The 72089-nt window shown below is 31.3% G+C and overlaps 2 protein-coding genes and 2 pseudogenes across 2 annotated transcripts; all 4 read right to left on the reverse strand.

Moving 5' to 3' along the window:
- Positions 1–2654: 2654 nt before the first annotated feature.
- LOC124933962 (protein MOTHER of FT and TFL1) lies at positions 2655–4971 on the reverse strand. The gene is made up of 4 exons (XM_047474418.1): positions 4734–4971; positions 4196–4257; positions 3051–3091; positions 2655–2890 (listed from the first exon to the last, which is right to left on the reverse strand). The coding sequence occupies exons 1-4, from the start codon at positions 4929–4931 to the stop codon at positions 2655–2657; spliced, it is 537 nt and encodes a 178-aa protein (XP_047330374.1). The 5' UTR covers positions 4932–4971.
- An 11700-nt stretch (positions 4972–16671) lies between these two features.
- Positions 16672–17540, reverse strand: LOC124933972. The gene is made up of 3 exons (XM_047474429.1): positions 17374–17540; positions 17022–17154; positions 16672–16902 (listed from the first exon to the last, which is right to left on the reverse strand). The coding sequence occupies exons 1-3, from the start codon at positions 17538–17540 to the stop codon at positions 16672–16674; spliced, it is 531 nt and encodes a 176-aa protein (XP_047330385.1).
- Positions 17541–39451: 21911 nt separating this feature from the next.
- On the reverse strand, positions 39452–43847 carry LOC124933982 (annotated as a pseudogene).
- A 23980-nt stretch (positions 43848–67827) lies between these two features.
- The window catches only part of LOC124933992, a 4538-nt pseudogene continuing 276 nt past the window's right edge, over positions 67828–72089 (reverse strand).

The raw sequence follows: 72089 nt of genomic DNA on the forward strand, positions 1-72089 counted from the left end.
CTTTTCGGTTGTGTAGGTTCGTCAATGGGAGAAGAAGAGGTTAGGAGAGAAAATGGTTTTTCAATGGGATATTGGAGTACTCTCCCTCTTTAACCCTCATAGATTTTAAGAAGACTTTTATGTTTATGTTTATTTGATTTAAGTTTAAATTTTAGGTTTTGGCAAAAGGGATAAGATGGTCGTGGTTATTAATAAATAGATATTGTATTATTCATTATTATTTTTGACCAAGAATGACGGTAACAATGTCTTGTCGTTAATTTCGTCGCTATTGATTACTCTTTTATTAGTGTAATTTGTTGGTTTTATTTATTACTTTTTATTTTATTTTAATAGACCTAAATTTAAATATAAACTTGAGGTGTAAAATGTGGTGTCTACATAAAAAATCAAATAAAAATAAAAATGTTGTCAAAGAACCGTTGACATACGTCGTAGACAAATGTTGATAATCACTAGAGAAGTCAACGACGACAAAAAAATTATCAATCGCGGACGGAACGGCCAACAATAACCATCGTACACGAATCACCACCGATCAACATTCAAGAAGATCGCAAGTGACCCAAAACGACGTTGTTTTGGCCCCTTTTAACATGCAGATCGCATGCCCCAAAACTATGTCGTTTTGAAGAAGGATTAAAAATGCTTCTTTATCCTTTAGTTGGGCAATTTTAGTTTTTTTTTAATTCTTCAAAAATTAAAATTTTGATTTATATATCCAAATTCAATTACACAAAAAGGAGATTGTTAATTGAACAATAATGATCAATTTTCCTAAGATTTGAGAACAATTCATTAGCTAGAAATGACATATTTTATCATTAATTGTTTCTAGAACGGTGGGTTTCGTTTCACTTTTAGAGTGTGACTAATTCCCGTGGAGTTAACTAAATAGCCTATTGTATGCATTTTTTACGGTTTCCTCACTTTAAAGATCCTTTTATATTTTTTCCATTCAAATACCCCGTCTTTAAGGGTGATGTTGGATAATCTAGTTAAGCCCAATAAATTAGGCCCTAAATAATATCAACACAAAGATTTTATCTTAAAAAATATATTAAAGCATATTTTGGGAATATGCTAAAAACATTCCCTTATTTTACTTTATTTTATTATATTAAATTTTATATTATTTATTATGTCTAGTGCTTAATAAAATACAATAAAAAGTTTTTATCTTTTGACTATAATTTTCTTTTTATACAACAACAAGTGATATCAGAGCTGTACGGTATTCGACCTGTTTCAGCGATGACAGGAAAATGAAAAGAGATGATGAATAAAGGATGGAAGAATGAAGGGATGATGCACTTCATGCCTCTTACGCGTACTAACTACGTGGATTGGGCGATCCTAATGAAAGTTCATATACAAGCGCAAGCCTTTTGGGATGTCATTGAAAATGGTTCGGGAGGTCTTTGTGAAGATCGAAGGTCTATGTTGTTACTTCTCCAGAAAGTGCCAATGGAGTTGATCCAAACCATTGGAAGAAAAAAGACGACCAAGGAAGCATGTGACACACTAAAAATCATGCGGGTCGGAGTTGAACATGTGCGAGAAGCTAACGAATGAACATAGTTTGAAAACCTGGCATTTAAAGATGGCGAGAGGGTGGAGGCTTTTGACATTGGACTTGCGAAGATCGTCAACGAGCTCGAGGTGTTGGGTTATCTAGTGTCCGAGTACAAGGTATTGCTCAAAAGTGTGTCGTGTGCATACAAGTAGATGGCGACGACGATTGAGTCACTCGTCGATCTGAAAAATGTTATCCATCGAAAATCTCAAAACTCGGCTCCTAGTTGTAGAGGAGCGCGTCGAACTCAATGATGTTAGATCTTTTAGTGAGTGACTACTACTTATAGAGAGTAATGGAAATTTAGATTACAACAAAACGTGTTCATCATGGCCACTTGTTCTGCTCAATTCAGTGGAGACAATTAACTTTTGTGTTGTAATCTGAATTAAGCGCAAACACAACGAATATAGTTTGAAAACCTGGCATTTAAAGATGGCGAGGGGATGGAGGCTTTCGACATTCGACTTGCGGCGATCATCAATGAGCTCGAGGTGTTGGGCGATCCAGTGTCCGAGTACAAGGTATTGCTCAAATTCCTTCAAAGTGTGTTGTGTGCATACAAGTAGATGGCGACGACGATTGAGTCACTTGTCGATCTAAAAATGTTATCCATCGAAAAACTCAAAAGTGGGCTCCTAGTTGTAGAGGAGCGCGTCGAACTCAATGAAGTTAGATCTTTTGATAGGAACAGGTAAGTTATTGTGTAAACACAACACAAAATGAAAAAAATAAATAAATTCAAATTCGTGTTTGATCAAGCCTTCCTTTTGTTTCTAATTTTTATAATGTTTACTTTTTATACTTTTTCTTGAATATTATTTACTGTGTAATTAATATTGATTAATCAAATAGTTTATATTCTTAAAAAAAAGCTAAATATGGTATGTAATATATATGGAATGTTAAAAAAGAAAAGTGAATAAGAGAAGGAGAGTACTACATTCTAACAAATAAGTAAGCGCATCATTTCAATTATTCTTATTTTTATAGATAGATTGACCGATCATAGATAGATAGATGTCTTAATATAGTAATTAGGTTCATGCATATTTATTCAAGGAGAAGATGAAATAACTTAGACATTCTTTCGTCGGTTGATGGGTTCCTTTCGTGCATTGAAGTAAACAGCTGCAACTGGAACCCCCAAGCTTAGGTGATGAGCGAAATCTCTAGTGTTGAAGTTGGCTCTGGTTATGATATTTGGCTTCTCAATAGTTTGGTCCACATATATGGACTGTCTAAATAGTATTAGAATATAACGGTGAATTCCAACAGCTGGGCATGGAGCCATGTATGACACTATCTCTTTTCCTGCATTTTTAGTTTACTCATAGTTCAGTGGGTGAGTGAATTCATAATTTTAAGGAGTGAATTCATAATTTTAAGGATATGAGTTTGAATCTTCACACGAGACTTCAATGTTTAGTTAGCTAATTACATTTTAAGGTTACACAACACAAAATTAACGCACCTTGACCAGAATTGGTACCTCCGGGAATGTTGGCCACAATCCTAAAAGGATAAAACGAAACATTAGTATACATAGAATTGTTGAACTCTTTTTACTACATTGATTCAAACTTTGGCGAATCAATGAGTTTGGATCCTCGGTTACGGACTCCTATTATCCTCCCATGGAGGGACAAAATAGTCATTTGAAAAGATTTTTTTTCTGATTTGCCCTCACTCCTGTGAGAGGAACAGGAATCTCCAACAGGCAACCCCAAGTTGTTTGATATACCCAAAGGAGTCTATCACATTTTTATATGGGTTTGTAAGGCTTAATATATTATTACCTATTGGTATTGTTGCTCCTTTAACTTTTGGTAGTTGGCATGTTTTTATTAAAACAAATCTTAATGAAATAATTGTTAAATAAAATGTTTAAATAAGATGTTCAAGACTTAGAGCTTGTTTGTTCTTTGATTATTTGAGATTTTTTTTTTAAAATTTTGTCTAACAAATCTTGTTTGATAAAAAATGTAAATTATTTGAGTTTTTAATTAGTTTAATTACTAAATTATTTTTTTATAATTAAAATTAATAAAAAATAAAAAATGAATATATTAATATTTTTAGTTAATCAAATAAGTGATTTAATATTTAGAATGATAATCTAATGATATGATATGTAGAGAATTTCTAAAAAAGATTTGCGGTTAAGTAACAACTTTTTTTTTTTTTTTTGTGAAAGACGACTTAGCGTCAATAAAATAAATGGCACAAAAGGACAAAGAGTTACATGAGTTCAAAGGAAATCAGAATAAAAATAAACTGGATAAGTAGAAAAAGAGATAAAAGATGACAAATAAGAATTGAGAATTAAAGTCTAATCAAATCAGGGTGACTTTCTCGTAAACAATGGATAACCAATTCTTCTCGTCTTAACAAGTAATATTTGTGTTAATAAAAAACTTTTAAACATTTAAAATATATATTTCTAATTTATGATAAGTTATCATGGATTAAATTTTATCTTATTATCAAAATAGTAGACTTAATGCATGATTAATTAGGTTTGTAAATTTAACTAAAAATATAGGTTTAAAATGTTTTGAGTCCTTATTTAGATTTAGTTTCTTGAAAAAAATAGATGAAAGAGAAAGAGAGGATAACCAGTGCACCCATTCTCTCATGGAGGGCTCGCTAGGGCTGGGCGCATCTGGATCTGTCATGACCTGATATGCATGCCAAAAAGAAGAATTAAAATAATATAAAAAAACACATTTATATTTATGAAATAAATGACATGTGGGTTTGCTTTGTTCATTAGTTTTCACTTATTGACAAATAATTGATTAATGAATGCAGGTCTAAGTGGTCCATTTCAGTGCATGCCATAACATTATATTCAAGTAGAATAATATATAATAAATGATATATTGAGCATTGTTAGTTAACTTTTAAGAGAAAGTTGGATTGATTTATTTTACAAATTCAATAGTTACATCATTTCATTCATTTTTTTATTTCTATTTTTGTTTTTATCCTGTGCTTAATCTGTATAAAATTCTTAATCATTTTTCTAACAAAAGAAAATGTGACTTTCTAGTAACTATAATTTTCATGTTTGATATAAAAAGAATTCCACATGCACTAACTCAAATATCTCCAAAAGATTAATCAAATAAAAGATAGATAGTGAAATCATTACCAGGGTGTAAAGCTCATCAGGCAAACCGGAAATGGTGACAGTTGGGGGATTGAAAGCCATGGAAGGCTTGATGCTGCAGCCATTAGTAACATGCTTGGTTGCATAGTAGACATTCATGGCTGTTGTGGGCACAAATAGATCCACCACATCTCCAATTATTCTACACATGATCAGAGGATCTATCGAAGTAGCAGCCATCTGAGAGGAGAGAAATTAAAACAGAGAAAGAAATGATGAGCTGATGAAGATAAGAGGAGGCTGATAGAACTAAGTGAAGGATATTGGTATATAAATATATAAATAAATAGATGGACAGTTGGAGTAGATGAGTGGGTTAAAATATGGGAAAGAACAATGTAAGAGAGAGTGCCAATTGTACATATCATGCATGAAAGACAACTCAGTGAATAGATGACAACCGTGTGTACTCAATTGTTTACCTTTCTAATATTTTTTATTATATATTTCTTAATTTAACAGTTAAATTTCTTACTTTAACCGTTAAATATTGATATAATACTTTAGTTTTCTTCGTCCATAGATTCAGTTGGACAATACTTTAGTTTTCTTCGTCCATAGATTCAGTTGGACAGCTTTCCTTGAGTAGATAGTACACATCACCATCAACTCAACAGACATAAATTATTCAAAAAAAATAGACTAGACAGAAAAATTTGAAATGACAGATTTAAATAAAGGTAAGTATTCTAATTTTCTCCGCCCATAAATAACATAATTTTTCTAACAAGATAAATTTTAAAAAGGAAAATATTAAAAGTAACAAATATCATATAAAAATAAGTACTTTAGTTTTCTCTGTCCAGATAACATAATGTGTTATAAATTACTCAAAAAAACAGCTCACAGAAAAATATTAAATAGAAAATATCAGGTAAAGAAAAAAATCGTTCAAATAAAAAATATTAAAATAATAGATATCAGATAGAAAGTGTTATAATTTTCTCTGCCTACAAATAAATTAACCAGAAAAATAGATCAGGCATAAAATGTTACAGTAACAAATATCGAATAAAAAAAAGTACTCTAGTTTTCTCAATCATAGATAACATAATTTGTCATAAATTAACTAGAAAACAGTTCAGACGGAAAATGTTACATCAACAAACATCGGATAAAAAAAATACTCGAGTTTTCTCAATCATAGATAACATAATTTGTCATAAATTAACCAGAAAAATAGTTCAGAGAGAAAATGTTAAAGTAATAAATATCAGATAAAGAAAAGTACTATAGTTTTCTCCATCGTAGATAACATAATTTGTCATAAATTAACAAGAAAAACGGTTTAAAGAGAAAATATTAAGTATACTGAATAATTCATGTAAATTAATATCAGTTTAAAATCTCTTTCTTTATACATGATCTTATTTGAAATTACTCCTTAGACATTTTTTTTTTAAAATTTACTCCCTAAACATTTAAAACATTATAATACGGTTAATTTTTGTTAAAAATATTCACAAAATTCTCCTATACGTGATATATATTTTTTATTTTCAAAATTTTATTGTGGAAAAATCTCTGACCTCCATCTTCAGATTATTTCTTTAGCTTCATTCTCAACGACGACGCAACTGTTCCACTTTATTTACAGACAACGATATTGTAGACGACAAAGATATTGCAGACGGCAAAGATGTTGCAGACGACAAAGATGTTGCAGACGACACTATCTAAATTATTTAGATAGAATACTTTTATAACAATAAAATTTTTACATTTTTTTTATAATATGTTATTTAACCTGAAACATATGTTCACGATAATAGTAATTGCAACAAATCCAAAATGGTTAAATTAACCAATTTATTCATAACACTATAAAAAACATAAACAATGCAGCTTTTAATTCGTCTCTAACCTCAATATCTAACTTGTACTAAAATTTAAACCAATTATACACAAGTTTAAATCAATTAGAAAATATATATTCAAAATATAAAAATATATAATTTAATCTAATCATTTTAACAACTAACTAATGTTGAAAAGTAGCCAAATAAATATCATCAAATAAAATATAACATTTTTATACTCGAAACACAAGATGTGTACATAACAAAGACAATGAAACTACTTACATTACTTCAAATCAACATGAATAAGTCAAACAACTATGATATTAAGAATACCCTTCTTCTACCTCACTGCAAAATCTAACTCTTCAACATTGTTGTTTGATCTCTAATAAGTTAAAAAATAAATATGATACAAAGAACATTGAGTTTATCATGTCATATAAAGGTTAAAATAAAACCATCTTGTAATATGCATTTTATTTGATTAGAAACTTAATATATGATGTGAGACATTAATACTCTATTCTATTACCCTAAAGATTCTAAAAAGATATAAAACAATGTGTGTTTTGTCCATAACTGATATTTGTTGAGCAACATCCTCCAATAATAATTTGAAAATAACAAAGAAACATTTGCGTACTTGAAAAATTTCACAAACATTCAAACTATAATGTCCATCAATCAAAGTAAAAAATAATCAAATAATAAAATAATATATTTGTTGATTTTATTTGTGATTCTCATACTCAAATAATAAAATTAACAAATAATTAAAACAACATACCTTATGTTATAATAATTGGTAACCCACCCACAAATTCATCTCTACAATCATCAACACATCACTCATTTTCTACTAATATTTATTTTCTTTCATTTAATCATTTTATGTGACTAGTATAAATTATGTGCATTATTTAGTTTTCATTTTTTTTTATGATAAACATGGAAAATGGAAAACACTATCAACACTTTTTTTTTGAAATGAAGAAAACTATTGTCAACAACTGTTGGTCACTTAGGTTTGGGGAGAAGATGTTGCAAAATCTTTAAAATAAAATCATTTTAATGATTTTAAAATCTTTAAAAAGCGGAAGCCAAGCCGTGATTGAATCTAGCACTGAACCTTAGAAATTCTCCCACGAATGGCGTCTTTAACATAACCTCCAAGAGTCCTTAGAGATTCTTCTACACCTTAGCTCTAAAGACTTATTTGTTTAATATAAACTACTCCCTCTCCTTTAAAATGACATTATGGAGATTATTGTAACCATACAATTCAATGTGTAAATTTAATTACAATGAATTAAAATACATTAAATATCATATGGAGAATAACCTCCTACATTCATTGTGTAATTCCAAAGGTTACAATATACAAATTAATTTGTACACATTATCGAATAGAATCATTTACACCTTAATGTGTATTATATTGTATTTGTTACATGAAATGAAATCTTACATTCTCCCACTTGGTCCATTTGTATAATATTTATCTTAAAAAAAAAGACAAATATACGAATCATGGTGTAACGCCAAAAATCGACTCTTCTTGAGAGGGGTTTTCGTTACTCGATAGTCGCGTCCCATAATTCACCTTCCTCTGAGTGAGACGAGGAACCAAAATGGTAGGCTTGGCTAGAGTGCATTTAAAAATATCGATTTAGACTAGTTTTGATTTTTGTAGATTCAATTTTATATTTTTTGGTTCGGTGCTTGGTTACACGCAGAACGAATATAGGTAGGGGCTCGAGTGGGCTGAAGCCCGACCCGAATTTTTTTTTCGTTTATAATATGACATTATCCCTTATTTAAATAAGCTAAACAGTGATTTTTAAAAGCAGAAATTTGGGAAAATTTCTTTAGCACCGGTCATTCCTAAAATACTATAAAATAACTCATTTACCATAGTCATAACAAGTCAGCAATAACTTAGACCAATACCAAAAACTGAAACATGTAGAACCTTCTTGTAAAGAAAATTTTAAATCATTTATTTTCTAGTTCATTTGAATGATCCTAATCATGTAAAGCTACATTAAGAATGAAAGTGATTTGGGGACTTTTATAGTTTGCAAATTGTTTCAAAACAATTTGCAATTTATACCACTTACAATGGAGATCTCCAACTCCAAAACTAAGAAGCAGCAAAAGCTTCAAGAACATATCAACAATGGCCGCTTTTCCTTTTCTCTCTCCAAAAAAACTTTCCTTCCTTTTTCTCCCTCGATCTTTTTATCTAACTGTTTCCTCATGGGCCTCGTGATCTTCGCGTCTCCATCATTGTTTGTCTTTTGAGACCAGCAACTGGATTTTTCATGTCCAAATTTAATGAATATACCATATGTTTATTCATGTCCAAATTTAATAATATTTTTCAAACAAAGTCCCATTCAAACTTTATTATCCTTAAAATTCTTAATTGACATGCCTTTAGTCAAATGATCAACTACCACTAACTAAACTAGCATGTATCCCGTGCATTTTGTTACGGGTTTGGTCTTTTCACCAACGATCCGTGCGGTACTAGTTGTGATCTTCGTAAGATCGAATAAACACAAAAACTTTAGAGAGAGAAAGTAAGATATTGATAAAAATACCTCGTGCTTTACAATGTAATACATCAAGGGTATTTATAGGACTAATTCTAGCCGTTACATTAATTGTGCATTAATTTAGGGATTCCTTATAATTGTCAATTAGTGATTCACTAATCAAAGACATTCCTTTTATATGTCAATTAGTGATGCACTAATCAAAGAATTCCTTTTAACTCTCAATTAGATGCGCTAATCAAGGACCTTCCCTCCCAGCCTAGAATCTTCCTTGGGTTGGGCTTAAGAGGGCTTAAGCCTCCTTCTCTTCTTGGGCTTGGAAGATTAGGCCGTGACATTCTCCCCCACTCAATCTGGCGACATCCTCGTCGCGTCTTCTTTGTAGGCCTGGATGATGTCTTTGAAGTTTCATAACACTAATTCATTTTCCCAACTTGCCTCGCTTTCTGGTAACCCCTTCCACTTGATGAAATATTCGACGTAACTTGGATGGGTACCCCTTCTTGGTATCGCCCGATGTGTCAGTACCTCTTCGGCTTCTCTTTCAGGTACGATTGTGATTGTTGTGGGATCTCTCTTTGAATCGTGTCTACTAGGATCTTCTTTATCTTCATGATAAGTTTTAAGTAAACTTACGTGGAATACGGGATGCATCTCCAAATGTGATGGCAACTTTAGGCGGTATGCCACTTTTTCTACTCGCTTCTCAATGAGGAAAGAACATTCGTATCTCCTTACAAGCCCCTTGTGGACCTTGGAAAATCGTCTCCCTTGATGGAGGAGGAGTTTTACCATCACTTGGTCTCCTTCTTCAAACTCCAAGTGTCTTCTCTTTGTGTCTGCCCATTTCTTCATTTGTTTGACGGCTTTGGCAAGGAGAGCTCGTACTATGTCGGCCTCTTCATGTCACCCTTTTGCGAATTTAAAGGCCGTGGGGCTTGGGCCTTTGTAACCCATCGCCAAAGTGTGTGGTGTTAAAGGTTGTTGACCTGTAGCGATCTCAAAAGGACTCCCGCCTGTTGACTTACTTTTCTGCAGGTTGTATGAAAATTGAGCTATGTCCAACAACTTTGTCCAGTCCTTCTGATTGGCACTTACATAGTGCCTTAAGAACAACTCAAGTACTGCGTTCACCCTTTCTGTTTGTCCGTCGGTTTGTGGGTGAAAATTGGTTGAGAAGTTGAGTTCGGGACCCATAAGTTTGAACATCTCCATCCAAAACCTTCCATTGAAGCGAGTATCTCGATCGCTCACAATGGATTTTGGAATTGAGGAGATGTAGTGATCCCAATCGCGCGTCTTTCTGAAGGAGTTCTTGCTCCTCTAGTAATGCGGATAATTTGTCTTTCGTAGGGCAATCCCTTGCCTTATGTGGTCTTTCACAAAAGAAGCATTTAATCCGGGGTCTCTCCCCACTTTTCTCGTCCTGATCCCTTCCCCCACTGGGTTTGTTGGACTTAGACGAGCTTTCCTTGTTGTGGAAACGATCTCTACCGTTCTTCCCTTTGTCACTCTTGTCGTGGGTCGACTTTGTATTGTATTGCCTTCTCATTTCGACAAGTGATTCGGCCACTGCAATAGCGGAGCTCAGGTCTTGGACACCACGTCGTTCTAACTCCAACTTCGCCCACATTTGTAGACCATCAGTGAAGGCGAACAGGGCTTCATCGTCTGAGTAGTTAGGGATCTCAAGGAGAGTAGCGATGAACTCCTTGATATACTCATTGATACCCCTCTTTGTGAGAGCCGTCGCAACTTGACCCTTGCTTCTCGAATAGCGTTTTTAGGATAGAACTGTCTCTTGAGTTCCTCCTTGAATTCACCCCAGGTATTGATAGAACACGTACCTTTTTCAATGTCGCTACTCCTTCGCCTCCACCACAGCATCGCGGTGTCTTCCAGGTATGTCGTGGCAGTATCTATCTTTCTTGCCTCTTCTACTAGGCCGAGTGCTTTGAAATACTGGTTCAGACTCCATAGGAATTTGTCGATCTCTTTCGCATTCCTCTCGCCTAAATACGCTTTAGACCTTGGAACGTCTACCCTTATTGGATTGGGGACTCCTACAGGCGCGCGCCCGCACTCTTGCGCCACCGCCTTCTTGAGTAACGTCACATCCTCTTCGGTAGCTTGTAACTTAGAAGTCATTACCTCGAGTTTCTCCTTCAAGGTACTGATTTCACCAAGGAGGGTTTGCTCCACGATCTGAGCTTGCTCTTGACATTTGGACAAGCCTTCGTTTAGGGCACCTTGCATTCCTCCTCGGAGCTCGTCTCTCTCCTTCTCAAGCTCGGCAATGCGTTCTCTAGGTCCCCGGCATTATCTTGTCCATACGCCAAGGTGAGTTCTACCTTCTCCAATCTGGCGATAATGTCAACGATAGCGTCTCTTGCTCTTTCTCTTTCTTTGGTAGGTTTGGTTCCTCCCGCCTGAACTTTGCGAGAGTTCCTACCCTCTTCTCCGGTCCCGTGGGGAAGATTCTCTACTTCGTCCACGACCTTTGAATTTTCTTCTGATCTCCTCGTCATTTCAGCTCTGATACCAATTGTCACGAACTTGGTCTTTTCACCAACGATCCGTGCGGAACTAGTTGTGATCTTCGTAAGATTGAATAACTAGTCAGCCTTACTCAAAGTAACACTCGAATAAATACAATAACTTTAGAGAGAGAAAGTAAGGTATTGATAAAAATACTTCGTGCTTTACAATGTAATACATCAAGGATATTTATAGGACTATTTCCAGCCGTTACATTAATTGTGCACTAATTTAGGGATTCCTTATAATTGTCAATTAATGATGCACTAATCAAGGACATTCCTTTTATATGTCAATTAGTGATGCACTAATCAAGGAATTCCTTTTAACTCTCAATTAGATGTGCTAATCAAGGACCTTCCCTCCCAGCCTAGAATCTTCCTTGGGTTGGGCTTAAGAGGGCTTAAGCCTCCTTCTCTTCTTGGGCCAGGAAGATTGGGCCGTGACAATTTGCACGGTTAATAATATAAAACCATGAAAAAAAATATTACGGTAAAAATGTGATAGCATTTTAAATTTTTTTTTAAACCATTTTAAGTTTATGGGCGGGTCAACCCATAATTCGACTCAAGAATTCATTTACTCTCACATTGCAGAACGATCTCTAAAACACTTGATACAGTTTGATTCCCAACTCATTTAGTTTGACCTCTAGAGTTCACTTCTTCCCTATACTACAAGTGAAAGGGAAAATGTAAAGACTACCATTAAAGTATTCCATACAAGACTTACTATATCTATATGAATTATGTCCCTTTTCTCTATAAATATGACGAAATTCTTTAATTATTTCTAATTAATAATAATAAAAACTATAGCGCGGAGTCAAAAGAGAACCGATTAAAAACTATTGATGAACCACCACGTTTATCAAATTTGGTGTTGAATTTTAAATATAAAGTGTTATTAGCCTAGTTGGTTAAAGGTTGACTTTTTTTGTTAGGTTATAAGTTCGAACTATATACCTATAGTATTTTTAATTTTATTTTTAACTATTTTAAGTTTATGGGCGGGTCAACCCACAATCCGACCCAAGTATCCATTTACTCTCACATATATATCCAAATTAATCTCAACTCTCGACCCGGCACTCCGAACACTTTAAAAATTAAGCACCATTATATATATAGATATTAGTTAGTTAAAAAGTTGAACTTATATTGTTAAAATGTCTCGCATTCATCAAATTTGGTGTTGAATTTAAAATATAAAATGTTATTAGCCTAGTTGGTTAAAATGTTGTACTTGTTTTGTTAGGTTGCAAGTTTGAACCATACCTATAACATTTTTAATTTTATTTTTAACCGTTTTAAGTTTATGGGCGAGTCAACCCACAATCCGACCCAAGTATCAATTTACTCTCACATATATATCCAAATTAACCACAATTCTCGACCCGACAATTCGGACACTTTAAAAATTAAGCATCATTATATATATATATATTATTTAGTTATAAAGTTGAACTTATATTGTTAAAATGTCCCGCGTTCATCAAATTTGGTGTTGAATTAAAAATATAAAGTGTTATTAGCCTAATTGGTTAAAATGTTGTACTTGATTTGCTAGGTTGCAAGTTTGAACCATATTTATAGCATTTTTAATTTTATTTTTAACCGTTTTAAGTTTATGGACGGGTCAACCCACAATCCGACCCAAGTATCCATTTACTCTCACATATATATATCCAAATTAACCACAACTCTCGACCCAAAAATCCGAACACTTTGGTGTTGAATTTAAAATATAAAATATTATTAGCCTAGTTGGTTTAAGGGTTCTACTTTTTTTGTTATGTTGCAAGTTTGAACCATACCTATAACATTTTTAATTTTATTTTTAACCGTTTTAAGTTTATTAGCGGATCAACCCACAATCCGACCCAAGTATCCATTTACTCTCACATATATATCCAAATTAACCACAGCTCTCGACCCGGTAATCTGAACACTTTAAAAATTAAGCATCATTATATATATATATATAGACATATATTTATGTGCTTAATGAACACTTTATTTTCTTTAATGTGATCTTTGATGAAAAATGTTTATGTCGATATATTTACTTCGACTCTCACTTTATTATAATTTATCATACAAACGCGCAAAATTGAGTTGTAGCAAAAAAATAAATGGCTTAAAAATATAGTTTACAATTCTAAGCCCAAAAATAAAACTCCTTAACACAACATGTAAGGAGACTCCAAAGCATGAATCAAATAAAACTTTAGTCCCTTGAAGGTATTTGTAACGCCTTGAAATCGCTCATCTCTCTACTTTATTTATTTTTAAAATTTAATACTCTTTTTATTCTCGGGTTTGATTTAAAAAATATTTTAAATGAGTCCGGAATTAATTTTTGGATTATAGAGTCACCACCTAATTTTTTTAAAATTAGGAGAATATTTTGCTTAATTAACACCTTTTAGAAATTGTGTTTTAGTTCTGGACTTGGATAAACTCGGAAAAGGGCTCTCGCGTTTACTCCTCTCTGCCCGTTAGAACGACAGTCTCTACTTTAATTTTATTTTGCCAATTTTAAAATTTTATTCTTTTACACTTTTAATTTTTAGATGATTTAAATAATAATCATTTCAAATATTTAAATTTCAGAATTTAAATAATACCTAGAGATCGGATTTGATCGATTTTTGTACTAGAAAATAACAAATGTTTATTGGAGATGATTTTTATAAGGTTATTATAGTTTGCGTAATTAGCACCTTTTAGAAATTGTGTTTTAGTTCTGGGCTTGGATAAACTCGGAAAAGGGCTCTCGCGTTTACTCTTCTGTGCCCGTTAGAACGACAGTCTCTACTTTAATTTTTTTTTTTGCCAATTTTAAAATTTTATTCTTTTACACTTTTAATTTTTAGATGATTTAAATAATAATCTTTTCAAATATTTAAATTTCAGAATTTAAATAATACCTAGAGATTTGATCTATTTTTGTACTAGAAAATAACAAATGTTTATTGGAGATGATTTTTATAAAGTTATTATAGCCTTTGGATAATTTTATTAGACATTTCTCACGTTAAAGAGGAATTTGATGATTGTGACCGGTCTAACTAATAGGCTGCCTACGTATCTTTTGACAAAGAATGTGGTCATGCCGTAATTCATTGTCATGAAAGCTCTTTTCCTTTTTTGCGTGTTTCCTTTTTTATTTTATTTTTAAAATGTCTATTGTATGAACTAAAATTTTATTTTATTAGAAAATTTCTTAACATGAAACTATGATTTTATTACCACTTATTTATTTTGGTAATTTTTTTTCATTTCGTTTTTAAGTGCTCTAAAATTTTTATTCTTATTGATATTGTTATCATTTTTTTAATTATATTTGTTGATGTAAATATTTTCATGTAAATGATGTTAATGCATACGTATGCAAATGCAATCATACGAATGGTCAATCATTTATAAATTCTTCATCCATTGCATTTTTAGACTTTCAAGTGCACCATTACTCAAGTATGAGAAGAAATTTTATGTTCAAGTTTTTGGAAGATCCTTCATTGTCTTTAGTGATTTACCTAGATATTTAACTCACTAACTTGAGTAGACATTGAGATTATTCTTCCACGAGAATCGTTTTAGAGTCTCAACATTGGCCTTGGTCTTTTGACATGGAGTCATTGTTTATTATCAAGAGATCATGTCCTAATTTTGTGCTCAAATTGTTTTAGAGATACATCACTGTCTCTTGTGATTTACTTTGGATGTTTGACTCACTAACTTTAGAAGACATTAAAATTCTTCTTCTATGAGTACCATCTTGGAGTCTAATATTTAGTTGCAGTCTTGGGACCTTGAGACATTGTTTATGATCAAAATATCATCTTTTAATTTGAAGACCGATGAATGAGAATAATCATAATCTACTCCAGATCCATATCTAACCAACCTCATCATTTTCTTGAATTGTTCTGAGATGTTGTATGATACATCATTAGAGCCATGTCAAAACTATAATAGGTCACACATTGATGTAGTGCATCATCTCTCAATTTCTATCGAGTTAACATTTCTTACATAAATCCATTTATATGACCAACTATTCTAGTTACCCTTATTGTTCGAATAGAGTAAAAAATTCTTCAAAAGGATATGACGAGGCTGCTTCAAGTTTGTTAAGCATACCAAATGTATGAGATATTTGAGGGGCAATGTTTATTTCAATCATTGTATCCGATCTTCAGCCAAACTCTAAGGATTTGATTTTGTGTGTTATGATCAAGAGATCATGTCATTAATTGAAGGTTGTAGAATGGGCATGACCATCATGAATCACCTATTTGTTTTTAACATTGTCGCACACTTGACTTGCTTCAAGATGTAATTATATATACCTATGACAATTTGTCATAGCTTCATCAAACTATAATAAGTCTCATGTCAATGGAGTGCATCATTTCTCAATTTTTACGTTTGAAATATCTTTTTTTACATGCTTGTATATTCATAATACATTGTTCCATTGCCACGTGATTAGTTTTTCTAGTTACTCATTTTGTTTGCATAAAATCAAAGATTTTCAAAAGGATAAAATATGTTTATGTAAATCATGTTGAGCATATCAATCTATATGACAATAATGAACGATTTCAATTCTTATCCTTGCATTTATTTTGATTGTTGTGTGAATCGTGATTTTTTTTGTCTAAATGACATGATTGTCCATGTTGTGTGAATGTGTCTTTTTGAGTGACGATCTTTCAATGCCTATATGAAATGCAAATGTTGCGTATATGAAGCCCAATCAACACTAGTAGAAAAATTATTTTTGACGTGGTAATAAACCTTCGGAGAAAGCCAAAATTCCCTTGGTGATTATTTTTTGCCAAGGGAAATAAATTCTCTCAGAAGGTGTCGGTGATAAGACTGTCGATAAAAAAAAATCACCGAGAGCAGTTACCGCCCTTGGAGATAATTATAATTTTATTACCGAGAACAAAACCAATACTCACGGTCATAATATTAAATAATTCATCTTAATTCTTCAGCTCCAACCTCATCTTCTTCCCTCACCATCTCGGGATCCAAGTAATAAAGAAAATTTCAGAAGTAGATTGTTGGCACTAGCAAACCCAGTTGGTCCATCAATGTGTTGTTCAGGAGGTTTGAGAAGCTCGATTTCAGTTTCAGTCGTATCCCATTCAATCTTATATTCTTTAGCAATCTCCTTCATGATCTTTAATTTAATCTCTCCAGATGGGGTTCTAACAGAAATCTTTTTAATTAGCTGCCATAAAAAAAATTAACCAAATTAAGCATGATCTAGAAAGGGGAGAAGGAAAAAAAGTTTGATCGAGTTCAATATACCGTGCGATTGACGCAGGAGTTTGGTCAGAGATTAGTTGCAGCAGAGACGAAATCTTTTCCGTATTTCTTCTCAAAGATTTTGTGAATTGTCTGCAATTCAGGAATGCCTAAGCATCGAGGTCCGACGAAAATGAGACTTGCAATTCCTTCTTTTAGATCCAACTGACATTCCCTGAAACCACACAAACATGATAAAGAAAGGAAAAAAAGAGAATTTATTCAGATTGATTTACAATTACCCGCGTTTTGCAATTATAGAAAGTCTTGCAACAATAAGTTCACATAATAGCTCAAAAAACTCATTTACAGCCATGAAATTATGTTACTTTATTACATGTTCAACATATTAAGATTCACCATTTTCCATAATAAGAACAAATTCAAATAATACCCACTTGTTAAAAATAAAGATAATGAGTGTGTAACAGTGTAAATACGTACACGAACGCGGGTGGTGGCATCCTCAATGGATTGGAGAAGCAAAGCGATATCACGCCTCATCTGATTCACAACAGCGTCCCTCTTATTCCTAAGTAGTTTTATCCTTTCCACCGTCATTTTTGCAGTGGTCTTACTATTTTTTTCATATTGATAAACAAATGAAGTAAATGAAGGGTTTTTTATTTTGAAAGAAGATGAGTATTATGAAGAAGAAATACCATGTATACCACGAAAACGAGGATCTCACTGGCTATTTTGTTCAAATTTTTATTCGAACATCATGTCGAGTTCATCGGATTTCACCGATTCTGGAAGGTATTTTGGCAAGAAGCTGGCTATAAGTCGCCGGAGAAATCAAAAGTCTCTCAGATCTGTAATCTTCTAAGAAAATACTTGAAAGAGAATGGCTCCCTCAGCTATCAATAAAACTTGAATTGATTTGATAAAAATATAATATGTGGATTTGCACTCAGATCTTAAATGAAGAGGAAGAAGAGAGAAAGAAGAAAAAGGAAAAACAAAACAGCTAGGAGGTAGAGAGCGTGATTAGGCAAAATATTGTCTTATAACCGAGAGAATTCTTTCTCCCTCGGTAATAATAAGACTATCACCGAGAGCAACAATTTTCCCTTGATAAAGTAAATATTGCAGAGAGCTTTCTTTCTCTCTCGAAGATTTTTCTCTGTAATTATCCATTTTTTACTAGTGCAACTATGTGACTTTTGTGATATTTTAAATCAACAGATCTCGTTTTTGATTCGTCATGAAGAACATATAGATCTCGAAAGTTGGTTAAGAAAAGAAGTTTAATGAATAATATGATGATCAATGTCATTATTATGCACATACGTGTTCCTAAGGGAAAATATGTGCACACTTTCCAACTCAACGTTTTTATTTAAAATTAAAGTATTATATGTGGGGGTTAGTCATATATAACGAATCGTTACAAACATTCACTCATCGTCATCGTCATCGCCTTTCAAATTCACATAGTGTTTTGAAATATATACAAAAGGATTTACATTTAATACTATAGAAATAAAATAATTGATGGCAAAATAAAACCAATCCTCTTTGAGATACTTCTTTCCTTGTCATTTGGTCTTTCGCCTTATTCGTTTTCTTTAGCACGTCTCTTGTAGAAACTTAACAATAAATGTCACATTTTCTTGTCGACATTGTCATCGTCTTCATATCGTTCCACTTGAAAGAATGTGAGGTATATGATTTGTGATTGATCATGCCTTTATGGCTAAGTCAATTCCTCAAATGGTGCTATCTCATTTTACTTTGAACATGTTATGGTTCAGCTCATAATGCTCGTGATTGATGATCTAAATAACTAAGAGTTGTGTCGTGGAACTAAAGATCGGTATCGGGCTGGCCCGGCCCAGCCTATCGTGCCAAATAGTGATATGTGTCATACCGTGCCTCATGTTGATCGTGTCGTGTTCGTGCTGTGCCTAAAAGTAAAATATTTCGGCCCAACCCGGCCTGTTGACCCATGTCGTGTCGATCCGTGACGTGCTTCCCGTGCCGAGCCGTGTCGTGTCATGTTGTACCGTGCCGTGCTTCCCGTGCCTAGCCGTTCTGTGTCGTGCCGTGCTAACGAGCTGGACCGGACCGGACCGTATAACAACATTATTAACCTTCTAAAAAAATAGTTTTAAAAAATATGGGGTCGCACCCTTTCGAGTTGCATACGTATCTTACAAATTTGTATACCTCAAATTTGTAAAAATGAGACCCTCAGGTAGTTCTAACTTACCTTAAATTAAATCTGAAATGTTCTATAATTAGTTGTCTCATACACCGTCGTCGGAATCGGTATCAGATGTGCCTTCAGTTTCTCGCATACATCCTTGATATTGTTCATTAATCTTCGAGTTTATAGAAATGTGACCGTTTTTTTGTTACTTTTTTTTTTTGTCTTTTTCTATAAATGTTACCGTTTTTTGTTATCGTTTTTTTGTCTTTATATTTACTAACGTGCCAGGCTGTGGGGCCGGGCCGTGTCGAACTGTGGGTCGGTCGTGCCATGGGCTATTAGTGGGCTGGACTAGGTCGAGCCTATGGGCTAAAAAAAGCTCCATTTTCAACTTATATATTTGTTTTTATTCATCTCCATTTTCAATATTTTGGTGTATTACCAATTTCTATAGAATTGTCTATCCAAATGTATTAGATAAGTTATTTCTAATAAAGATTTCATTATATCAATCATCAAGTCAAATCAAAACTTCATACTTTCTCTTACTTAAAATATTAAATATCTTAAATTTCATTTTTAAAAAATCAATAATTCAAAGGGATATGAATAAATAAAACCTAGCATAAATCCATAATAATGGACATAAAATTGAATGTTGGATATTAATTTTATGTTAAATATTATATTTTAAGTGTGAAAGTAATTAATTATTTCAAAATTATATTTTGCATAAATTAAATAAATTTAAAATACTTAATATGTAAATTAATTTATTATATATATATATATATATATATAATTAATATAGAGAAAGTAAGTATACAGATTATTTTGTTAGGAGTCATGTTGTGTTTTGTTTGATTTTTTTTTATTAAAATTCTCTAATTTAAAGAAGTCATTATTAATAAAATAATTCTAAATAACTCTATAATAGAATAAGAATCATTCTAATATGCAGGCAAAATCGAGTTTATTTAAAATAGTTGGATAAGTATGAATTTATAAAATTTAAAGTTTATTTAAAATTGTTATATTAAAATATTATTATTATATATATAATTAAATATAAAATTATTTATAAAACAATAAAAAATTAATAATACTAAGAAGTCATAATTATAAAATTAATTACATTATTTTAATTTTTTGAAATTTTTTTTAATATGTATAAATTTACTTTATTTCTATAAAATAGTATAAAAACTTAAAATTCAAATGATTTATAAACTTATAAAATCTTAAAATCATAAATTTTAAATGATAATAATTTATTTAGTTTACAATTTTATTTAAATTTATGCTTCTTTATAATTGTAAAATTTTAATTTTAAATTAAAATTTTAATTATCTTAATCCAACTCATAGGACTATAATTTTTAAATGTACATATAGCTAGAGAAAGTATACAAATTATAGTACGTTTATTTTGTTATGATTCAAAATAGTATCTTGTTTGATTTTCATATATATATATATATATATATATATATATATATATATATATATATATTACCAAGTTAAAAACATTAATAAGTTATCTAATTAAGTCCGATTTTTTTTATCTAAATAATATTTATCAAATAAACACGTAACTGTTATATTAAATAATAAATTATATCATCAAACAAATTATTATATATTTTTTTAGTATAATATATAACACCTATTAAAATTTCTTAATTTGAATGTAACAATCAAATTTTTGCTTTAACTAGTTTTATTGTATTAATTTAACTAGCAACATTAATTTTGTACATTTGCACAGATAAAATATAAATAAAATATTATTTATATATAAATATTTTAAATAAAAATAATATTATTAAAAATTTTAAATTGTTTTTAATTTATAAATTAAATTCAATCTAAATTTAATGTTTATTTATATTTTTAAATTTATAAAGTATATAAAGTTTGAAAAAATCTAAAAAAAAAGAATATAATACATGTGTACCAATCATATAAATTGACAACATCTATTATGTGAGAACAAAAATAATTTTGAAAAATAATTTATCAAACATTTAATTTTGAATTAAATTCCCAATCATATTAAAGTCTTACTTGGGTATAATATTCTTTATTATTATATACTTATTTAAAAAATCATTTAACTAATTTATTTAAGTTTTTTATATTTTTATATTTATAATAATTTTGATTATTTAATAACTAAATTTAGTAAGAATTGACATTTATCAAAATTAGAAAAATAAATAAATTGAATATAATAAATTATTTAAAAATAACTAAATTAATATAATAAAGTATTTAAAAATAAATAAATTAATTAATATAATTGATATTTGAATAAATATACAAATATTTAAAATTAATATATATATATATATATAATTAAAACAAATACATACATACATGGTAATAAAATGGTTGTATACAGTTTCTTAATTTTTTTTATAATAATAAATTATTATAATAGATAATTAGATAAATATTAAAAAATAATTAAATAAACAATATGTGTTGTAAAAAAGTGTTCAGTCCTAATTTGTTTTCTTATAATAATAAATTATTTAAATTTAATATATATATATATAATTAAATAAAGAAATTTATATATGATAATAAAAAAATATTATTTTAAATATTTTATTTTTTTATTTTATAATAATAAAAAAGTCTCAAATATATTTCTCAATCAATTTAAAACTTAACTTATTTAGTTAAGTATATTTTTAATTTTTTATTAAATTTTTTTATTAATTTGTGTAGACTTCAAAATCGGTCTCGCCTTTCTTGGTTTAGTAGGCGGTCTGGTATTTTTTTCTTTTAAATACTTGTTCCCTGTTGGGATTCAGGAGATGGATTTACGGAAAAGTCAAAGTTTGGACTGGGCCGAGCCACTGTGGAACGTAGATCAACCTACAAGAAAAACACTATAGACAAACACAAGACATGTTATTTTTTTTTAAATTTAGAATGTATTAATGGATGTTTATCTCAACTATAATGCATACACGTATTTACATAAGTATAGTAGGCACATAAAAGTTATAAGCGTGATTATATTGCTTGGGCACGACGAACAATGAGTCTTGGGAGTAATTATCTGGTTTTTGTGTCTAAGTAAAATCTTAAGAGAAAGTTAGTTCCCAACATGTCAAGCAAAACCATCAATGTAAAATAAGAGCATACCCTCAATCAGGAAGTTCTACCCCGCCTTTTTCTACCTCTAAAATACAAACTCACTAAAATATGGAAGTGGGGATCGATCCAAGGACCTAAGTTAAACTTACGGAACGTCCATCAAATTTGGAATAGGTTTCCATTCCACATTAACTAATCTTTGTACATAATATTATATGTGTAAATATGATGTCGCACCACACACATCATGTACTACCTCAAACAATAGAGTGATGCGCCCAAAATTAGAACCCATGCATGTAGAAAGACGAATTTGGGTGATGTATCATTTTCCCCTTTATTTATTATTTTGGATTTTTTACTTTTTAGATTTGTGTTTTGTTATAGTTATAAAAATAATATTCTTAAAAATAACCAAAAGATTATTCAAGTTAAGCATCGATTAATCCCTAATAGAGTCGCTAGAAAAGTTGTAACGCCAAAAATCGACCCTTTTAGAAAATGTATTTTTGAACTTGATAGTCATGCACATAACTTATATTCCTCTCGAATCTTGAGTGAGACGAGGAAAGAAATGCTAAACACAACTAGAGCATGTTTAAAATTGTCAATTTAGACTAGTTTTGACATTTTTTAGAGTCGTCACCTAATTACTCGATGAGAAATTAGGAAAAAATATTTTGCGTGTTCAAACATGTTTTAGAGATTATGTATTTGGTTCAGTACTTGGTTACATGTGAGAAAAAGTATCGACGCTATGTCGCACGTACCCATCACATGACGGTCTCTACTCTAAACTTTTGGTCATTTAAAAATATATTGTTTTACAGCTTATTTATTTATTTCATCCAAAAATATGCATTTAAAACTGAATCTAATAAACATGTGTTTAGTTTAGGTATCAATCTGTACCTAAAGCATGCGTCTACGTTATTGTCATTGGTCTAAAACTTAAAATGTTAAGAAAATATTTGAGTGTCTTGTTGCATCATGGCCCTGTTTGATATTTTTTTTTTCTGCACAACAAAATAATTAGTTAATAAAATAGATATAATTTATGTTTTAGGAAAATTAACATATTAAAAAATAAAAATATATAGTTTAAAATGTTTGTCTACAAGATTTTTTTTTTATAATAAATGTCATATAGACGTAAATAATAAAAATATATATTTGATAATACTAAAAAAATATATAAATATTTAATAAATAACAATAATATTAAATTGTAATGCCAAAAATTGACCATTCCCGAGAAAGGATTTTCGTTACTCGATAGTCGCACCTCATATCTCACCATCATCGTTACTAGAATGCATTTAAAAACATCGATTTAGACTAGCTTTGACATTTTAGAGTCGTCACCTAATTTAGTACTCGAGAAATTAGAAAATAAAAAATATTTTGTGTGTTCAAATGCATTTTAGAAGTTCCGTTCTTAATTCGGTGCTTGATTACACGTGAGAAAGGGCTCACGCGCTATGTCTAATATTCTTATCACATGACCGTCTCTATTTTAAATTTTTGGTTATTTAAAAGAATATTATTCTATACCTTATTTATTTCTCCAATCCTAGGACATGGGTCTAAAGGTATAATCCAAATATAAACAGGTATATAATTTTGCATCATTTTTGTTCTGAAGACATGCGTGATGTTGAAAAAATAAATTAATGAATAAAATTAGAAAAAGACATGTGCATAAGAATAAAATCTAAAAAATACCTACAATTACAAACATATCTCATTCACTCAAAGAAGAGTATTACACGTGAAGTTATCCACATTATCCAAAATCTCAAAGTGTGATGTGCTTTTATTTATCCATGTGATAGAAGCTTTATATAATTAATTATTTTTATTATTATTAATTTATATACTTAAATATTTTATTGTACTTTGAACAGAGAACAATATTCCATTTTTATTTTGGTTTGCCTTACAGACTTTCGGATGAAACTAGACAGACCCGAATACCAAATTAACCCGAATCGTCGGAATTCCAAATGAAATATCGATTCTATAAATGTTCAACTACTATGAATTCTTCTGAGACTGGATTACTCATTAGTATTAATAAAAAGACAAGGGTCTCCCGACCAATAGTTTAAAACAGTTATATGTGGACAAAGCAAAGCTGAATAAATGAAGTTCGTCTGCTATTTTTCTTTTTAATGATCTTGAAGTACTTTTTTTAATATCCTTAGCATCATACAAACAGAAACATTCCTACCAAATATTTTTAGAACAATCAACTCAATGAATCTTCACGTTTTGAATTATCATTCATTGAAATCATGAATAAAATTTCAGAATTACTAAAGTAAGAAATCCAAATCCTAAGCATGATTTTCTAACTTATCATAGTACTGGCTTTTCATGGGATAAACCTGACTAGGAATTAAAAAACTTATAAAAACAATTAAAAATTAGACTTAGCTGCTATTCTTGATAGGAAAGCTCTCAATTTTTATTGTGTCAGAATGATTGGAACATAGCAAAAGAATTGGATAAGAGCCTGAGAGGAGAAGAAATTTAAATACTTATCTAGTACATATAATATGACCAGAGCTAGTTAATTCAATATCCAAACTACTATTTAAGAAGAACTTTAATTAAAATTCTATCAGAAATAATTCAAAGTTACTCGCAAGCTCTATACTACACTCTCACTCTTAAAAACTACTTCAAATTTACAAAATGCTTTCTAGGATTGATACTTACTTTTGGCTTGATACCTAGCACCAATAAGCTATGCTTATTTCTTTATTGAATTTAACCAGCATTGCTATTAATGATGGTATGTGAGATCTCTTCTTAATGTTGTACTCGATATATTTAGGAGTTCTAATTATATTTATTTTTTGGTTACTTTAAATAAACAACTCGTTATCTTCTACTAAAGTTTAGGATCTCATCAAGTATAGATGTTGAGGTTAGTATGTGAAAAGTTGTTTTGTTGTCAAATATTATACATAAGTTCATTAAATGATTCGCTTTTCATAAAATGATAATGATAATAGACAAGTTCATAGACAGTTGCACCCTTGAAACACCTAGCCAAACAAAACCAGATCAATAAAGAAACAAAGCATTATAGACTCAGACACATCTTCTTCCATTTGGATTGGACATTCCCTGAATAAGTTAAATAGACTGTTCCTCTTAATTAGGAACAAATCAAGCTCGTCATAAGTCTTTTAGATAGATTCCTCGCTTCCTTTTGTGAAATATTAGGAGTAAATAAGACGACTTTCACTCGTACAAGGTCACTCACCTAGATTTTTCATTTGTCTTTTCGGTTGTGCAGGTTCGTCAATGGGAAATGAAGATGTTGGGAGAGCAAATGGTTCGTCAATGGGATATTGGAGTACTCTCCCTCTTTAACTCTCATAGATTTTAAGAAGATTTTTATGTTTATGTTTATTTGATTTAAGTTTAAATTTTAGGTTTTGGAAAAAGGGATAAGATGGTTGTGGTTATTAATAAATAGACATTGTATTATTCATTATTATTTGACCAAGAACGATGGTAACAATGTCTTGTCGTTAATTTCATTGCTATTGATTACTCTTTTATAGTGTAATTTGTTGGTTTTATTTACTACTTTTTATTTTATTTAAATAGACCTAAATTTAAATATAAACTTAAGGTGCAAAATGTGGTGTCTAAATAAAAAAATAAAAATAAAATTGTTGTCAAAGAACCGTTGACATATGTTGTAGACAAATGTTGATAATCACTAGAGAAGTCAACGACGACAAAAAATTATCAATCGCGGACAGAGCGGCTAACGATGACCATCGTACACGAATCACCACCGATCAACATTCAATAAGATCACAAGTGACCCAAACGACGTCGTTTTGGCCCCTTTCAACATGTAGATCGCATGCCCCAAAACTATGTCATTTTGAAGAAGGATTAAAAATGCTTCTTTATCCTTTAGTTGGACAATTTTAGTTTTATTTTAATTCTTCAAATATTAAAATTTTGATTTATATGTCCAAATTCAATTTCACTAAAAGGAAATTGTTAATTGAACAATAATGATCAATTTCCCAAAGATTTGAGAACAATTCATTAGCTAGAAATGACATATTTTAACATTAATTGTTTTTAGAACGGTGGGTTTCGTTTCACTTTTAGAGTGTGACTAATCTCCATGGGTTAAGTAAATAGCCTGTTGTATACATTTTTTACGGTTTCCTCACTTTAAAGATTCTTTTATGTTTTTCCATTCAAGTACCCCGTCTTTAAGGGCGATGTTGGATATTCTCGTTAAGCCCAATAAATTAGGCCCTAAAAAATATCAACACAATAATTTTATCTTAGAAAATATATTAAAGCATATTTTGGGAATATGCTAAGAACATTCCCTGATTTTACTTTATTTTATTATATTAGATTTTATATTATTTATTTCTTTTTCAATTCAATATTATAAGTATATATAGGCTATGCCTAGAACTTAATAAAATACAATCAAAAGTTTTTCTCTTTACACTATACTTTTCTTTTTATACAACAACAAGTGATATCAGAGTTGTACGGTGTTCGATCTGTTTCAACAATGACAGGAAAATGAAAAGAGATGATGAACAGAGGTTGGAAGAATGAAGGGGTGATGCACTTCATGCCTTTCACGCTTACTAACTGTTGGGGAAAACCCTGACAGAACCACAAAAGAAGAAAAAACAAAGTGAAAGAACACTAACAGAATTTGATAATGGAGTTCGGCCAAAATGTTGCCTACGTCTCCGAGCACTAAGGCTATCAATTAATAAGGAAGAAAAGATACAAATTTGGGTGCAATAAACCAAAGAGGGGAGAGTTTCTTTTATACACTAAGAAACTTCCCCAACTCCCATCATCTTCCGATGTGGGATTTATACTAATTGTGAATATAGTTTCTTTTATATACTAAGAAACTTCTTTCACTCCCATCATCTTCCGATGTGGGATTCTAATTGTGCCAAAACAACAAATCTCCACCTTGGCACAATATCCAAAATACTAATCTTCAATATTAAAAAAATAAACCTTCAGTGCTTCCAATTGGCGCTCTTCAGCGCCGACTCAAACGCGGAATGTGTTTACCAAATCTAAACAATTAGATTTGGTTTTCCCCATGTCTTTGATCTCGAACTCTCTACCCAATTGAGCTTTCAATTTGTCAACTTCATATTGGCTCTTTGATGCTATCAACATATCATCATCGTAAAAGAGTAAATAGATATAAGACTCATCTTGCAGTTTGCGCAAATACACACATGAACTGAATCTGCTTCTTGTGTACTTGTGCTCAATCATAAACTTATCAAGTCGCTTGTACCATTGTCTCGACGATTGCTTCAACCTGTACAATGATCTGTTCAACTTGCAAACCCAATTTTCTTTATCAGCAACTTTGAATCTATCTGGTTGATAAATGTAGATTTCCTCATTCAAATGACCGTGTATGTCTACGGTCTTCACATCTGGTTGAGCTAGCTCCAAATTCATCTGCGCTACCAAGGACAACAAAATTCTAATGGAAGAGTGTTTAACAACAAGAGAAAGTACCTCATTATAATCACCTCCTTCCTTCTGAGCGTAGTCTTTAACTACCAATTTTTCCTTGTAGCGAACATCAAATTTTTCAGGAAATCCTTCTTTCTTAGCAAAGATCCATTTACAACCAATAGCCTTCTTCTCTTTTCGTAGATGCTTCAACTTGCATGTCTCATTCTTCTGAATAGATTGCATTTCATCTTCCATAACACCTCTCCTTTTTCCATTTTCAGTACTTCGACTGACATCTGAAAAAGTGGATGAAACATCATCTACGGCTAGAAGTGCATAGGCCGCCATGTCAACAAACCGACCTGGTTTTTGAGTAACTCGTCTTGGCCTATTCGCAGCAATTGATTCACGTTGTTCTGAAGGTTCTTGGGTCAGAACCTCTTCCACATCTAACTCTTCGTCTGTCGTCGGAGAGTCACTTCTAGTTGGGCTTATCTTTATCTGCTCAAACTCCACCTGTTGCGGAGTACAATCAATCTTGTCTGGTGTTACCTTATTCAACATTGAATAATCATCAAAAGTAACATCTTTTCTGATAATGGTTTTCTTTGCATCCAAACACCAGAGGCGATACTCTTTAACTCTCGTAGTAAATCCCATAAAAAGAGCCTTCTTTCCTCGTGGATCCAAATTTGATTCAACTCCATGATAATATACAGTAGAACCAAAACTATGCAAAAAATCATAATCAGTTGCAGGTTTTCCAGACCATACCTCTAATGGAGTCTTGCCACCAAGTGCAGATGATGGTAGGCGATTTACCAAATGTTGAGCGTATGCCACAGCTTCTGCCCAAAATTTCCTGTCTAACCCAGCATTAGACAACATACATCGAACTTTCTCCACCAATGTCCTGTTCATACGTTCCGATACTCCATTCTGTTGTGGTGTTTTTCTAACTGTGAAGTGTCGAACTATGCCACACTCTTGGCATAACTTCTGGAATGGATCATTCTTGTACTCTCCACCGTTATCAGTCCGAAGAATTTTGATCTTTCTTCCTGTCTTGTCTTCAACTTGAGTTTTCCATTTAAGAAAAATCTCAAACACTTCACCTTTATTTTTCATAGTAAACACCCAAACTCTTCTGGAAAAATCATCAATAAAAGTAACAAAATAATGTCTACCTCCAAGAGAAGGAGTCTTGGCAGGTCCCCAGACATCTGAGTGCACATAATCCAAAATACCCTTGGTATTATGCATAGTAGTGCCAAATTTTACTCGCCTTTGTTTTCCTAGAATACAATGTTCACAAAAATTTAACTTACAAACTTTTGTACCTTTCAATAATCCTTGCTTGACAAGAGTTTGCATAGATTTCTCACCAGTGTGCCCCAATCGCATATGCCATAGCTTTGTTGCCTCTAACTCTTTACTGCTCCCGGAAGTTGATACACATGATGTCCCATTAACTGTACTACCTTGACAGTAATACAAATTATTACTTTTCCTGATAGCTTTCAACATCACTAGCGCTCCAGATATTACTCTAAGAACTCCATTTTCCAATTTCACATGTAGGCCTTTCGACTCCAAGGCCCCCAAAGAAATGAGATTCTTTTTCATATTCGGTATGTACCGAACATCTCTGATAATTCTGGTGGATCCGTCTTCATTTCTCAGCTTGATTGAACCTATCCCCTTTACTTTACATGTATTAGCATCTCCCATGTAAACAACTCCACCATCTAGCTCTTTAAAGTCAAAGAACCACTTTCGAACTGGTGTTATATGATAAGTGCAGGCTGAGTCCAATATCCACGCATCAGGATGTGATGTTGTGTGTGACATCGATAAAGAGTATTCTGAATCTGCATCACCTTTGTTTTCTGCAACATTCGCATCTTCAGAATCTTTCTCTTTCTTCTTCAACTTTGGGCAGTTAATCTTCCAATGTCCTTTCTCACGACAGAAAACACATTCATCTTTGGCAACTCTACTTTTAGATCTTCTTCCTTTCCCTTTTGATTTGCTCTGCTGACGGCCCCTGACCATCAATGCTTCATCTGCTGTACCTACTTTGTTTTTCCTTTTATCCTGCTTTCTCAATTCGTGACTATATAAAGTATAACTTACAGCATCAAGAGAAACATTTCCCTTCCCATGAAATAACGTTGTTTCTAAGCGTTCAAATTTATCAGGAAGGGACGATAGCAACATCAACGCAAGATCTTCATCTTCAAACCTAACGTCAAGGTTTAACAAATCTGCTACCAATTCATAGTAGTACATGATTGGTAATCAAATCGGAACAGTCGCTTCTTCATAAGGAGCTTATTCTGACCACTCTTCTTCAGAAATTTATCCTCCAATGTTTGCCACAGTTTCTGTGCAGAAGTTTCATTCTTCACAGCATACTTCTGCTCTCTAGATAGGCACGCTCGAATTGTTCTGCACGCTAACCGATTCATGATACTCCACTATTTTTCTTCTATACCATCTGGCTTTCCGACCTCAATAGCAACATCTAGACCCTGCTGAAAAAGACAGTCTAGAACCTCACCTTGCCACATGCCGAAATGCCCAGTTCCATCAAAGATCTCCACCGCAAACTTCAAATTTGACATCGGTGTCCTAGTCCAGGATGACGAAGGAGTTGACACCCCTTTTGAAGACTCCACCATGCCAAGGAAGAACCTTCGGCTCTGATACCACTTGTTGGGGAAAACCCTGACAGAACCACAAAAGAAGAAAAAACAAACTGAAAGAACACTAACAAAATTTGATAACGGAGTTCGGCCAAAATGTTGCCTACGTCTCCAAGCACTAAGGCTATCAATTAATAAGGAAGAAAAGATACAAATTTGGGTGCAATAAACCAAAGAGGGGAGAGTTTCTTTTATACACTAAGAAACTTCCCCAACTCCCATCATCTTCCGATGTGGGATTTATACTAATTGTGAATATAGTTTCTTTTATATACTAAGAAACTTCTTTCACTCCCATCATCTTCCGATGTGGGATTCTAATTGTGCCAAAACAACACTAACTACGTGGATGGGGTGATCCTAATGAAAGTGAATGTACAAGCGCAATCCTTCTGGGATGTCATTGAAAATAGTTCGGGAGGTCTTCGTGAAGATCGATAGGCTATGTCGTTACTTCTCCGGACAGTGCCGATAGAGTTGTTTCAAACCCTTGGAAGAAAAAAGACGACCAAGGAAGCATGTGACACACTAAAAATCACGCGGGTAAGAGTTTAACATGTCTAAGAAGCCAAAACGCAAACACAATGAACATAGTTTGAAAACCTGACATTTAAAGATGGCGAGAGGATGGAGGCTTTTGACATTCGACTTGCGACGATTGTCAACGAGCTCTAGGTGTTGGGCAATCCAATGTCCGAGTACAAGATATAGCTCAAATTCCTTCAAAGTGTGTCGTGTGCATACAAGTAGATGGCGACGACGATTGAGTCACTCGTCGATCTGAAAATGTTATCCATCAAAAAACTCACAAGTCGGCTCTTAAGTGTAGAGGAGCGCGTCAAACTCAATAATGTTAGATCTTTTGGTGAGCGACTACTACTTATAGAGAAGAATGGCGATTCAGATTACAACGTGTTCATCGTGGCCACTTGTTCTATTCAATTTAGTGGAGACAGATAACTTTTGTGTTGTAATCTGAATTAAGCGCAAACACAATGAACATAGTTTGAAAACTTGACATTTAAAGGTGGCGAGGGGATGGAGGCTTTCGACATTCGACTTGCGGCGATCGACAACGATCTCGTGATGTTGGGATATCCAGTGTACGAGTACAAGGTATTGCTCAAATTCCTTCAAAGTGTGTTGTGTGCATACAAGTAGATGGCGACGACGATTGAGTTACTCGTTGATTTGAAAATGTTATCCATGGAAAATTCACAAGTCGGCTCCTAGTTGTAGAGGAGCGCGTAGAACTCAATGATGTTAGATCTTTTGGTGAGCGACTACTACTACTAGTTGAGAACAAGACATGGGAGTTTGTGTCATCGAGCCATCAGGCTCAAATGGGTGTTTGAAGTTAAAAGGACCTCGATGACAACATTGTGAAGCACAAGGATATGTGCAATTCCAAAGGGTAAATTTCGAGAAAATTTTTGTTCTAGTAGAAAGAATGGAAATAGTACGTCTGTTACTCCCACTTGCTGCACAAAGAAAGTGGTAAGTACACTACATGGACGTGAAGTCAGCATTCTTGAATGGTGATCTCGTAGAGGAGGTCTATGTGGAACAACCACCTGAGTTCATCGATTCCAAGAACATTGTAAAGTTCTTATGTTGAGTAAGGCATTATATGGGCTCCGAAAAGCTCCATGAGCATGGTACTCAAAAATAGATGCCTCCTTTACTTCACCTAGTTTCACATGAAACCCGTTCAAACATGTCGTCTATAGAAGAGGCGATGCTCAATCTTTCTTGTCTGTGGGTGTCTATATGGATGACTTGATTATTAAGGGAATAAGTGTACAAGACATCATCAATCAAGACACAAATGCAAGAAATGGTTAAAATGAGAAACCTCGGTCTTCAAAGTTACTATTTGGGGATCAAAGTACGTCAAAATGACAGTTATATTACATTGTGTCAAAAGGCATATGCTACAAAGATTTTGGAGAAAGTTGGCATGTGTAACTGTAACCCGTGTCATAATCTAATGAACAAGAGTACGGTTGTGGATGCAACAAGGTATCAAAGCGTACTTATAGTCTTTTTACCTAGTAAACTTGATATTGCTAATGTTGTGGGCATAGTTAGTCGATACATGGAGGTGCCAAGTTCTCAACATTGGGCTATGATCAAGCAAATACTTCACTACGTATGGGGTACGTTGGGTTATGGGTGATGTTATAAGTCAGAAGTAGGTGAAGTTACATTAGTAGGCTACATCGATATGATCCTGATGGCGATGTTGATGACCACAAAAGCACCTCCATGATAGTTTTCTTTATCAGAGGCAACATTTTGACTTGGACTTCATATAAGTACAAGATTGTTACTTTATCTTCATGCGAGTCTAAGTACATCGCAGCGGCGACAACGACATGTCAAGTGGTCTGGCTTAGTCGTCTTATTAGCGAGTTAGTTGGGTGTAAAGAATTGACATTTAAATTATTGGTTGATAACAAGTCAGTCATTACTCTCTGCAAGAATCTAGTTCATCATGAGAGGAGTAAACACATTGACACGAAGTTTCTTTACATCCGAGAGTACATTTAAGAAACAAAGATGAATATTGTCCACGTTGGCATTGATGGACAGCTTGTTGATATCCTAACAAAGGAGTTAGGGAAAAAAAAGTTTATTGAGATGCGTTTGAAGTTTAGTGTCAAGCAAGTTGAAGCGGTATAATGAGATTAAGGGGTGATTTGCCAGATAATCTTGTTAAGTCCAATAAATCATGCCCTAAATAATATCAACCTAATGATTTTATCTTAGAAAATATGATATAGCATATTTTGGGAATATGCTAAGAACATTCCCTTATTTTACTTTATTTGATTAGATTAGATTTCATTTCGTTATTTATTTCATTTTCAATTCAATACTGTAAGTATAAATAGGCTATGTCTAAAACTTAATAAAATGCAATCAAAAGTTTTTCTCTTTTCCCTATACTTTTATTTTCAACAACAACGGCGAGTCATACGATCTGAAAATTGATCGGAGCTCCATGCTTCACTTGTCAGTTCGTGTGCTCCGCCTTTTGAGGGTACACAACAAAGGACTTCGATGGTAGGCTCGACCTCGAATACTATTTTAGGAAATAGTTTTCCATTAATAGGTTATGTTAGAGAACCATGTGATTTAACTTCCCCTCGAATCTCGTAAAAAGTAGAGTTCTATAGCGCAAGCTTTTTAAAATTGGCCCTATAGGTTTTAGAAATACGTATTTGAATGTATTAATCTAATTGACTTTAAGAATCGTAACCTTAGTTTACTTCTCAAAGAAACTGTGAAAAATATCATAATATTCATTTTTAAAGGTTCGATATTGATCATGTGTGAGAAATGAAAATTAGTTAGAGACATAGATATGTGGAGGCTGTGGGGACTTAAGCCCACCCCTACCAAATTATATTATATATATATATTATTATATATATATATTATACCTTATATATAGGGAGTTAGATAAATGAGTAAGACGAATCTTAAGCCTAGTCAAGCCATGTCTCAGGCAAACTCAAATCTCGTTTTATAATACAATATATATTATATATTATATATACAACATGCTTAAAGGCGGTCAAATATCTTTTAGACGAGTAAGTAAACTAAGATCCATCCGAGTTAAACTAATTTTTTTTATAGAACGGTTAAATGAAAAATTTATTATTATATATATACCTAGTTTAGTTTTTAAGGGTGACAACTATATTTTAAAGGAGAAAGAAACTAAGACTTATTATTAAAGGAGAGAGTGAAATGAATTAAAATAAAGAGAGAGTTAAATGAATTGTTGATTCATATTGTAATTAATAATTAAGAAGTATTAATTAATTAATTATTTATTTTTGTTAAATTTTGTTTGATTATAAATTTATAATTAATTGGATGTGACTTGAAAGAGATGGTAAGAATGTGTTTAATGGGCTCAAGCCTATCTCAATATATTAAAATTATATTTCATAAAATAAGGTCAACTTATCCTCTAATTTTTTCAAACTAATTCAATATTATTGTGTTGGTCTACTTTGTTATAATTTGATCTATGGTGTGATAGAACCAAGTGCGAAATAATTACTTAATTTTTACCTTTTATTTTTAATTACAATTTTTTGTTAATCCTTATTAAGCCCACCTAAACTCCAAATTTTAGATATGTTCCTACCCTCAACGCTATATCCCACATGCATGTTCGTAATGGGTAGTCTCTACTCGAAAATAGTTAGCCATTTTCAATGTTTGGAAGATTGTTACACATGCGTTGAGTTCATAACTCTTTTGCTCTTTTAATTATCATAATTTGCATCTAAATGAGGGGTTAACTCTATTCATTGCTTAGAGATGACTATATATGTCTATTATGTTTAGACAATGTTGAGATTAAAGAGCCACAAACACGTCCCAAGCATTAAGAGAACATAAATGTGAAGTGAAAATTCACATGTTGCTTGATTGGAGTTCAGACTATGACTCCTTATAGAAAATTGGTATACGAGCATAAGAAAATTCACATATAATTTTTGAGTATTCGAGCCACATTATAACACTACAAAAGTCAAATATTTTCCCGAAAGTGTTTAAATACTCTGAACTTTTGTATACACGTCATCAATAATTTCAAAAGCATGTTGCGCTCGAGTTTGGAATTTTCGAAATTGTTGAACTCTAATATGACAGTACAGAAAAATTGTTTCTCTAAATGTGCCCCAAAAATTCTAAATTTTTTTATGGAGGTCAACAATATTTTTATGCCCCAGCTATAAATATTTTGTAATTTTTAAGAATGTAGAACTCAAGATATGAGCTCTAAAATATAGATCATTTTCCAAACAAGTACTAAAATTGATGGAAAAAAAATATTCTTGTAGAAAATAATAATTTTGACCATCCTATATTTTTAGAATTTTTTTAAAAATGATTTAGAGTTTCCAATGTGTAGACACTGATTTTGTACCCCAATTTATAATTTTAAATAATTCTGAGTGATTGAAGTTATTTTCTAATTTCCTTTACGGGATCATTGCACGGGATTAAAATAAATAATTAATTTATAAATAGGTGTCGTATTAACCAAATTTTAAAATAATTAAATTACGAATTATTTAAATAAAAGATAAAAATATAAATAATTAGATAAATTAAATAAACCAAACCAAATAAATAATAAAAAATATATATTTTGGTTATAATATTGGTTTATTTATTTTATAAAAATATGAAGGAATCAAACATGACTTAACTTAAATGCTAATCATGAGGTGGTGCAAGCTATTGATGGAGGAACCAATTCCAATACTACCCACCTTTCAAATAATTTTTCACAAAATACCCACATTTTCATTTCCATTCCTATTCTCAAATTAACCGCCTCTCTCTTTCTAAATCATTAATTAACATTTTAATTACACATCTTCCACACTAATCCACTAATTACTTTATTTTATATAAATATATAATTAAAATTACTAATACATATATTAAATAAAATATATTACATAAATATTAAAATAAAATATATTTTATTTTTACTTAATTTTATAAATATAATATATATGATTAAAAATAAACATAATAAATTAAATAATTCAAATAAATATTATAATCTAAAATAAAATACATTATATACACCTTTAATATTATATATTAAAATAAAATAAAATATATTATATTATATAAATATTAAAATAACACATTATTACATAAATATTAAAATAACACATATATTTTATTTTTACTTAATTTTATAAATATAAAATATATAATTAAAACTAAACTCACTAAATTAAATAATTAAAATAAATATTATAAACTAAAATAAAATATTTTACACTAAATTTTTTTTAAGTTGAAAATGGATTCTCAAATAAATCTAAAGATCGATTGGAACCACTATTTCCAAAACGGTTAGAAGCCACGTCAAAGGAATCACCAAAAAATTTATAAGCAACGGTTTTGTGACTCGTCATCAATCAGAAGTGTCTAATTTGTCCCGTGAAGTTCAAAGTAAAAGGGAGGGCAATTTGGAGATTGAAGGTGGACACGTTAAATTGGGGAGGATTTCTTTAACTAGGAGGAGAAGGGAGATCAAGGGAGATTTCTTTTGGGAGAGAGAGCAAGCTAGAGAGAGGGAGGAATAAGAGATAACCCTTGCATATGTTGCTTTGAAGCTTGGAGAGATTTCGGAAGGCTAAGATCTAGAAATGTGCAAGGTTAGAGAGGATTTCTAAAAGCTTGCTAAGATTGTTTTGAAGCTTCAAATCTAAGGACAAGTCTTCACTTTTACTGTAATTCAATGTTCTAATGAAAAATACACTTACTGAAAATTGAGTTCATAATGCTTAGATTTTATGTGTTTCATTGTTTGTATGATATGAATATGCCCTAAATGTTGTTTTCAATCCATTGGCTGATTTGAGTCCATTATATTCCTACTAAATTTGGAAAACCAAATTAAATGAAATCTAATGATGATGAAAATCATGTTCATGGCCTCTGTTTGAGATATTTTGATTCATAATCGAGTGTTAAATATGTTAGAAGGTATTAGCCCTAGTAAAAAAAATGATTTTTAAGGAGCAAAAACCCTCAGAGAAAGATAATATGCCCTTCGGTGATAGTGGTCATCGAGGGCAATGAATTCTCTCGCAACTTCTCGATGATAAATATGTCGGTGTATAAAATAGAGTATTTGGGAGGACATATATAGCTCTCAGAAATAATTATTTGGGAGGGCATAAAGGCTCTTGGTGATAAATTATTTGAAAGGGTATAAGGGCTCTCAGTGATAACTTATTTAGGAGGGTATAAGGGCTCTCGAAGAAAACTTTAATTTATTAACGAGAGCCTTCATATTTACCAAAAACACTCGCCTATTACTATCAGCTATTATTAGTTTTTTTTTATAAATAAAACGATTATAAACCGAACATTACTTATTTAAACCAAACAATTTCAGACATAAATCATAAACAAATTAAAAATACCAAATTTCATATACCAAAATCCCAATAATCCAAAAATACAATCATCTAATAACCAAAAGCCTAATTATCCAATATAACGTACAAAATATTAAAAGATAAAAACAAGTCTAAGTAATATATCTACAATACTGATCAGGAGGTGGAGGATATCCCAATTATTCTCTTTGTCTTTCTAGTTGTATTTCTATTTGTCTATTTATTTCAAGTGCTTTTCTTTGTGACTTAAGTACTAGAGACTCCAACCATTCTTTTTTCAAAGCATTCTCTTGTAATTCAGTACGCAACTGCTCGTACTCTTGCTCCTTCCGCTACTATGTTTCTCTTTACACATAGTTATGATCAAGCATTGAACCTGGAATGAAATATAAGAGTTGTTATATACCTTTATAATAAGTTGTAAGAATTTTATAAACGCCATAACGAGCTCTTCCTACCTATAGTCAATATAAATCTACAAAGTAAGAAATCAATTCTTGATTTCAAATATGACAATCAAGCTAAAGAATAAAAGAAGTATGAATAGAATTGATATAATAATCTTCAAATTTACAGCGTTATATGTCAATTATTTTTGAATTGATATAATAATCTTCAAACATGTAATCACAATCAATAGATGGTAAAATCCCTCTCAATCTGTACACTCAATTTATACATATTAAATCAAATAAGTCAAATAAACTAGTGATATCTTAACACAGTGATGCGTTTGCATTTCACAGGTTTGTGAATAAATAGACAAAACTACAATAAGAAAATATATTCCAGCTGCAAATAACCAAATTTGAACAGGACAAAGAGATTTGAAATGCCAACAACAATTAATACTTGATGCAAACATTTGTGTAGCCTAAAACTCTATTGCACAAAATGTTGTTTAACTTGTACAGAAACCATAAGAATACTAGATTATTAAACCCAAAAGATTTTCAGAAGAAACTGTTCTCGAAGAAGCCTTGAGATGGGTCTAAAAGTAATAGGCATTAGGGTAATTGTGGGTGAGGTTGATTCGGTTTATTAGCTAAACATCTATATTCAGCCCTATATCTGATGAATCATAAAGGATCGGTTTGTCATATTTTAATTGAACAACTCACTAGTTTTTAATTGAGCAAATGTAGAAAATACAATAGACAGTAGCTGTTTGTATAAATAATTTGAACAGGACAAAGAGATTTGAAATGCCAACAACAATTAATACTTGATGCAAACATTTGTGTAGCCTAAACTCTACTGCACAAAATGTTATTTAACTTGTACAGAAACCATAAGGATTCTAGATTATTAAACCCAAAAGATTTTCAGAAGAAGCTGCTCTCGAAGAAGCCTTGAGATGGGTCTAAAAGTAATAGGTATTAGGGTAATTGTGGGTGAGGTTGATTCAGTTTTTTAGCTAAACATCTATATTCAGCCAAGGATCGGTTTGTCATATTTTAATTGAACAACTCACTAGATTTTAATTGTGAAAATGTAGAAAATACAATAGACAGTAGTTGTTTGTATAAATAATTTTAATTGAACAAATGCATCAATATATATGTTATAGCTCAATAACCTATTAAAATTTTCTATTCACCAATGAAATCAAGTAGCAATAGTAGTTTTAAATCTTTAACACTAGAAGAAAGTACACCAATAAAACGCAAATAAATCATTTTTATTCCTAATTCGAAAAATGAATCAGTTAAGCATAAGTACCTAACTAGCAATAGATAGAGATCAAAGAAATTGGTCAAATTTGTATATAACATGCTCAGTTAATTTTGGATTTATTTGACTAATTCTAGTGGCTAATAAATTATGTAACAGATTATGAATGTAATTGTAAACTAAGATATTATAAGACTTACCCATTACTATTTTAGCCGAACAACCAAAAGAATGAATTACAGAAAGAATAAGATGCTCGCGGCCAATTGCCTCAACTGTCTTACATAAGATTTAAGAATCAGTGATCCACTTTCATAATAGAATGCTATCTTGCTTGATTACCCGTTAATGATCCACTTACAAAAAGGCCTCTGCCAATGATTCTTCTGATATACCTGGAAATATCATCTCTAGGTATGTCAAACCCATATCAAACTCTTCTTCCATATTTGTCTCTTTATCATCATCTTCACCATATCTATCATCTATTGTGCTTCTTCTTCTGCTGATGCTGCTTTCAGATGTTGAACCATGGATAATCTCATCGGATAAAGCTAATGTTTGCTGGTACTGTGTTGGTTCAAGTTTACATCTTTAAGATCATCATTTCCCATCAAATTGTAACCAATCTATTTCAATGCTTCATTTCTTCTTGAAAGTGGAATGTATGGTTCAGCATATGGGTTCAGCGAAGAAGATTTTCCAGACTTCATTGCACTGTTGGATTTTTATTAATCAGCCACATATATAGTGATGAACCCTAATTCTTCCTCTCACCAATCAAAGAAAACAAATATGTTTTCATTAAGGAAAACCTAATGTATTCCGATGAATTGATTCCAACAGATCAAGTTATTTAATATATCAAGAAATCAAAAGGAGCAAACCAGATTGAGAGAAAAAATAGTTTCCATGACCTAACAATATGAATCAAATGAAAAACAATCTTGACAGTGGGATACATAACATGATTAAGTATGACAGAAATCAAAACTCACATGATGTTTTGTAATCAATCTGGGCGGAGGGCCGAGCGGGTGGAGGATGGAGCGGAGGACGTGCGGGGTGATGGATGAAGCAACGGACGGAGCAACAGACCGACGTAGTGGATATGTGGACGGACGGAGCGAATCTATGGCAGATCTAGAGGTGTTAGCGACAGAGAACGAAGGAAGTAATTTAAATTAAAGAATGTCACCGAGAGTGTAAGGCGGTCACTTAGAAATATTATGTTCACCGAGAGCTGACTTCAAGAGCCCTCGGAAATATATTCTATTAGCGAGAGATAATTACTACCCTTGGTGACCTTGTTATATATTTGCGAGGGAAAACAAATTCTCTCGGTTAAAAATAAATTTCCAAGAGCATTTATTCGCTCTCGGTGAGCCTCCTTGATAATTACACATTTTCTACTAGTGTAGTAGGTTTATGAACGTTTAGTTAAGCATTAAAACGACTTTTAAGGTTATAAGGTTTCAAGATGCAATGTTGATGAAATGGTAAATAGTGATGTTAACATGTTCCTTTAATCCTGTTGATTATCCTCATATGTCAGTTTTTAAGTTTGGTTGGAGGAATTTGTTCAAGCTGCAATGAATGGGACTTGATGTTGTTGTATTGTTGATGCCTATGAACTTATCATAGTATGTTATGCTTGTTCTTCTAATCCTGTCAGATATTATTTGTGAATTGGTTAAGACCTAAAGGTAAGAGTTATGATCATTTCATTTTATGATCATTTCATTTTGGCTGGTTAATTACTGTGTGGATAAGAAAAGGTAGGTTATTGTGTAATGACAGTACAAAAAGAAAAAAATAAATAAATTCAAATTCATGTTTGATAAAGCCTTCCTTTTGTTTCTAATTTTTATAATGTTTACTTTTTATACATTTTTCTTGAATATTATTTACTGTCTAATTAATATTGATTAATCAAATAATTTGATAATCTAAAAAAAAAATATGGTATATAATATATGGAATGTTGAAAAAAAAAGTAAATAAGAGAAGGAGCACTACATTCTACCAATAAGTAAGCACATCATAAAACTGATAAAAAGACAAAAAGGAAATGTATAGATAGATTGATAGATCGATCATAGATAGAGAGATATTTCTTTATATAGTAATTAGGTTAATGCATGATAATATATATATTTATTCAAGGAGAAGATGAAATAACTTAGACATTTCGTTGGTTGATGGGTTCCTTTTGTGCATTGAAGTAAACAATTGCAACCGGAACCCCAAGCATAGGTTATGAGAGAAAGCTCTAGTGTTGAAGTTGTCCCTGGTTATGATATTTGGCTTCTCAATAGTTTGGTCAACATATTTGGATTGTCTAAATAGTATTAGAATATAACGGTGAATTCCAACAGCTGGGCATAGCTCCATGTATGACCCTATCTATTTTCCTGCATTTTTAGTTTACTCATATTTCAGTAGGTGAGTGCAAGAATTCATATTTTTAAGGTTATGAGTTTGAATCTTCCCACCTGATACTCAATGCTTAGTTAGATAATTACATTTTAAGGTCACAATAACACGAAATTAACGCACCTTGACCAGAATTGGTACCTCCGAGAATGTTGGCCACAATCCTAAAAGGATAAAATGAAATATTAGTATACATAGAATTTCTGAACTCTTCTTACTATATTGATTTAACCTTTGGCGAATCAATGAGATTGAATCCTCTAGTATACGGACCTCTGTTCTCTAGGGGACAAAACAGTCATTTGAAACAAAAAAATGTTTTTTACTGGTTTGCTCTCACTCCTGTAAGGGAACATGAATCCCCAACAAGCGTTTGATATACCCAAAGGATTCTATCACATTTTTATATGGGTTTGTAAGGCTTAATATATTATTACCTATTACTATTGTTGCTCCTTTAATGTTTAATGCATTTTGATTGTAGAAATATGTAGTTAGCATGTTCTTATTAAAACAAATCTTAATGGAATAATTGTTAAATAAAATGTTTAAATAAGATGTTCAAGACTTAAAAGCTTGTTTGATATTTGATTATTTGAGATTTTTTTTTTTAAATTTTGTCTAACAAATCTTGTTTGCTAAAAAATGTAAATTATTTGAGTTTTTAATTCGTTTAATTACTAAAATATATTTTTTATATTTAAAATTAATAAAAAATAAAATATGAATATTTTAATATTTTTAGTTAATCAAATAAGTGATTTAATATTTATAATAATAATGTAATGATATGATATGTAGAGAATTTCTGTGTTAGTAATAACTTTTTCTAAAAAAAAGATAAAATATGACAATTGAGAATTAAAGTGTAAGATAACCAATGATTATGATGACTTTCTCGTAAACGATGTTTCAGTTTTTATAGATAACCAATTCTTCTCGTCTTAAAAAGTTCTATTTGTAATATTATAAAACTTAAACATTTAAAATATATTTCTAATTTATTATAAGTTATCATGGATTAAATTTTATCTTATCATCATAATAGTAGGCTTAATATACAAGCATGATTAATTAGGTTTGTAAATTTAACTAAAAAAAGGTTTAAAATGGTTTGAGTCCTTATTTAGTTTTTTTTGAAAAAAATAGATGAAAGAGAAAGAGAGGACAACCAGTGCACCCATTCTCTCATGGAGGGCTCGCTAGGGTTGACGCATCTGGATCTGTCATGACCTGATCATTCATGCCAAAAAGAAGAATTAAAATAATATAAAAAACACATTTGTATTTATGAAATAAATGACATGTGAGTTTGTTTTGGTCATTAGTTTTCAACAATTAATTGATTAATGAATGCAGATCTAAGTGGTCCATTTCAGTGCATGCCATAACATTATATTCAAGTAGCATTATTATTTAACTTTCTAAGAGAAAGTTGGATTGATTTATTTTACAAATTCAACAGTTACATCATTTCATTCATTTTTTTTATTTTCATACATCATATCACCTAATTTATTAAATAAAATATTATTTATTTTTATTTTAAAATTATTTTATATTATTACTCTTTATGTCATTTTACAAAATAAATCAAACATTTAACTCCCAGTATATTTTGTAACTTGCATTTAATTTATCATTGTAAATGTAAAAGTCTAAAACTGGGTAATACCTACATAAAAAATATCAACCAAAACTTGTAATGTAAAATGTCTCAGGTCAAAAGCCAATCAACGTGCAAGTAAAAGTCCAAATCGACGCAATACTAACAGAAAACCCTAAAATCCCGTTTAACCTAAAATTCAAATGAGGGCGATAATCTCTAAAACAAAGCCGATAACTTTATTTGTTACTGAGATCGATGGTTAGACTTTTAATATTTAATTTAGTAACGGACCATTGTTTAATTGATTCTTGTGCCTAATCGTTATAAAATTCTTAATCATTTTTCTAACAAAAGAAAATGTGACTTTCTAGTAAATATAATTTTCATGTTTGATATAAAAAGAATTCCACATGCACTAACTCAAATACCCCAAAAGATTAATCAAATAAAAGATCGATAGTGAAATCATTACCAGGGCGTAAAGCTCATTAGGCAAACCAGAAATGGTGACAGTTGGGGGATTGAAAGCCATGGAAGGCTTGATGATGCAGGCATTAGTAACATGCTTGGTTGCATAGTAGACATTCATGTTTGTTGTGGGCACAAATGGATCCACCACATCTCTAATTATTTTACACATGATCAGAGGATTTATCGAACTAGCAGCCATCTGAGAGGAGAGAAATTAAAACAGATAAAGAAATGAAGAGCTGATGAAGATAAGAGGAGGCTGATAGAACTAAGTGAAGGATATTGGTATATAAATATATAAATAAATAGATGGACAGTTGGAGTAGATGAATGGGTTAAAATATGGGAAAGAACAATGTAAGAGAGAGTTGGTAAATTGTATTTACCTTTCTAATATATTTTTTTTATTGTAAATGTTAAATTTCTTACTTTAACCATTAAATATTTATATAATACTCTAGTTTTTCTCCGTCCATAGATTCATTTAAACAACATATAGGACACATCACCATCAACTTAACAGTCATAAATTATTCAGAAAAATAGAACAGACATAAAAATTTAACATGACAGATGTAAAATAAAGGTAAGTATTCTAATTTTCTCCACACATAATTTTTCTAACAAGATAAATTTTCAAAGGGAAAATGTTAAAAGTAACAAATATAAGATAAAACAAGTACTTTAGTTTTCACTGTCCATAGATAACATAATGTGTCATAAATTACTAAAAAAAACAGTTCACAGAAAAATATTAAATAACAAATATCAGGTAAAAAAAAAACTGTTCAGATAGAAAATGTTAAAATAATAATGTATTATAATTTTCTATGTCTATAGATAAATTAACTAGAGAAATAGTTTAGACAGAAAATGTTACAGTAACAAATATCAAATAAAGAAAATTACTCTAGTTTTCTCAATCATAAAAAACATAATTTGTCATAAATTAACTAGAAAAGCAATTCAGACGAAAAATGTTACATCAACAAATATTGGATAAAGAAAAATACTCTAATTTTCCCAATCATAGATAACATAATTTGTCATAAATTAACCAGAAAAACAGTTCACAGGGAAAATGTTAAAATCTCAATATACATGATCTTATTTGAAATTACTCCTTAAACATTTTTTTTTAAAATTTACTCCCTAAACATTCAAAATATTATAATACAGCTAATTTTTGGTTAATTTTTGTTAAAAATATTCACAAAATTTTCCTATATGTGGTATATCTATTTTTTATTTTCTAAATTTTATTGTGGACAAATCTCTCACCTCCATCTTCAGATTATTTCTTCAGCTTCATTCTCAACAACGACACAACTATTCCACTTCATTTACAGACAACGATGTTGTAGACGAAAAAGATGTTGCAGACGACAACGATGTTACAAACAACTCTATCTAAATTATTTAGATAGAATACTTTTATAACAATAAAGTTTTTACATTTTTTTCTTTGTAATATGTTATTTAACCTGAAACACATGTTTTCACGATAATAGTGAAAATAGTCATTTGCTATCATACTTCGAATGTAATTGCAACAAATCAAAAATGGTTAAATTAACCAATTTATTCATAATTAACTCTATAAAAAACATAAACAATGCAGCTTTTAGCTCGTCTCGAACCTCAATCTCTAATTTGTACTAAAATTTAAACCAATTATACACAAGTTTAAATCAATTAGAAAATAAATTTATATTCAAAATATAAAAATATATAATTTAATCTAATCATTTTAACAACTAACTAATGTTGAAAAGTAGCTAAATAAATATCATCAAATGAAATATAAAACATAACATCTTTATACTCAAACACAAGGCACATGCATAACAAACACAATGAAACTACTTACATTGACTTCAAACCAACATGAATAAGTCAAATAACTATGATATTAAGAATACCCTTCTTCTACATCACTGCAAAATCTAACTCTTCAACATTGTTGTTTGATCTCTAAAAACTTAAAAAATAAATATGATACAAAGAACATTGAGTTTATCATGTCATATAAAGGTTAAAATCAAAACCATCTCGTAATATGCATTTTATTTTATCAGAAAAATAACATATAATGTGAGACATTAATACTCTATTATACTACCCTAAAGATTATAAAAGGATATAAAACAATGCATGTTTTGTCCCTAACTGATATTTGGTTAGCAACATCTTCCAATAATAATTTGCAAATAACAATGAAATAATTGCGTACTTGGAAAATTTCACAAACATTCAAACTATAAAGTCCATCAATCAAAGTATGTTCATGATGTTATTTGTGATTCTCATACCCAATGAAATCAAATTAACAAATAATCAAAATAACATACCTTATGTTATAATAATCGGTAACCCACCCACAAATTCATCTCTACAATCATCAACACATCACCCATTTTCTACTAATATTTATTTTCTTTCATTTAATCATTTTATGTGACTAGTATAAATTATGTGCATTATTTAGGTCCCAATTATTTTATGATAAACATGGAAAATGGAAAACACTGTCAACACTTTTTTTTGAAACGAAGAAAACTATTGTCAACAATGTTTTTGGTCACTTAGGTTTAGGAAAATGGTTGGGGAGAACCTGTTGCAAAATTTTTAAAATAAAATCATTTTAATGATTCTAAAATCTTTATGAATATTAAATCGAAAAGCGAAGCGTGATTGAATCGAGCACATACCTCTAATCATTGCTTGTCACTAGAAAATTGGCGATGAATCTTAGAGTGTGATTGAATCGAGCACTTAACTCCAATCATTGCTTGTCACTAGAAAATTGGCGATGAATGAACCTTAGAGTTTCGCCCACGAATGGTATCTTTAATAGAACCTCCAAGAGTCCTTAGAGATTCTTCTACACCTTAGCTCTAAAGACTTATTTGTTTAATATAAACTACTCCCTCTCCCTTAAAATGACATTATGGAGATTATTATAACCATACAATTAAATTTATAAATTTAATTACAATGAATTAAAATACATTAAATATCATATGGAGAATAACCTCCTACATTGATTGTGTAATTCCAAAGGTTGCAATATACAAATTAATTTGTACACATTATCGAATAGAACCATTTACACCTTAATGTGTATTACATTGTATTTGTTACATGAAATTAAATCTTACATTCTCCCACTTGGTCAATTTGTATAATATTTATCTTAAAAAAAAAAGACAAATATAGGAATCATGGTGTAACGCCAAAAATTGACTATTCTTGAAAAGATTTTCGTTACTCGATAGTCGCGTCCCATAATTCACCTTCCTCTCGAGTGAGACGAGGAACCAAAATGGTAGGTTTGGCTAGAGTGCATTTAAAAACATCAATTTAGATTAATTTTGATTTTTTGTAGATTCGTCACCTAATTTACTACTCAAAAAATTAAGAAAGAATAATATTTTACGTGTTCAAACAATTTTAGAAATTTTGTTCTTAGTTCAGTGCTTAGTTACACGCAGGGACGAATCTAGGTAGGGCTCGAGTGGGCTGAAGCCCACCCCGAATATCATGGTTCTAAATTTAAAATGTAATAAATAAAATAAATGATAGTACTTGTTATTGAGAAAGGTACGTATAGAACAAAATAAAAAAGTTAGTTTAAATAGAATTCAAACAAACCGGCTTAGGTATATATTTTTGTTTTTATTAGAAATCATTTTGTAATTTATATATAATATATTTTGTGTGTTTTTTAAAATAATGTTTTCTGAATTTTGTTTTGTTTTTTTTAATTTTAAAATTTAAATAAGGCCGTTTAATATAAAAAAATAATAAGAAAAAATAACAAAATGGAGCAAATCAATCTGGCTTTAAGCCAGGTGGTCAAGGAGTTGACGAGAAACTTTAACGGCGAGTTAGTTCGGGCAGGTGCATCTAAGAAAGTTGAGCAAGGAAGGGATTTCGGGTAGAAAACATAAATGCTCTTAGCGTAGATGTTATGGGATTAATATATTTAGAGAAGCGAACGAAGGTCATGAGTTCAAATCCTTTGTTGGTGTATTCATTTTGTATTTTTTTTGAAATAGAGGAAGTGCTCGTATAATAGACATATACATGTATTTAATAAAATAAAAGTGCGTTGGAACAGTGCTTCCATATGTAAATGTGAGGATGGACAATAGGCTCCTTCTTCGAAAAGCAACTGGTTTCAAAACAATTTGCAATTTATACCACGTACAATGGAGATCTCCAACTCCAAAACTAAGAAAAGCAGCAAAAGCTTCAAGAACATCAACAATGGCCGCTCTTCCTTTTCTCTCTCTATTCCTTCCTTTTTCTCCCTCCCTCGATCTTTTTATCTAACTGTTTCCTCGTGGGCCTCGTGATCCTCGCGTCTCCATCATTGTTTGTCTTTTGAGACCAGCAACTGGATTTTTCCGAAAGATGTGTTTCCAATGGTGTTAAGGAGCATCAGATCAGACACAAAGGAGATGAAAGGGAAAAAGGGTCTGGGTGCTTAGCTGGCACCTAGTCCCTGTTTGTTTGAATTCTTTTGGGGTTTGGTTTGGGCATCAGTGCCTAAGCCTTGTTTGCTTTGATATATATATATATATATATTAATGAACCATGAAAAACCAAAAACAAACAAAATTAATTAAAAAATGAAATTCATTTAAAATCAATTTATTTTGTTTGGTTATTAATAATATTTACATAAATAAAATTGAGTCCAAATTTTAATTATAAATAGGGTGGAAATGTGAGTGTCTACTACACATGCCGATAAGTCCCTATTTTAAATGAGATATTATCTTTCATGTATTATTATATATCAAATCTATCATGTTTAGAGATACTTCATATATGGATCTTTCATATGTGAGTCTAAGATTTAGTTGTAGTCTTGGGACCTTGAGTCATTGTTTATGATCAAAATATCATGTTTTAATTTGAAGACCGATAAATGAGAATAATCATAATCTATTCCAGATCCATATCTAACCAACCTCATCTTTTTCTTGAGTTGTTCTAAGATGTTGTATGATACATCATTAGAGCCATGTCAAAACTATAATAGGTCACACATTGATATAGTGCATCATCTCTCAGTTTCTTATACCGGGTTAACATTTCTTGCATAAATCCATTTATATGACCAACTATTCTAGTTACACTTATTGTTCGAATAGAGTAAAAAATTCTTCAAAAGGATATGACGAGGCTGCTTCAAGTTTGAGGGGCAATGTTTATTCCAATCATTGTATCCGATCTTCAGTCGAACTCTAAGGATTTGATGTTGTGTGTTATTATCAAGAGATCATCTCAATAATTGAAGTTTGGTGAATGGGCCGGACCATCATGAATCACCTATTTGTTTTTAACATTGTCGCACACTTGACTTGCTTCGAGATGTCATTATTTATACCTATGACAGCTTGTCATAGCTCCATCAATCTATAATAAGTCTCATGTCAATGGAGTGCACCATCTCTCAATTTTACGTCGAAATATCATTTTTGACATGCTTGTATATTCATAATACATTGCTCCATTTCCATGTGATTAGTTTTTCTAGTTACTCATTTTGTTCACATAAAATCAAAGATTTTTGAAAGGATAAAATATGTTTATGTAAATCATGTTGAGCATATCAATCTATATGACAATAATGAACGATTTCAATCCTTATCCTTGTATTTCTTTTTATTGTTGTGTGAATCGTGATTTTTTTTTGAATAAATGACATGATCGTCCATGTCTTGAAACAAGTGAGAGTCAAAATATCATGAATGTGTCTTTTTGAGTGACGATCTTTCAATACCTATATGCATTCCAAATGTTGCACATATGAAGCCCAATCAAGTAGAAAAATTATTTTTAACGAGGGCATAAACCCTCAGAGAAAGCCAAAATGCCCTTGGTGATTATTTTCGTCGAGGGAAATAAATGCTCTCAGAAGGTGTCGGTGATAAGACTGTCGGTAAAAAAAATAAATTTCACCGAGAGCAGTTACCACCCTTGGAGATAATTATAATTTTACCGAGAAAAAAGTCAATGCTCACGGTCATAATATTAAATAATTCATCTTAATTCTTTAGTTCCGACCTCATCTTCTTATCTCACCATCTCGAGATCCAAGTAATAAAAAAAATTTTAGAGGTAGATTATTGGCACTGGCAAACCCAGTTGGTCCATCAATGTGTTGTTCAAGAGGTTTGAGAAGCTCGATTTCAGTTTCAGTCATATCCCATTCAATATTTATTCTTTAGCAATCTCCTTCATGATCTTTAATTTCATCTCCCCAGATGGGGTTCTAACATAAAGCTTTTTAATTGGCTGCCATAAACAAAAATTAACCAAATTATGATCTAGAAAGGGGAGAAGGAAAAAGTTTGATCGAGTTCAATATACCGTGCGATTGACGCCGGAGTTTGGTCGGAGATCAGTTGCAAAAGAGACAAAATCTTTTCCGTATTTCTTCTTAAAGATTTTGTGAATTGTCTGCAATACAGGAATGTCTGAGCATCGAGGTCCGACGAAAATGAGACTAGCAATTCCTTCTTTTAGATCCAACGGACATTCCCTAAAACCACACAAACATGATAAAGAAAAGGAAAAAACAGAGAATTTATTCAAATTGATTTACAATTACTTGCGTTTTGCAATTATAGAAAGTCTTGCAACAATAAGTTCACATAAAAGCTCAAGAAACTCATTTGCAGCCATGAAATTATGTTCCCTTATTACATGTTCAACATATTAAGATTCACCATTTCCAATAATAAGAAAAATTCAAATAATACCCACTGGCTATTTTGTTCGAACATCATGTCGAGTTCATCGGATTTCACCGATTCTGGAAGGTATTTTGGCAAGAAGCTGGCTATAAATCGCCAGAGAAATCAAAAGTCTCTCTCATATGTAATCTTCTAATATAATACTTGAAAGAGAATGGCTCCCTCGGCTATCAATAAGACTTGAATTGATTTGATAATGATATAATATGTGGATCTGCACTCAGATCTTAAATGAAGAGTAAGAAGAGAGAAAGAAGAAAGAGGGAAAAAAGAGCTAGGCGGTAGAGAGCGTGACTAGACAAAATATAATCTTATAGCCGAGAGCATTCTTTCTCCCTCGGTAACAATAAGACTATCACCGAGAGCAACACTTTTCCCTTGGTAAAGTAAATATTTCGGAGAGCTTTCTTTCTCTCTCGAAGATTTTTTTCGGTAATTATCTATTTTTTACTAGTGCAACTACGTGACTTTTGTGATGTTTTAAATCAACAGATCTCGTTTTTGATTCGTCATGAAAACATATAGATCTCGAAAGTTAGTTAAGAAGAGAATTTTAATGAATAATATAATGATCAATGTCATTATTATGCACATACGTGTTCCTAAGGGAAAATAGACGCACACATACATGTTTCTAAGTCATATATAACGAATTGTTACAAACATTCACTCATCGTAATCGCCTTTCAAATTCACATAGTGTTTTGCAATATATACAAAAAGACTTTACATTTAATACTATAGAAAGAAAATAATTGATGGCAAAACAAAACCAAGTCCTCTTTGAGCTACTTCTTTCCTCGTCATTTGGTCTTTCGCCTTATCGTTTTCTTTAGCACGTCTCTTGTAGAAACTTAACAATAAATGTCACATTTTCTTGTCGAGATTGTTATCGTCTTCATATCGTTCCACTGGAAAGAATGTGAGACATATGATTTGTGATTGATCATGCCCTTTATGGCTAAGCCATTTCCTCAAAGGGTGCTATCTCATTTTACTTTGAACATGTTATGGTTCAGCTCATAATGCTCGTGATTGATGATCTAAATAACTAAGAGTTGTGTCGTGGAACTAGAGGTCGGCATCGGGATGGCCCGACCCATCCTATCGTACCAAATAGTGATATGTGTCGTGTCGTGCCTCATGTTAATCGTGTCGTGTACCTTCCGTGCCTAAAAGTAAAATATTTTGGCCCAGTCCGACCTATTGACCCATGTCGTGTCGAGCCGTGCCGTGCTTCCCGTGCCGTACCGAGTCGTACCGTGCCGAGCATTCCGTGTCGTTCTGTGCCAACGGGCTGGACCGGACCGTATAACAACATTGTTAACCTTCTATAAAAATAATTTTAAAAAATATGGGGTCGCACCCTTTCAAGTTGCCTACGTATCTAACAAATTTGCATACCTCAAATTTGTAAAAATCAGACCCTCACGTAGTTCTAACTTACCTTAGATTAAATCTGAAATGTTCTATAATCAGTTGTCTCATACACCTTTGTCGGAATCGGTATCAGATGTGCCTTCAGTTTCTCGCATACAACCTTGATATTGTTCATTAATTTTCGATTCTATAGAAATGTGACCGTTTTTTTCTTCTTTTTTTAATAAATGTTACCATTTTTTGTTATCGTTTTTTTTGTCTTTATATTTACTAACGTGCCGGGCTGTGGGCCGGGCCATGCCGAGCTGTGGCTCAGCCATGCCGAGCTGTAAGTCGCACGTGCCATGGGCTATTAGTGGGTTGGACTGGGCCGAGCCTATGGGCTTAAAAAAAACCTCCATTTTCAACTTCAATATTATCAATTTCTATAGAATTGTCTATCCAAATGTATTAATGTATTAGATAAGTTATTTCTAATAAAGATTTCATTATATCAATCATCAAGTCAAATCAAAACTCCATACTTTGTCTTAAAATATTAAATATCTTGAATTTCATTTTTTAAAAATCAATAATTCAAAGGGATATGAATAAATAAAACCTAGCATAAATCCATAATAATGGACATAAAATTGAATGTTGGATATTGATTTTATGTTAAAGTAATTAATTTATTTCAAAATTATATTTTATATTATAAAATTAATTATATTGAATGTTAAAGATTTTATATTTTAAATGTGAAAGTAATTAATTATTTCAAAATTATATTTTGCATAAATTAAATAAATTTAAAATACTTAATATGTAAATTAATTTATTATATATATATATATATATATATATATATATATATATATATAATTAATATAGAGAAAGTAAGTATACAAATTAATTGGTTAGGAGTCATGTTGTGTTTTGTTTGATTTTTTTAATTAAAATTTTCTAATTTAAAGAGGTCATTATTAAATAGAATAATTTTAAATAACTCCATAATAGAATAAGAATCATTCAACTTAAGTAATATGTAGGCAAAATCGAGTTTATTTAAAATAGTTGGATAAGTATGAATTTATAAAATTTAAAATTTATTTAAATTTTTTATATTAATATATTATTATTATATATATAATTAAATATAAAATTATTTTTAAAACAATAACAAATTAATAATACTAAGAAGTCATAATTATAAAATTAATTACATTATTTTAATTTTTTGAATATGTATAAATTTACTTTATTTCTATAAAATAGTATAAAAACTTAAAGTTCAAATGATTTATAAACTTATAAAATCTAAAAATCATAAATTTTAAATGATAATAATTTATTTAGTTTACAATTTTATTTAAATTTATGCTTCTTTATAATAGTAAAATTTTAAATTTGAATTATCTTAATCCAACTCATAGGACTATAATTTTTAAATGTACATATAGAGAAAGTATACAAATTATTGTATTCAAGATAGTATCTTGTTTGATTTTCATATATATATATATATATATATATATATTATTACCAAGTTAAAAACATTAATAAGTTATCTAATTAAGTCAGATTTTTTACCTAAACAATATTTATCAAATAAATACGTAATTGTTATATTAAATAATAAATTATATCATCAAACAAATTACTATATATCGACATATTCCAATTATTAATAGCGGTGACCCGAATGAACTAGTAATTTAAATTTTCAAATTAGTATAATATATAACACCTATTAAAATTTCTTAATTTGAATGTAACAATCAAATTTTTGCTTTAACTAGTTTTATTATATTAATTTAACTAGCAACATTAATCTCATACATTTTCACAAGTAAAATATAAAAAAAAAATATTATTTATATATAAATATTTTAAATAAAAATTATATTATTAAAAATTTAAAATTGTTTTTAATTTATAAAATTAAATTCAATCCAAATTTAATGTTTATTTATAGTTTTAAATTTATAAAGTTTATAAATTTTGAAAAATATCTAAAAATAAGAATATAATATATGAGTACCAATCATATAAATTGACAACATCCATTAGGTGAGAACAAAAATAATTTTAAAATATAATTTATCAAACATTTAATTTTGAATTAAATTCCCAATCAAATTAAAGTGTTACTTGGGTATAATATTCTTTATCATTATATACTTATTTAAAAAATCATTTAACTAATTTATTTAAGTTTTTTATATTTTTATATTTATAATAATTTTGATTATTTAATAATTAAATTCAGTAAGAATGGACAATTATCAAAATTTGAAAAATAAATAAATTATTTAGAAATAAATAAATTGAATATAATAAATTGAATATAATAAATTATTTAAAATTAAATAAATTTATATAATATATATTTGATTAAATATACAAATATTTAAAATCAATATATATATATATATATATATATATATATAAATAATTAAAACAAATACATACCGGTAATAAAATTGTTGTATATAGTTTCTTAATTTTTTTATAATAATAAATTAGATAATTAGACAAATATTAAAAAATAATGAAATATAAAATATGTGCTATAAAAAAGTGTTTATATAATGTCCTAATTTGTTTCTTATAATAATATATTATTTAAATTTAATATATATATAAATAATTAAATAAAGAAATCTATATATAATAATAAAAAATATTATTATAAGTTTTCTCTTTACACTATACTTTTCCTTTTATACAACAACAAGTGATATCAGAGTTGTATGATATTCGATCTGTATCAGCAATGACAGGAAAATGAAAAGAGAGGATGAATGTACAAGCGCAATCCTTCTGGGATGTCATTGAAAATAGTTCGGGAGGTCTTCGTAAAGATCGATGGGCTATGTCGTTATTTCTCCGGACAGTGCCGATAGAGTTGTTTCAAACCCTTGGAAGAAAAAAGACGACCAAGGAAGCATGTGACACACTAAAAATCATGCGGGTAAGAGTTGAACATGTCTGAGAAGACAAAGCGCAAACACAACGAACATAGTTTGAAAACCTGAAATTTAAAGATGGCGAGAGGATGGAGGCTTTTGACATTCGACTTGCAACGATTGTCAACGAGCTCGAGGTGTTGGGCGATCCAATGTCCGAGTCAATGTATAGCTCAAATTCCTTCAAAGTATGTCGTGTGCATACAAGTAGATGGCGACGACGATTGAGTCACTCGTCGATCTAAAAATGTTATCCATCGAAAAACTCACAAGTCGGCTCCTAGTTGTAGAGGAGCGCGTCGAACTCAATGATGTTAAATCTATTTGTGAGCGACTACTACTTATAGAGAGGAATGGTGATTCAGATTACAAATAAACAACGTGTTCATCGTGGCCACTTGTTCTGTTCAATTCAGTGGAGACAAATAACTTTTGTGTTCTAATCTAAATTAAGCGCAAACACAATGAACATAGTTGAAAACCTGACATTTAAAGATGGCGAGGGGATGGAGGCTTTCGACATTCGACTTGCGGCGATCGTCAACGAGCTCGAGGTGTTGGGCGATCTAGTGTACGAGTACAAGGTATTGCTCAAATTCCTTCAAAGTGTGTCATGTGCATACAATTAGATAGCGATGACGATTGAGTTACTCGTCGATCTTAAAATGTTATCCATCGAAAAACTCACAAGTTGGCTCCTAGTTGTAGAGGAGCGCGTCGAACTCAATGATGTTAGATCTTTTGGTGAGCGACTACCACTACTAGTTGAGAACAAGACATGGGAGTTTGTGTCACTTCCAATTGGTCATCGAGCCATCGGGCTCAATGGGTGTTCGAAGTTAAAAGGACCCTGATGACAACATTGTGAACCATACCTATTAGGATTTGTATCTTCCAAATCCGACCTGTTTGAAAACAATCTGTAAAAACACAAGAAAGAAGAACACAAGAACACAAGAACACACGTATTTATAGTGGTTCACTCAAATTGAGCTACATCCACTTCAGCCACCACCAGATTTACTATGAAGAAGAAGAAGAAATACAGAGTTTTTGCCTCACACTTTATCTCTCTAGAATTCTGTCTCACAATGTAAACCCTTAATAATCACATATTTATAGGTTAAACATTCAGGTAATAAACCTAAATAACTTTGGTCAGGCCCAAGCCCAAAACCAAAAAAAGAAAACCCAATAAACTCTAATTAACAATGTAGAATTTATTATAAGTGTAGGCTCCATAACTCAACATTCTCCCACTTGGAGACTAACTTCATCATCTCTCGATCGGTAGTGGCTTTTCATTCGGTGTCTTAACGAAGAAGACCAACTGAAGTTGCACACAACTTCAGTTTCTCATTTGTCACAGCTTTCGTCAACATATCAGCTGGATTCTCACTCCTGAGAATCTTCTCAAGAGCTAATACTCCATCTTCTAAAGCTGACCGGATGAAATGATAACGAACCTGTATATGCTTCGTCCTGCCATGATAAACAGGATTCTTTGCCAAATGAATGGCACTCTGACTGTCGCATCGCAACACACTTCCCTCGTAGTCTTGACCCAATTCTCGCAAAAAGGGTTGTAACCACATCATCTCCTTAGCAACTTCTGTCACAGCAACATACTCTGCTTCACAACTAGAAAGAGCAACAATCTTCTGCAATTTTGATACCCAACTGATTGCAAAACCTCCCAGAGTATAAATGTACCCTGTTGTGCTCTTCCTACTATCAACATCACCACCATTGTCAGCATCAACATATCCTTCTAAACCCATATTAGACTTTCGAAAACATAAAGCGAGACCCGTACTTCCTCTTAAGTATCATAGTATTCACTTTACTGCTTCCCAATGTTGTCTACCCGGGTTGCTCATGAATCTGCTAACAACTCCCATTGCATGTGCTATTTCTGGTCTTGTGCAAACCATCGCATACATAATACAACCAATGGAAGAGGCATACAGAACAGTGGACATGTAATTTTTCTCCTCCTCTATTGAAGGCGACTGATCTTTAGATAGTCTGAAGTGAATAACTAAGGGGGTAGTAACTGGTTTTGCATCATACAAGTTGAACCTGCTAAGAACTTTCTTCACATATTCTTCTTGTGAAAGCTTGAGAACTTCTTCATCCCTGAAAATTCTGATCCCAAGGATTTGTTTAGCAACACTCAAATTCTTCATTGCACACTTTTCAGACAACTCTTTCTTGAGCTTGTTAATCTCATAAAAGCTTGCTTTAGCAATCAACATGTCATCAACGTAGAGAAGAAGAATAATGTACGATTTATCAAACCTCTTGATATAGCAGCAATGATCAGCTTCACACCTCAAAAAATTGTTACTTTTCATGAAGCTATCGAACTTCTTGTACCATTGCCTTGGAGTCTGTTTCAAACCATACAGACTCTTCTGAAGCTTACACACAAGATCATCTTTTCCTTTGATTTCAAATCCTTCTGGTTGTCGCATATAAATCTCTTCATCTAAATCACTATGAAGAAAAGCAGTTTTGACATCCATTTGTTGAAGATGAAGGTCTTCTTTTACAACCAAACTCAAAATAGTTCTGATTGTCATCAATTTAACTACTGGAGAGAAGATCTCATTGTAGTCAATACCTTCTTTCTATTGAAATCCTTTCACAACCAACCTTGCCTTGTACCTCATGGTTTTATCATGTTCTTCTTTAATCCTGAAGATCCATTTGTTTTGAAGTGCTTTCTTTCCCTTTGGTAGCTCAGTGAGCTCCCAAGTCTGATTCAACATCAAAGAGTCCATCTCATCTTTCATAGAAGACTCCCACTTAATCGATTCATCAGATTGTATTGCTTCCTCATAACATTCAGGTTCACCTCTATCTGTCAACAAGATATAGTTCAGAGATGGAGACCACCTCTCAACTGGTTTTCGATTCCTTGATGATCTTCTCAACTGTATAACCGGTATTTGCCGATTTACCTCTGGGGCCACGTTCTCAACGATTTCATCTTCAACAACACATTGTTCTTCTTCGACAACCGGTATATATTCAGCTGAAAATTGTCTCAAATCGACTGTACCAGTCTCTTCCAAGTTGGAATCACCATCTGATGTCTTCCCAACACAATCTTTATAGAGAACCTGTTCATTGAAGATAACATTTCTGCTACGAATGATCTTCCGATTTTGATTATCCCAGAAACGATAACCAAACTCGATATCACCATAACCAATGAAAAAATATTTATTAGACTTTGGATCAAGCTTGCTCCTATCACATTAATTAATATGAACATATGATAAACAACCAAACACTTTCAAATAAGAAAGATTTACCTTTTTATTGCTCCAAGCTTCTTCAGGAATTCTGAATTCAAGAGGAACAGAGGGTCCCCTGTTTATCAAATAGGCAGCAATATTAATAGCTTCTGCCCAGAAGGTTTTAGGCAGCCCTACATGCAATCTCATGCTTCTAGCATGCTCGTTCAATGTTCGATTCATTCGTTCAGCTACTCCATTCTCTTGAGGCGTTCGGGGAACAGTCTTCACCATACTGATCCCATTCACAGCACAATATTCTTTGAATTATAGATTGATATATTTTTCTCCATTATCGGATCTCAAGCACTTAACTTTCTAATTTGTTTCATTTTCAACCAAAGCCTTCCACTTCTTGAAAATAGCAAATACTTCAGACTTGTGCTTCATAAAGTAAACCCATACTTTTCTTGTTGAATCATCTATAAAAGTCACATAGTAGTATGATCCGACAATAGAAGAAACAGGTGCAGGTCCACACACATCAGTGTGTACCAACTCTAGTTTTTCTTTCTTGAGCTCCTTCCCAATCTTTAAGAAACTCACTCGTTTCTGTTTTCCAAGAATGTAATTTTCACATAACTGATGTTCAACAGACTTCAGTTCTGGAATCTGTCAATTCTTCAAAAGAATTTTCATCCCTTTTTCGCTCATATGGCTTAACCTGCAATGCCACAATTCACTGTTCTTCGAGTCATCAACTACATCAGCAACTGTTTCTCTGCAAGTTGAAGTCGTATATAACGTTTCAGTTTTGTGACCTCGAGCAACAACAATTGCTCCTTCAGTCACCTTCCATGCACCATTTCCACAACTGAAATTGTGACCTTCTTCATCAAGTTGTGTAACAGAGATCAAATTGCGCATTAAACCTGGAATGTGTCTCACCTTATTAATCTTCCAAACAGAACCATTTGCCATCTTCAATTTGATGTCCCTCATGCCAACAATATTCAATGGCTCACCATCTGCAAGATATAATTTCCCACAGTTTCCAGCCACATAATTCTCCATTAATTCTTTGTGAACAGTGGTGTGGAAAGATGCTCCTGAGTCTAAAACCCATGAATCTATCGGGCTATCAACAGACAGAAGTAACGCATTAATGACAAATTCTGAAACAACGTTGGCTGCATCATTTTTATCATCACCATTTTTCTTCGGTGCTTTGCAGTTCCTCTTTAAATGACCCTGTTTACCACAATTCCAACACTCAAATGTCCGCCCAGACTTGGACTGACTCCTCCTGCTCCTTGACATAGATCTGCTCTTACCTCGATTGAAATTTCTATCATTACCTCTACCCCTGTTTTCCACATTCAGAGCAGAACCTTTGAATGTTTCACCAGAATCAATTTTACGAACCTCTTCAGCAAGAATACGATCTCTAACTTCAACAAATTTCAGTTTAGCATTTCCAACTGAATTACTAATTGTTTCCCTCATAGGTTCCCAACTATTTGGTAGAGATGCTAACAAAATCAGGGCACTAACTTCATCCCCAAAATCAATCTCAACAGATAGCAATTGATTCACAATAGTATTGAATTCATTCAAATGAGTAGTGACAGAAGTACCATCAACCATTCTTAAGTAAAAGAGTCTTTTCATTAAGTGTACCTTATTGTTAGCAGACGGTTTCTCATACATATCAGAAATAATTTTCATCAGACCCATGGTGGTCTTCTCCTTTGCTACATTATGAGCAACCGTCTTGGCTAGCGTCAATCGGACAACTCCCAAAACCTGTCTATCAAGGAGTTTCCATTCAGCTTCATCCATCTTCTTTGGTTTCTCACCTAAAGGAACATGAAGCTTCTTTCCATAAAGATAATCTTCAATCTGCATTCTCCAGAAACTATAATCTGTCCCATCAAATCTTCCAATCCCATGTCCTATACTGTTCTCACTTGTCATCATTTCCAATACTCAGATCTAGCCTAGCTGCTCTAATACCAGTTGTTAGGATTTGTATCTCACAAATCCGACCTATCTGAAAACAATCTGTAAAAACACAAGAAAGAAGAACACAAGAACACACAGATTTATAGTGGTTCACTCAAATTGAGCTACATCCACTTCAGCCACCACCAGATTTACTATGAAGAAGAAGAAGGAATACAAAGTTTTTGCCTCACACTTTATCTCTCTAGAATTCTGTCTCACAATATAAACCCATAATAATCACATATTTATTGAGTAAACATTCAGGTAATAAACCTAAATAACTTTGGTCAGGCCCAAGCCCAAAACCAAAAAAAGAAAACCCAATAAACTCTAATTAACAATGTAGAATTTATTATAAGTGTAGGCTCCATAACTCAACACTTTTGGTGAGCGACTACCACTACTAGTTGAGAACAAGACATGGGAGTTTGTGTCACTTCCAATTGGTCATCGAGCCATCGGGCTCAAATGGGTGTTCGAAGTTAAAAGGACCCTGATGACAACATTGTGAACCTTAAGGTTATGTGCAACTCCAAAGGGTGAATTTGAAGGAAATTTTTGTTCTAGTAGCAATAATGGAAATAATACGTCTGTTACTCGCACTTACTGCACAAAGAAAGTGGTAAGTACACTACATGGACGTGAAGTTAACATTCTTGAATGGTGATCTCGTAGAGGAGGTTTATGTAGAACAACCACCTGAGTTCATCGATTCCAAGAACATATGTAAAGTTCTTAAGTTGAGTAAGGAATTATATGGGCTCCGAAAAGCTCCATGAGCATGATACTCAAAAATGGATGCCTCCTTTACTTCACCTAGTTTCACAAGAAATCCGTTCGAACATGTCGTCTATAGAAGAGGCGATGCTCAATCTTTCTTGCCTGTGGGTGTCTATATGGATGACTTGATTATTAAGGGAACAAGTGTACAAGACATCATCAATCAAGACATAAATGCAAGAAATATTTAAAATGAGAGACCTTGGTCTTCAAAGTTACTATATGGGGATCAAAGGACGTCAAAATGACGGTGATATTACATTGTGTCAAAAGGCATATGCTACAAAGATTTTGGAGAAAGATGGCATGTGTAACTATAACCTGTGTCATAATCTAATGGAAAATAGTACGGTTGTGGATGCAACAAGGTATCAAAGCGTACTTACAGTCTTTTTTACCTAGTAAACCTGATATTGCTAATGTTGTGGGCATAGTTAGTCGATACATGGAGGTGCCAAGTTCTCAATATTGGGCTATGATCAAGCAAATACTTCATTACGTATGGGATACGTTGGGTTATGGGTGATGTTATAAGTCGGAAGTAGGTGAAGTTACATTAGTAGGCTACATCGATATGATCCTGATGGCGATGTTGATGACCACAAAAGCACCTCCATGATAGTTTTCTTTATCGGAGGCAACCTTTTGACTTGGAATTCATATAAGTAGAAGATTGTTACTTTATCTTCATGCGAGTCTGAGTACATCGCAGCGGCGACAACGACATGTTAAGGGGTCTGGCTTAGTCATCTTATTGGCGAGTTAGTTGGGTGTAAAGAATTGACATTTAAATTGTTAGTTGATAACAAGTCAGTCATTGCTCTCTGCAAGAATCTAGTTCATCATGAGAGGAGTAAACACATTGACACGAAGTTTCATTACATCCGAAAGTACATTGAAGAAACAAAGATGAATATTGTCCACGTTGGCATTGATGGACAGCTCGTTGATATCCTAACAAAGCAGTTAGGGAGAAAAAATTTATCGAGATGCGTTTGAAGCTCAGTGTCAAGAAAGTTGAAGAGGTATAATGAGATTAAGGGGTGATTTGCTAGATAATCTTGTTAAGTCCAATAAATCATGCCCTAAATAATATCAACCTAATGATTTTATCTTAGAAAATATGATATAGCATATTTTAGGAATATGCTAAGAACATTCCCTTATTTTACTTTATTTGATTAGATTAGATTTCATTTCGTTATTTATTTCATTTTCAATTCAATATTGTAAGTATAAATAGGTTATGTCTAAAACTTAATAAAATACAATCAAAAGTTTTTCTCTTTTCCCTATACTTTTATTTTCAACAACAACGGCGAGTCATACGATCTGAAAATTGATCAGAGCTCCATTCTTCACTTGTCAGTTTGTGTGCTTCGCCTTTTGAGGGTACACAAAAAAGGACTTCGATGGTAGGCTCAACCTCGAATACTATTTTAGGAAATAGTTTTCCATTAATAGGTTATGTTAGAGAACCATGTGATCTAACTTCCTCTCGAATCTCGTAAAAAGTAGAGTTCTATAGCGCAAGCTTTTTAAAATTGGCTCTACGGGTTTTAGAAATACGTATTTCAATGTATTAATCTAATTGACTTCGAGAATCATAACCTTAGTTTACTCCTCAAAGAAACTATGAAAAATATCATAATATTCATTTTTAAGGGTTCGATACTTGATCATGTGTAAGAAATGAAAACTAGTTAGAGACATAGGTATGTGGAGGTTGTGGGGACTTAAGCGCACCCCTACCAAATTATATTATATATATATATATATATATATATATATATATATATATATATATATTATACCTTATATACAGGGAGTTAGATAAATGAGTAAGACGAATCTTAAGCCTAGTCAAGCCATGTCTCAGTCAAACTCAAATTTCGTTTTATAATATAATATATATTATATATTATATATACAACATGCTTAAAGGCTGTCAAATATCTTTTAGACGAGTGAGTAAACTAAGATCCAGCCGAGTTAAACTAATTTTATTTTAAAACGGTTTAATGAAAAATTTATTATTATATATATATGTACCTAGTTTAGTTTTTAAGGGTGACAACTATATTTTAAAGGAGAAAGAAACTAAGACTTATTATTAAAGGAGAGAGCGAAATGAATTAAAATAAAAAGAGAGTTAAATGAATTGTTGATTCATATTGTAATTAATAATTAAGAAGTATTAATTAATTAATTAATTATTTTTGTTAAATTTTGTTTGATTATAAATTTATAATTATTTGGATGTGACTTGAGAGAGATTGTGAGAATGTGTTTAATGGGCTCAAGCCTATCTCAATATTTTAAAATTATATTTCATAAAATAAGGTCAACTTATCTTCTAATTTTCTAATTTTTTCAAACTAATTCAATATTATTGTCTTGGTCTACTTTGTTATAATTTGATCTATCGTGCAATAGAACCATGTGCGAAATAATTACTTAATTTTTACCTTTTATTTTTTAATTACAATTTTTTGTTAATTCTTATTAAGCCCACCCCAACTCCAAATTTTAGATATGTCCCTACCCACAACGCTATATCCCACATGCCTGTTCGTAATGGGTAGTCTCTACTCGAAAATAGTTAGCCATTTTCAATGTTTGGAAGATTGTTACACATGCATTGAGTTCATAACTCTTTTGCTCTTTTAATTATCATAATTTGCATCTAAATGAGGGGGTTAACTCTATTCATTTCTTAAAGATGACTATATGTGTCTATTATGTTTAGACAATGTTGAGATTAAAGAGACACAAACACGTCCAAGCATTAAGAGAACATAAATGTGAAGTGAAAATTCACATGTTGCTTGATTGGAGTTCAGACTATGACTCCTTATAGAAATTGGTATACGAGCATAAGAAAATTCACATATATAATTTTTGAGTATTCGAGCCACATTATAACACTACAAAAGTCAAATATTTTCCCGAAAGTGTTTAAATACTCTGAACTTTTGTATACATGTCATCAATAATTTCAAAAGCATGTTAGCGCTCGAGTTTGGAATTGTCGAAGTTGTTGAACTCTAATATGACAAGACAGAAAAAGTGTTTCTCTAAATGTGTCCCAAAAATTCTAAATTTTTTTTATGGAGGTCAACAATATTTTTATGTCCCAGCTATAAATGTTTTGTAATTTTTAAGAATGTAAAATTCAAGATATGAGCTCTAAAATATAGATCATTTTCCAAACAAGTACTAAAATTGATGGAAAAAATGTATTATTGTAGAAAATAATAATTTTGACCATCCTATATTTTTAGGATTTTTCTAAAATGTTTTAGAGTTTCCAATGTGTAGACACTCATTTTGTACCCCGATTTATAATTTTAAATAATCCTGAGCGATTGAAATTATTTTTTAAATTCCTTTACGGGATCATTGCACGGGATTAAAATAAATAAATAATTTATAAAACGGTGTCGTATTAACCAAATTTTAAAATAATTAAATTACGAATTAATTAAATAAAAGATAAAAATATAAATAATTAGATAAATTAAATAAACCAAACCAAATAAATAATAAAAAATATATTTTGGTTTATTTATTTTATAAAAATATAAAGGAATCAAACATGACTTAACTTAAATGCTAATCATGAGGAGGTGGTGCAAGCTAGGAGGAACCAATTTCAATACTACCACCTTTCAAATAATTTTTCACAAAATACCCACATTTTCATTGCCATTCCTATTCTCAAATTAACCACCTCTCTCTTTCTAAATCATTAATTAAAATTTTAATTACACATCTTCCACATTAATCCACTAATTACTTTATTTTATATAAATATATAATTAAAATTAATAATACATATATTAAATAAAATATATTACATAAATATTAAAATAATATATATTTTATTTTTACTTAATTTTATAAATACAATATATATATGATTAAAAATAAATATTATAAATTAAATAATTCAAATAAATATTATAATCTAAAATAAAATATATTTTATACACCTTTAATATTATATATTAAAATAAAATATATTATATTATATAAATATTAAAATAATACATATATTACATAAATATTAAAATAACACATATATTTTATTTTTACTTAATTTTATAAATACAATATATATATATGATTAAAAATAAATATTATAAATTAAATAATTCAAATAAATATTATAATCTAAAATAAAATACATTTCATATACCTTTAATATTATATATTAAAATAAAATATATTATATTATATAAATATTAAAATAACACATATATTACATAAATATTAAAATAACACATATTTTTTTTTTTTATTTAATTTTATAATATAATATATATAATTAAAACTAAACCCTCTAAATTAAATAATTAAAATAAATATTATAAACTAAAATAAAATATTTTACACCGAAAATGAATTCTCAAATAAATCTAAAGATTGATTGGAACCACTATTTCCAAAACGGTTAGAAGCCATGTCAAGGGAAATCGCCAACAAATTTATAAGCAACGGTTTTGTGCCTCATCATCAATCATGGTTTTGTGCCTCGTCATCATTCATAAGTGTCTAATTTGTCCCGCGAAGTTCAAAGGAAAATGGAGGGAAATTTGGAGATTGAAGGTGCACACGTTAAATTGGGGAGGATTCTTTTAACTAGGAGGAGGAGAAGGGAGATCAGGGAGATTTATTTTGGGAGAGAGAGCAAGCTAGAGAGAGGGAGGAACAAGAGATAACCCGTTGCCAATGTTGCTTTGAAGCTTGGAGAGATTTCCGAAGGCTAAGATCTAGGGATGTGCAAGGTTAGAGACGATGTCCAAAAGCTTGCTAGGATTGTTTTGAAGCTTCAAAACTTAAGGACAAGTCTTCACTTCTACTGTAATTCAATGTTCTAATGAAAATTACACTTACTGAAAATTGAGTTCATAATGCTTAGAGGATATGAATATAAAAATTGTTTTGTGTGTTTCATTGTTTGTAGGATATGAATATGCCCTAAATGTTGTTTTCAATCCATTGGCTGATTTGAGTCCATTATATTCCTACTAAATTTGAAAATCCAAATTAAATGAAATCTAATGATGATCAAAATCATGTTCATGTCCTCTGTTTGAGATATTTTGATTCATAATCGAGTGTTAAATATGTTAGAAGGTATTAACACTAGTAAAAAAATGTTTTTTAAGGAGAGCAAAAACCCTCAGAGAAAGATAATATGCCTTCGGTGATAGTGGTCATCGAGGGCGATGAATGCTCTCGCAACTTCTCGGTGATAAATATGTCGGTGAAAAAAATAGAGTATTTGGGAGGGCATGTATATCTCTCGGAAATAATTATTTGGGAGGGCATAAGGGCTCTAGGTGATAACTTATTTGGAAGGGTATAAGGGCTCTCAGTGATAACTTATTTAGGAGGGTATAAGGGCTCTCAAAGAAAACTTTAATTTATTAACGAGAGCCTTCATATTTACCAAAAGCAGTCGCCTGTTACTATCGGCTATTATTAGTTTTTTTATAAATAAAACGATTATAAACCGAATATTACCTATTTAAACCAAACAATTTCAGACATAAATCATAAACAAATTAAAAATACCAAATTTCATATACCAAAATCTCAATAATTCAAAAATACAATAATCTAATAAACATAAATCTCAATTCATCCAAAAATGCAATCATCTAATAAACCAAAAGCCTAAATAATATATCTACCAGACTGATTAGGAGGTGGTGGATATCCCAATTATTCTCTTTGTCTTTCTAGTTGTATTTATATTTGTCTTTTTTTATCTGAAGTGCTTCTCTTTGTGACTTAAATACTAGAGACTCCAGCCGTTTTCTTTTCAAAGCCTTCTCTTGTAATTCAGTACGCAACTGCTCGTACTCTTGCTCCTTCCGCTTCTATGTTTCTCCTTACACATAGTTATGATCAAGCATTGAACCTGGTATGAAATATAAGAGTTGTTATATACCTTTATAAAAAGCTGTAAGAATTTTATAAACGCCAAAACGAGCTAAGCCTATAGTCAATATAAATCTACATAGTAAGAAATCAATTGTTGATTCCAAATATGACAATCAAGCTAAAGAATAAAAGAAGTATGAATAGAATTGATATAATAATCTTCATATTTAACCGCTATATGTCAATTATTTTTGAATTGATATAATAATCTTCAAACATGTAATCACAATCAATAGATGGTAAAATCCATCTTAATCTGTACACTCAATTTATACATATTAAATCAAATAAGTCAAATAAACTAGTGATATCTTAACACAGTGATGTGTCTGCATTTCACAGGTTTGTGAATAAATAGACAAAACTACAATAAGAAAATATATTCCAGCTGCAAATAACTAAATTTGAACAGGACAAAGAGATTTGAAATGCCAACAACAATTAATACTTGATGCAAACATTTGTGTAGCCTAAAATTCTATTGTACAAAATGTTGTTTAACTTGTATAGAAACCATAAGGATACTAGATTATTAAACCCAAAAAGATTTTCATAAGAAGCTGCTCTCGAAAAAGCCTTGAGATGGGTCTAGTCTAAAAGTGATAGGCATTAGGGTAGTGGGTGAGGTTGATTTGGTTTTTATCTAAACATCTATATTCAGCCCTATATCTGATGAATCATAAAGGACCGGTTTGTCATATTTTAATTGAACAACTCACTAGCTTTTAATTGAACAAATGTAGAAAATACAATAGACAGTAGCAGTTTGTATAAATAATTTTAATTGAACAAATGCATCAATATGTTATAGCTTAATAACCTATTAAATTTTTCTAATCACCAATTAAATAAGGTAGCAATAATAGTTTTAAATCTTTAACACTTGCAGAAATTACACCAATAAAACGCAAATAAATCATTTTTATTCCTAATTTCGAAAAGTGAATCAGTTAAGCATAAACACCTAACTAGAAATAGTAGAGATCAAAGAAATTGGACAAATTTGTATATAACATGCTCAGTTAATTTGGGATTTATTTGACTAATTCTAGTGGCTAATAAATTATGTAACAGATTATGAATGTAATTGTAAACTAAGAGATTATAAGACTTACCCATTACTATATTAGCTGAACAAACAAAAGAATGAATTACAGAAAGAATAAGATGCCCGCCAATTGCCTCTTGAACTGTCTTACATAAGATTTAAGAATCAGTGATCCACTTTCATAATAGAATGCTATCTTTCTTGATTACCCGTTCATGATCCACTTACAAAAAAGCCTCTGCCCATGATTCTTCTGATATACCTGGAAATATCATCTCTAGGTATGTCAAACCCATATCAAACTCTTCTTCCATATTTGTCTCTTTATCGTCATCTTCACCATATCTATCATCTATTGTGCTTCTTCTGCTGATGCTGCTTTCGGATGTTGAACCATGGATAATCTCATCGGATAAAGCTAATGTTTGCTGGTACTGTGTTGGTTCAAGTTTACATCTTTAAGATCATCATTTCCCATCAAATTGTAACCAATCTATTTCAATGCTTCATTTCTTCTTGAAAGTGGAATGTATGGTTCAGCATATGGGTTCAGCGAAGAAGATTTTCCAGACTTCATTGCACTGTTGGATTTTTATTAATCAGCCACGTATATAATGATGAACCCTAATTCTTCCTCTCACCAATCAAAGAAAACAAATATGTTTTCATTAAGGAAAACCTAATGTATTCCGATGAGTTGATTCCAACAGATCAAGTTATTTAATATATCAAGAAATCAAAAGGAGCAAACCAGATTGAGAGAAAAAATAGTTTCCATGACCTATCAATATGAATCAAATGAAAAACAATCTTGACAGTGGGATAAATAACATATATGATTAAGAATATGACAGAAATCAAAACTCACATGATGTTTTGTCCTTCTTCTCCAAGATTCCAGCCTGTGGACAAATCAATCTGAGCGGAGGACGGAGCCGGTGGAGGATGGAGCGACGGACAGAGCGAAGGACGGGCGGGGTGACGGACGGAGCGACGGACCGACGTAGCGAATCTGTGGCAGATATAGAGGTGGTAGCGAGAGAGAACGAAGGAAGGAAGTAAATTAAAGAATGTCACCGAGGGCATAAGGCGGGCACTCGGAAATAATATGTTCACCGAGAGCTGACTTCAAGAGCCCTCAGAAATATATTCTATCAGCGAGAGATAATTACTACCCTCGGTGACCTTGTTATATATTCGCGAGGGAAAATAAATTCTATCGGTTAAAAATAAATTTCTAAGAGCATTTACTCGCTCTCGGTGAGCCTCCTCGGTAATTACACATTTTCTACTAGTGTAGTATGTTTATGAACGTTTAGTTGAGCATTAAAACGACTTATAAGGTTATAAGGTTTCAAGATGCAATGTTGATGAAATGGTAAATCAGTGATGTTAACATGTTCCTTTAATCCTGTTGATTATCCTCATATGTCAATTTCTAAGTTTGGTTGGAGGAATTTGTTCAAGCTGCAATGAATGGGACTTGTTGTTGTATTGTTGATGCTTATGAACTAATCATAGTATGTTATGTTTGTTCTTCTAATCATGTCAGATATTATTTGTGAATTGGTTAAGACTTAAAGGTAAGAGTTATGATCATTTCATTTTGGCTGGTTAGTTACTGTGCGGATAAGAAAAGGTAGGTTATTGTGTAAACACAGCACAAAAAAATATCAAATTCGTGTTTGATCAAGCCTTCGTTTTGTTTCTAATTTTTATGATGTTTACTTTTTATACGTTTTTCTTGAATATTATTTACTGTGTAATTAATATTGATTAATCAAATAGTTTGATAATCTAAAAAAAAAGGTAAATATGGTATATAATATATGGAATGTTGAACAAGAAAAGTGAATAAGAGAAGAGCACTACATTCTACCAAAAAGTAAGCACATCACAAAACCGATAAAAAGACAAAAAGGAAATGTATAGATAGATTGATAGATCGTTCATAGAGAGACAGAGAGATATGTCTTTATATAATAATTAGGTTCATGCATGATAATATATATATTTATTCAAGGAGAAGATGAAATAACTTAGACATTCTTTCGTTGGTTGATGGGTTCCTTTTGTGCATTGAAGTAAACCGTTGCAACTGGAACCCCCAAGTATAGGTGATGAGCGAAAGCTCTAGTGTTGAAATTGGCCCTGGTTATGATATTTGGCTTCTCAATAGTTTGGTCAACATATTTGGACTGTCTAAATAGTATTAGAATATAACGGTGAATTCCAACAGGTGGGCATGGCTCCATGTATGGCACTATCTCTTTTCCTGCATTTTTAGTTTACTCAAAGTTCAGTAGGTGATGCAAGAATTCATATTTTTAAGGTTATGAGTTTGAATCTTCCCACCTGGTACTCAATTCTTAGTTAGCTAATTACATTTTAAGGTTACACAACACGAAATTAACGCACCTTGACCAGAATTGGTACCTCCGGGAATGTTGGCCACAATCCTAAAAGGATAAAACGAAACATTAGTATACATGGAATTGTTGAACTCTTCTTACTATATTGATTCAACCCCTGGAGAATCAATGAGATTAAATCCTCTGTTATACGGAACCCTGTTGTTCTTGAGGGGACAAAACAATCGTTTGAAACAAATTTTTTTTTACTGGTTTGCCCTCACTCCTGTGAGAGGAAAATGAATCCCCACCAGGAGTTTGATATACCAAAAAGATTCTATCACATTTTTATATGGGTTTGTAAGCCTTAATATATTATTACCTAATACTATTGTTGCTCCTTTAATGTTTAATGCATTTTGACGGTAGAAATATGTAGTTAGCAATGTTCTGATTAAAATAAATCTTAATGAAATAATTGTTAAATAAAATGTTTAAATAAGATGTTCAAGACTTAAAGCTTGTTTGATATTTGATTATTTGAGATTTTTTTTTAATTTTGTCTAACAAATCTTGTTTGCTAAAAAATGTAAATTATTTGAGTTTTTAATTCGTTTAATTACTAAAATATATTTTTTATATTTAAAATTAATAAGAAATAAAATATGAATATTTTAATATTTTTAGTTAATCAAATAAGTGATTTAATATTTATAATAATAATGTAATGATATGATAGGTAGAGAATTTCTAAAAAAGATTTGTGTTACTAATAACTTTTTCTAACAACAAGATAAAATATGACAAATAAGAATTGAGAATTAAATGATTATGGTGACTTTCTCTTAAACGATGTTTCAGTTTTTATAGATAACCAATTCTTCTCGTCTTAAAAAGTTCTATTTGTAATATTACAAAACTTTTAAACATTTAAAATATATATTTCTAATTTATTATAAGTTATCATGGATTAAATTTTATCTTATCATCAAAATAGTAGGCTTAATATACATGCATGATTAATTAGGTTGGTAAATTTAACAAAAAAAAAAAAAAAAAGGTTTAAAATGGTTTGAAAAAAAATAGATGAAAGAGAAAGAGAGGACAACCAGTGCACCCATTCTCTCATGGAGGGCTCGCTAGGGCTTGGCGCATCTGGATCTGTCATGACCTGATCATGTATGCCAAAAAGAAGAATTAAAATAATATAAAAAAACACATTTGTATTTATGAAATAAATGACATGTGAGTTTGCTTTGTTCATTAGTTTTCACTTATTGACAATTAATTGATTAATGAATGCAGGTCTAAGTGGTCCATTTCAGTACATGCCATAACATTATATTCAAGTAGAATAATAAATAATATATGATATATTGAGCATTATATTTAATTTTCTAAGAGAAAGTTGGATTGATTTATTTTACAAATTCAATAGTTACATCATTTCATTCATTTTTTTATTTTTATTTTTATTTTATAGATCACACCACCTAATTTATTAAATAAAATTTTATTTATTTTTATTTTTAAATTATTTTACTACTTTATATTATTACCCTTTAAGTCATTTTACAAAATAAATTATACATTTAACTCTCAATGAATTTTGTAACTTACAATTAGTTTTATCGTTGTAAACATAAATTAAGTCTAAAAGTGGGTAACACCTACTTAAAAATATCAACAAAAACTTGTAACGTAAAAATTCTCTGATCAAAAGCCAAACCCGTGTAAGTAAAAGTTCAAATCGACGCAATAACTAACAGAAAACCCCAAAATCCCGTTTAACCTAAAATTCAAATGAGGGCGATAACCTCTAAAACAAAGCCGACAACTTTATTTGTTACTGAGATCGATGGTTAGACTTTTAATATTTAATTTAGTAACGGACAATTGTTTAATTGATTTTTGTGCCTAATCTGTATAAAATTCTTAATCATTTTTCTAACAACAGAAAATGTGACTTTCTAGTAAATATAATTTTGA

This window comes from Impatiens glandulifera, chromosome 1 (assembly GCF_907164915.1).
Source record: "Impatiens glandulifera chromosome 1, dImpGla2.1, whole genome shotgun sequence".
Lineage (NCBI taxonomy): Eukaryota > Viridiplantae > Streptophyta > Magnoliopsida > Ericales > Balsaminaceae > Impatiens > Impatiens glandulifera.

Coding starts and splice junctions, on each gene's coding strand:
- LOC124933962 (XM_047474418.1), bottom strand. CDS start 4,931: ATGGCTGCTACTTCGATAGATCCTCTGATCATGTGTAGAATAATTGGA. Junction 4,258..4,733: donor CTGATGAGCTTTACACCCTG/GTAATGATTTCA, acceptor CATGCATATCAG/GTCATGACAGATCCAGATGC. Junction 2,891..3,050: donor AGGTACCAATTCTGGTCAAG/GTGCGTTAATTT, acceptor CTAAAAATGCAG/GAAAAGAGATAGTGTCATAC.
- LOC124933972 (XM_047474429.1), bottom strand. CDS start 17,540: ATGACGGTGGAAAGGATAAAACTACTTAGGAATAAGAGGGACGCTGTT. Junction 17,155..17,373: donor TCTTTATTTTTAACAAGTGG/GTATTATTTGAA, acceptor GTGTGGTTTCAG/GGAATGTCAGTTGGATCTAA. Junction 16,903..17,021: donor GAAAAGATTTCGTCTCTGCT/GCAACTAATCTC, acceptor TTTTTATGGCAG/CTAATTAAAAAGATTTCTGT.